Genomic DNA, 72,089 nt, shown 5'->3' on the forward strand with positions numbered 1-72,089 from the left:
AGTCCTCCATACAGAATAATGGACCTCACATAGCCCTCCATACAGAATAATGAACTCCAAATAGACTCAAAATTGGGCTCCAAATTAATCAGATGACAGCCAAAACAGTAACTAGAGAACTTGAAAAGGATAGTATCCTGATCTATCAGTTTGTGCCTCTTGTGAGACAAGACCTGTAAAGGAATCAATAAAGTAAGGTGGCATTTTTTTTTATGGCATCGCACAATCAAATGTTACTTCTAATGAATTCTGTAAAATAGACCATTATCTCATTCACCTAATAAAGATATCATAAAAAAGGTTTTGTGCAGCCAAAGTTTACAATGGAACGCCCAGTAAAATACATTAATTTTTTTTTATTGTACACAGCTTTAAGTATATAAAGACGAGGCATCATCTTTATAACTAATGTAAGAGGACGCGGCACTAAAAGGTAAATATCAACTAATGAGGGGCGGAGCTGGACATGGCAGGGTAAAGACGTGCTTCTCTGGAGCTCCTCATAATCCTCCATAAAGCCGGCTATTATATACATAAAATGGGCAAATCATCGGCCAAAAAGGGCAAGCTCAACACCCCAGGACGGCCACCTGCACCCCTGAATAATATTGGAGCCTACTTTACCCGCTCCAAGGAATCGGGGGCAACCTCGCAGCCGGAGCAAGAATTGCGGCCTGCAGAATCCGAAATGAGTCCTGCCCCTGTCCGGATGCCTGAGGACACAGCAACCCCGGAGACCCAAAAGAGGGGTGAAGCAGCTGAGACCCCCCATGATGCGAAAGGACCCACCGGGAGATCCACAGCAGCGGTGAGCAAGAAACAAAGCCCTGCGGCGGGGGACTTAGTGAAGCTGCAGACGCCATTCCAAGATGGCGCCCACCTACCTGAACCGCGGCCCCGGAGGCCGGAGCTGGAAGACGGGACACTCGCAGCCGCGACCTCGCCTGCCCCATGCCCTGCTGCATCGCGGATGGGAGCGGTGAGTCCCCGCAGTCCACCCGCGGCTGGTGTCGGCGGGATCAGGGAGATCTCGGCGTGCAGCCGTGGATTGCACGCGAGATCGGGCCTGGAGGATGAGTCACCGCCCCAGCCCCGGGCTCAGGGGGAACAGGCTCCACGCAGAGCAGCTGAGGCCCAGACGGGAGCAGCGGATACCCCTAACAGACTGCCTGATCCCAGGCCCCCGGTGCGGGGCTGGAGGGGGGACTTGCTGCCGAGGGCCCATATTAGTAACGGCAATAACAACATAAGCCACACTTCCTCACCGGGGGACACACAACCCCTGGGGGACCCAGTGACTGGAGGGGGACCGCATGAATCCAGGGAGACGGCCACTGAGTTCCGGGGGACGCCCCAGATGGAAATGCCCCCCACCTCACCCAATAGTTGGTGCACAGGATCCTCCTGGGCTGAGAGCCTGGGGGACACAGACGGGGTTCCGGAAGGGGGTGCACTGTTGCCCATGAATAAGGGGCCCATGGTGTCAGGGGTAGCCCCACTTCGTCTTGTCACCGTATCACCATCATGGAGCGGCATAAATAATCCCCAAAGTGCACAGCAAATGATATACGGTCCAGCTGTACAGGACTCTTTCTGTGCATACCCCAATTTATCCTACGCTGCCGCCTCGACAAGGGAGGACCGCCCGGCGTCCTTGGCAGACCTGCGATCACTGCTGCAAGCGATCCCCACCAAGAATGACATCGCAGCACTGGCTAATCAAGTGGTGGCGGAATGTAAGCAAGAATTTATCCAACTGCGATCTGATCTTTCCTCACTCACCCATAGGGTTGATACCCTCACTGAGCAGCAATCACATTCACAAGTCTCTATACAATCTATCCAAGAGACAGTACAAAACCAGTCTAAGCAGCTATTTGCCCTTCAACAACACGTTGATGATCAAGAGAACAGAAATAGAAGGAACAATTTAAGAATTAGAGGCCTACCTGAATCTATAGCTGCTCCCGACATCCCTGGCGTCCTTCGTTCCATTTTTAATAATTTGCTAAAGAAACCGCCTGGTGCCCCCCTAGAGCTCGATAGAGCACATAGGGCTCTGCGTCCCCCAGATCCGGATGATCCCCGCCCAAGAGATGTGGTCTGTAGGGTGCATTTCTTTGTAGCAAAGGAGGCTATTCTACAGGCAGCCAGGAAGAAGCCAAACTTGTCATACAATGGTTCTGCCATCCGCATAATGCCAGATCTCTCAAGGCACACTCTAGCCCAACGCGCTACTTTGAAGCCCCTTCTGGATGTTCTGAAAGAAAAGGGACTTCCGTTCCGGTGGGGGTTTCCATTCTCCTTGGCGGTGCAAAAAGACTCTCAATGGCGGGTCCTGCGCTCCCCAGAGGACCTCCCGGCATTCATCAGGAGCCTGGGCCTACCCACAATTTCTATAGCAGCCTGGCCAACTACCCTGCTTCAGACCTGGACCTCCAGGGAAAGGATCACACCCACCAGACCAACCTCATTCCCGGGGCCCAAGAGGGGCCTGCCTCCGAGAGGAGAACGGGGCCGAGGGGCAGGACGCTTTCGATACCCGACATAGAGAAGCCCTGAGGCCGTGTGTGCCTTCATGACATATTCTACACACAGTTATTTACAGTTATTTACAGCTAAGTGACTCTCATCTGCTGAGTTTAAACCTATCCATTGCCCGTATTACATTAGTCATCAATTCCTTAGCCGGTGCTTGTGGTCATCCTTAATGTTTCTAGTATATCCGGAGTTCTGTTTTGCTTTGCTATGTCTGACATCTTTTTTCCCCAAATAGGTTGGGATCCCCTGTCCTGCCATTCAAAGGCGGACATGTTCCCTAGGAACGTTTGTTCGAATCTAGTTTATCATACAAGGTTTTGTGCTTTGTTGTTCTCTTTGTTTTCTTCTTCGCTATACTCTACCTCTTTCAACTCTCTTCTTCCTTCCTCTCTTGGCGACCGGGCTGATCGTGTTCGATTTCCTCTCTCATTTATCTTTAATGTCACACTCTCTTTTAGATGGCGGACCTGACTATTGCCTCTTTTAATGCCAGGGGCCTTAATGTTCCGGAGAAACGAACACAGATCCTGTACCACTTCCATAAACAGAAGGTGAGCATGGTATGTTTCCAGGAGACCCACTTCAAACAAGGGCATGCCCCCATTTTCAAAAATAAGTATTATCAGACATGGGTATCCTCAGACAACCCGGATTCCCGATCTAAAGGGGTGGCGATAGCCATCCATAAATCCCTTCCACATCAAATCCTAAAATGTACGACTGATAGTCTTGGACGGTATATCATCCTCTCGCTAAAGGTAGGGGATCAAACACTCACAGTCATTAACGCATATGCCCCAAACCAAAAACAAGACAGCTTTGTCACCCGCCTGATAGACGTTGCGGTCCCTCTGATTCAGGGTACAGTGGTTCTGTGTGGCGACCTCAATGTCACCCTCGACCCCACATTGGACAACTCCAGGGGGAAATCTAACATTGCCTACAGCACGATCAAACGTATCAAAAAAGCTCTATTGCGTATTCAACTGTTCGACACCTGGAGACTGAAACACCCGTCCGACAGGGACTATAGTTTCTATTCCCATACTCAAGACTCATACAGTCGCATTGACTATATACTTTTACAACACAACGCTCTCCCCTGGATTCGATACACTGGGATGGACAACATTCTATGGTCGGATCATGCCCCGGTCTATTGTACAGTTGAGATACCCTCCCTCCCGACCCCCAGGGGTTCGTGGCGGCTAAATGAGTCGCTGTTGCTGGATGAGCTTTGTGTTTCTGACGTTCAGACCTCTATCACGGGGTTCGTAGCAGACCACTTAACCGATGACACAGCCCCCACTTATAAGTGGGAAGCATTGAAATGTGTCATACGGGGTATTTTTATTAAGCATGGGTCCCGAATCAAAAAAGAACGGGCCCAAGATATAGTAACAGCCCTTCGTAGGGTCTCTGAACGTGAGCTTATACACAAACGAGCACTATCGGCCACGAACCTGCAGGCCCTTCTACAGGCCAGGATGGAAGTCAAAAAGTTGTTGGACTCCTCGTATAAGCGCCTGATACAGGTAGGGAAAGGGAGGTTTTATGAGTTTGGAGATAAACCGGGCAGATTGCTGGCCAACGCATTGAGAGAGGGAAGAGCCCACACCCTTATACCTTGTATCAAGAACACACGTGACGAGCTACTCTATGCCACCCCCGACATCTCCAACACGTTTCACGACTACTATTCCAAGCTATATAATTTACCTGTTGAACCCTCTGAGTTGAGTGCCGAATGCCCCTCAATGCCCTCACCCTTTACGCGCCTTAGTAGCTCCACAATTGAGGACCTGGAAAGTCCATTTTTATTGAATGAATTGTTGATGGTGATTCGTGACACACCGGGTAATAAGAGTCCTGGACCTGACGGATTCCCCGCTAAATTTTATAAAGCCTTCTCGGAACAGTTAGCTCCCTTAATGCTCCTCTCTTTCAACTCAATCTCGGACTCGGTCCCTTTCCCGCCCCATTCAACCACTGCCCATATCTCTCTGATTCGTAAGGCTGGAAAGGACCCCACAATATGTAGCAGTTTCAGACCGATATCACTCCTTAATGTAGATTTAAAAATCTATGCCAAGCTTTTGGCAAATAGACTGGGCCCTTTGCTTCCTGACCTGATCCATCCAGAACAGGTCGGGTTTGTCCAGGGCAGAGAAGCTAGGGACAATACTATAAAGACCTTGGACTTAATCCAACACGCACACACTAAAAAACTCTCTTTGATGCTGTTATCTTTGGATGCTGAGAAGGCCTTCGACAGAGTCTCATGGCAGTCACTTTCACAGACATTGGAGCATATGGGCCTGGGACCCATTTGCTCCTCTAAGATTATGGCTTTATATCACTCTCCGACTGCATACATTAAGATTAATGGCACTCTGTCGGGGCCCTTCCCCATCCGGAATGGGACCCGGCAGGGATGCCCCCTATCACCTTTATTATACGTGTTGGTAATGGAACACTTACTGTCGGCCATTAGGGCTAACCCAGATATTCAAGGCATTCAGGTTGCAAACCGGGAACATAAATGTGCCGCATTTGCCGATGATCTCCTTATTTATTTATGTAATCCTCTCACCTCCCTTCCGTCCCTGCTAGTGGAGCTAAACCGCTTTAGTAAATGGTCCAATTTCAAAATTAATTTTGACAAGTCGGAGGCGCTGAATATCTCTCTGCCCCACACAATGGTAAACGCCCTAAAACCAAGTTTTCCCTTTAAATGGCCATCCCATGGTAGCATTGAATACCTGGGCATAAAGATTCCCTCCGATCTGACTAGGCTCTTTCAATTAAACTATCAAACCTTTCTGTCAAGACTCGAGGGAGACCTAGCCTCATGGCAAAAAGGCACTCTTTCGTGGTTTGGCAGGATTGGCGCTCTCAGGATGACCGCCCTGCCGCGATTATTGTACCTGGTCCAGACGGTCCCGGTATATATCCCGGCAGCATATTGGGCCAAGATACAACGCATATTTAATCAATTTGTCTGGTCCAAAAAACGCGCTCGCTTGAGATGCAGCGTTTTAACCAGGGCCAAGAACGCGGGGGGAACAGGTCTGCCCGATTGTAGGCGATATTATATGGCAGCCGCTCATGCCAGGGTCTTGGACCTTTTGCACTGCTCTAAGTCTAAGCTCTGGGTTTGCCTGGCACAGGATCTGTGCCCTTTATCGACATCGACCTTGCCGTGGACCTGGCCCCTCCTCATCAAACATAAAATTGAGATGTCCTATAGTACCAAACAAACACTACGAACGATACACTCTATATCATCACGCAACCTCATGATCCAGCCTAGGGGACCCCTCATGCCACTAACTGACAACCCGGAGTTTCTACCGGGAGCATCGTCCAACAACTTTCTAGGTTGCACGAAACTAAACCCCCTGAGATTAAACCAGGTAGTTTCGGGGGGGTCCCTCCTTCCACTCCGGGAGATTGTAGAGAACCGCAACTTCAAATTGCGGTTCCACTTTGAATATGCCCAGCTTAAGCACTTCATAACCTCCCAGGACATTGACATAGCCCACCACCTGCCCCAAACGCCTTTTGAAAACCTTTGTAGTGGGCCCTCTGGTGCACGCCATGCAATCTCAAAGGTGTACAAATGTATGACGAACGCGGCGGAGACGTCTTCCCCCCGATTCTGTGCGGCATGGGAAGAGGAGCTCGGCCAGACTTTCCCTGAGAATCAGTGGAAACGTTGTTTCCGTTTGACCCACAGGTCCGTGGTGGCCACCAGGATGCAAGAAACCAGCTATAAAATACTGTCTAGATGGTATAGGGTCCCAGCATCTCTTCATGCATGGTATCCTGACGTCCCTGACACGTGTTGGCGATGTGGAGCGCAGGGGGGCACTATGTCGCATATCTGGTGGTACTGCCCGAGCTTGTCGGCCTTTTGGAAAAAAATACTGGCGGCCATTCATGAGGTCACCGGGGTTGTGGTTCCGAGTCGCCCAGAGGCGGTATTATTGTACATCTTTAATGTATCCGAAAAGGTCTATAAAAATTCTATCCTGGGCCATCTTCTCCAGGCAGCTAAGACAGTGATCCCACGACGATGGAAGGACTCTGCTCCCCCTTCGTTGGAAGAATGGGTCATGGAGGTAAATGTGATTCACCGTATGGAGGTGGTGATGGCTCAGTCACGTGGGCAGTCGGTGGTGACAGCCACCAAATGGCTTCAGTGGGAATCTTTTCTGTCTAGTAAAAAATTCTTGGATCTGTGTGACTCCTGAGGAGCAGGAACCCCCGGCTCCCTCCCTTCTTCAGATGACATACACCGTCTTTTCGAATGGTCTTGGTCCAGCGGACAGTGTATCAGCCCCGGTCACCGCGCTCTACTTTCTATTTTTCCTCCTTTCTCTCTGACTTACGCTATCTTTCCTACATACCATGACTGCTACTCTCCTCTGTCTTTCCTCTCTGTGTTACTGGTTTCTATGGTTTCTACGGTTTAAAATGAGGACCTATGTGTCACCACAATGATTTATAATCCATTATGACTCCTATGACAGTTTAACATTGTTCAGATGTTTGATGAAACCTGTCTATCATTACATGGTCCCATGCTCTTTATTGTATGCTTATGAAAACTCAATAAAAATTTAAATTGGAAAAAAAAAAAAAAAAAAAAAAAATATCAACTAATAACATAAGAAATAGCAAGAATTTCTCTTTTACTTGTCCTATTTTTAAAAAATATTTTACTAATATAAGTTTTTTATATATACTTTAAAGGTTAAAAGTCTATCATCACATTAAACATGAGGTAAGTCCTCCGCCTTGTTACTATGGCTGAGAAGGTCAAACTCGGTCTATGCTGTATAGAATCCAATCACCAGTATTCCTGCAAATCGACATAATAAAGGGGTTATGATGATTCGGGGAGTATAAGGCCAGATTTCCCGTACATACAAAGAAATGTTTCAGAGGAAGGAACCATGATTATAAAACATTGATATGTCATTAATTTTAAAGTCCTGTTTCAATAATTTTAGGCAAAATTTGTAAAATACTTTATTTACCCAATGAATTTATTTACTTAGCCTTAACATTCATTAGTTTTCTCCCTTTTGTTTGACATACCGTCCACTGCCTGTTGTCAAGTGTAATCCTTTTTCAGCAGAGAGGTTGAGAAGGTTTACAGAAAGTAGAGGCGGCTATTTGTTACTCTGATCTTTATCTTTAGGTTCAGGGCAGTTAAGCCATTGGAAATTAATTGGCGGGATAGGAAGATCTGATACCTGTAGTGCTTGCAGAATGCTGCTAAAAAGGCAGTTCTAGGACGTATTGGGCTGTTGTGGGCATCACTTTTATGTGGGGTGTGGGCTGCGTGTTTTTATTTACAGGTTGTAGGTGGAATGAACATGTTGCTCTAACGGGACCCTACCCGCAAGGGCTCACAGTCTACAGTGGATGGGTGAGGGTACAGTAGGTGACGGTAGAGCTGGTCATGCATAGTGGACTGAGGGTTACTGCAGGTTGTAGGCTTGTCGTAAGAGGTGGGTTTTCAGGTTCCTTTTAAAAGGTTTCCAAGGTAGGTGACAGTCTGATGTGTTGGGTTAGAGAGTTCCAGAGTATGGGGGAGACACGGGAGAAATCTTGTAGGCAATTGTAAGAAGAGGAGATAAGAGAGCAGGAGAGAAGTAGATCTTGTGAGGATCGGAGGTTGTGTGCAGGTAAGTACCCGGAGACTAGATCACAGATGTATGAAGGAGACAAGTTGCGGGTGGCTTTGTATGCTATGGTTAGGTTTTCAAACGGAGTCTTTGGGCAATGGAAAGCCAGTGAAAAGATTGGCAGAGAGGAGAAGCCGAGGAATAATTTTCCACAGTAGGTGAGAGTTTTATATGTTGAGGTAGAGAGTTCCAAAGTATGGGGAGAAATCTTGTATGCAGTTGTGGGAAGAGGAGTTAGGGCAGGAGAGAAGGAGATCTTATGAAGATTGGATGTGTGTGCAGATAAGTACTAGGAGACTAGGTCACAGATGTATGGAGGATGGAGGAGACAGGTTGTGGGTGGCTTTGTATGTTATGGATAGTGTTTTGAAATAAAGCCTTTGGGCAATGGGAAGCCAGTTTAGAGATTGGCAGAGAGAACAGATGGGGAATAGCTTTTCACAGTAGTGAGAATCAGATACGTTGGGGTAGAGAGTTCCAGAGTATGGGGGATGCACGAGAAAAATCTTGTATGCAGTTGTGGGAAGAGGAGATGCGAGGGGAGGTGAGAAGGAAATCTTGTGAGGATTGGCGGTTGCAAGCAGGTAAGTACCGGGAGAGTAGGTCACAGATGTAAGGAGGAGACAGTTTGTGGATGGCTTTGTAGGTCATGGTTAGTGTTTTGAACTGGAGTTTTTGGGCAATGGGAAGCCAGTGAAAGGTTTGGCAGAGAGGAGATGCCAGGAAATAGCGAAGAGAGAGGTGGATTAATTGGGCTGCAGAGTGTAGGATAAATTGGAGGGGTGCAAGAGTGTTGGAAGGGAGGCCAGAGAGCACGAGGTTGCAGTAGTCGAGGTGGGAAATGATGAGGGCATGCACTAGTGTATATTTGAAACCATTAGCATATCTTAATCAAAATGCTACCAATTAATGGAAGGGAACCTAGAAATGTTTATTTTTGTGAGATTTGCAAGGGTTTATAAGATCACCTTCACACATTAATCCCCAAATGTGGTCTCCGTCATGTTTTCATTGTATTTTCCCTGGTAGCAACGTTCAAACTGTAGGATATCTTGATGAAAGTGCTCTCCTTGCTCCTCTGAATAGGCTCTCATTTTCTGTTTGAGTCAATCAAGATGGGCATGAAGGATACGGACTTTTAGAGACTTCTTGCAGCCCAATTTTGCTATAGCATTTAACCAGAGCCTCAACCAATGCAACATAGTTTTCAGCTTTATTCATTTCCAAGGAAGCCTGTAACTATGTTGACAAAACTGATCCATGCTTCTTTCTCTCTTTCTCTTTTTTTTTTTTTTTTCAGGAGTTTGGGAAACTCTTGACCCTCCATAATTTTCTTGATTTGAGGGCCTACAAAAACGCCACCTTTTGCTTCTGAAAGCTTCGGGAAGAGATCTTGTAGATACTTGAATGCCACTGATTCCTTGTCCAACGTTGTGACAAATTGTTTTAGGCCTAGTTTGATGTGCAAAGGTGGCATTAGTACCTTTTGAGGGTCTTTAAGTGGCTCCCATTTTATGTTGGTATTTCCCACAAAAAATTCAATACGTTCAGGCCATTATTGTCTATGGTAGTGTGCTTTAGTGTCCCTGCTATCCCAAAGGCAAAGAAAGCATGGAAACTTAGTATAGCCTCCTTGAAGACTCATCAAGAATGCAACAATTTTGAAATCTTCAATTACTTCCCAACCATATTCCTCATATTTTAATGCATTTAACAATCTCTTCACATTTTCATAGTCTTCTTTAAGCTTTTCTGAATGGGCAAGGGGAAGAGAAGGATACATACAGTATTTTTCGGATAATTAAACGCACTTTTCCTTCCAAAAATTTCGGAGGAAAATGAAGGGTGCATCTTAAAATCCGAATATAGCTTACCGGGAGGTGGAGAATTGGTGCGGAAGCTGTGCGGGCAACTGTCTGTGCGGCCAGCTGTCTGCCACTCTGTGCAGGCGGTTCTCTGTGCGAGTGGCCAGTCACCTCTCTGTGTGGCTGTCTCTGTGGTCAGCTGGCTGCCTCTCTGTGCAGCTGGCTATCTGTGCAGATGGTCGGCTGCCTCTCTGTGCGATCGGCTCTCTGTGTGGGCGGTCGGCCGGCTCTCTGTGTGGGCGGTCGGCCGCCTCTCAGTTCGGGCGGCTGGCTGTGCGGCCAGCTGTCTGCCTCTCTGTGCGGCTGGTTGTCTGTGCGGGCAGCTCTCTGTGCGGGCAGTCGGCTACCTCCCTGTGCGGGCGGCTGGCTGTGTGGCCCGGCTGTCTGCCTCTCTGAACAGGTGGTTCTCTGTGTAGGTGGCTGGCTGCCTCTCTGTGCAGGCGGCTCTCTGTGCGGGCAGCTAGCTGGCTGCCTGTCTGTGCTGGCAGCCGGCTGGCTGGCTGCCTGTCTGTGCTGGCAGCCGGCTGGCTGACTGCCTGTCTGTGCTGGCAGCCGGCTGGCTGGCTGCCTCTCTGTGCTGGCTGGCTGTGTGGGCTGCAGTTGCTGTGTGGAGCAGGGTTTTGCGGTGTGTGCCCAGATGCTCTGGCTTCAAATGATGGCGCCCGGATTTGGCGCGTGCGCAGATGGAGCTCTCGGCTCAAGATCTTGTCATTGAGCTGAGAGCTCAATCTGTGCACGCGCCGCTTCGGGCGCCATTTCTTTGAAGCTCGCATCACCGACAGAGCATCTGGGACACCCGCTGCACTGGCCTACTCCACACAACCAGCACAGCTTCCACTGCCAGCACAGCCCTACCACCGTTGCCAGCACAGACCCCACCAATACCGCCTCTGCCTCCTGTGACTCCACTCCACCACAGCTGCCGGCCCCTCCAGTAAGACAACACCGGAGTATAAGACGGACCCCATTTTTTTTTATCTTTTTTTATCTCTAAATTTGGGGTGCGTCTTATAATCCGGTGCAAATATAAAATGAAAAATACAGTATTACCATTGAGTAATACTTCTGTGTATTTATAGCTTTGAACAATGTAAAGTTTGGAATCCTGAAGTACTGAACCCTTTCATGCTTAGTTAACTATGAAAGGAGAAAAAAAATCTTATCGGACTAATGATACAGACAGTAGTGTGTAGTTCACACGAACAATGAAATTTGAATATAGCGCGTTTACTATTGGACTACATAAATATCATAAAATCATTGTGACAGCCACAAAAGTGAAGTTGGACATCAGACATCGAGCAAGGCTTCAGACATCGGACAGAGATGATCAGACACCGGGCATCAGGCAAGGCTCCAGACATCAGGCAAAGGTCATCTTGCACCAGACATCGAGCATATATCGTCAGACACCGGACATGTGGACGGCTCCAGGCATAAAGCAGAGGTCATCGGACACCTGATATTGGGCAAGGCTCCAGACATTGGGCAGAGATTGTCAGACACCAGACATCAAGCACAGGTCATCCGGCACAGGTGCAGCCACAGCAGGGTTAGATCGTTGCAGGGGGGCGCAGGCACATCAGGCATGAACCGTAGCAGGATGGTGCATGCACAGCAGGCGTGGACCGTAACAGGGTGGTGCCGGTCCTGCTGGCGTGGACCATAGCAGGATGGTGCAGGCACCATAAATACTCAGAACGTCAGGTTCAAAACACAAAGAGGACATTTTTCACAGGTATAGGACACAGCAGGGCTACAAGAACAGGATGCAGAAAATGGTACCAGGGGAACACATGGACAGGACAGGTCCAAGCCAGACGTCAGCATGACAGAACTAGTTGCAGTCAGGACTGGTGCTGCATACAGGGAGACCAGAACAATAAAACAGTACCAACACAGAGCTAGGTTAGGAAATCTAAGGAGGATGCTTGTGCCGCCCATCAGGGAAGAGGAACTGTTATACCAATGTCTCCCAGCCATAGGCTGGGGACACCAATTTAGGGTGTTCGCACCACCCCAATATAAGCGTGAAAGGTGAGCGCACGCTAGGCTTTCTCTAGGAACCCAGCAGGACAAACTCAGGGCCTGGGGCCTAGGGCTCAAACACATGTGGATGGCCGTACGGGATAGCAGAGGACCACACAATATGTAAGCGGCAAGGAGCAGAGCAGGAAATCGCGCAAGGTTCCAAAAAGAAAATGTCAATGGTATACCAGCTGGGTGGGGTGGAGGAGAGTGCAGGGACATCGGCGTTAGGACGCATCGGAGCGCTGGTGCAGGTATAGAACAGAACGCCCACGCTACATAATGCACAATGAAACAGGAAATAACACTTTTAAATCAGGAACAGAACTTTTTTTTTTTTGCATAGTTAAATAACAGTAAATCCATGAAAGAAAAACCTGTATGTCAGAGCAGAAACAGGATTAAGGAACATTTCTGACCTAAGGTCAAATGTTTTCAATACTATCAGTGTCTGGTCACACTATATATCACATAAACATATTTTTTATTTATCTTTTCTAGAAAGATGAAAACCATATTCCTGTTATTTGTGATCTTCCATGGATGCTTCTCGCAGGGAAGTATGTAAAGTTTTATCAGATATTTCAGTTCTTCAGTTATTGAGAGATCATAAAGTCATTTCTATTGGTATATGATGTAATTATACTTCCATACATGTTTACACTAGGTGGGTTTCCTGTAAATATTCTGTAGTAAGGTACAATAAAAGGTAAAAAGCCTGGTAACACCAACTCTAAATAAGTTGGGATACTGTGTAAAGAAAACAAATGTAATGATTTATAAATCTCTTATAACCATGCTTGGACTGGCCAACCTGGAAATCGGGGAATCCCCCAGTGGGCCCCACTGTAGGGATGACACTGGTGAGAGGTGGAAAGATCCTGCCCTTCATACTGTAGCACAGCTATTCACTGCTCTGCTAAGGCTGGTTTCACACTACGTTTATTTAACATGCGTCAGGAACGTTTTTTTGCTGCAAAAGCGGATCCTGCTTTTACAGCAAAAAACGCATGCAAACGCATCTGTTATTTTGCAGGATCCTGTCACTGGATGTTTAGGGGCGGGCATTGGAGTCATGTGATCGGGAGTGAGGTGAACTAGACTGGGAGCCGGCTTCTGACAGCTGCAGACGCTGGTAACCAAGGTAAACATCGGGCTTGGATACCCGATATTTATCTTGGTTACGAGTGTCTGCAGCTGCTAGGAGCAGGGCTGTCTGCACACGTAACCAACGTAAACATCGGGTAACTAAGAGAAGTGGTTACCCGATATTTACCTTGGTTACGAGTGTCCGCAGCTCTCAGGTGGGAGAGAGAGGGAGGGGAGGGAGGGGGAAAGACAGAGATAGAGAGAGAGGGTGAGGGAGGGAGGAGGAGAGAGGGACTGATCACGCGAGACTGGTTCTGGGCATGCTCAGTACTTTCTGGGCATGCTCAGTACAAAAGCAGGATCCTGCCTATCAGCACGCCAGCGTTCACCTGCGTTTGCGTGCTGTTTAGTCAGGATCCGGTGATTTGCAGTATTTGGACGCAGCTCAAAAACGCTACAAGTAGCGTTTTTGAAACATGTTAAAAAACTGCAAGTCACTGGATCCTCACTATAACGCACGCAAACGCAGGTGAACGCATGTTAACGCGAGTCCATTGCAAATGCATTGAAATGAAAACGCATTTGCACTGGATCCGCTTTTCCGCTAAAAAAACGTTATGGACGGATGTTAAATAAACGTAGTGTGAAACCAGCCTAATCTGCATCCATAGCAGCGCACTCCCACCTTCTCCTGCTGTGCTGGCTGTTTTGGAGTCAGACTGACACCTGTGCAGGAGATGTACCATTGACAGTATGGACTCTTTCAGACATCTGTAAAATACGGTCGTTTTTTGGGGGGTTGGTGAAAAGTCTGGACTGCAGGTGGCCAGTTCGTTACCAGAACTCTTCTTCTGCAAAGCCATGCAGTTGTGATCGGTGCAGGATGTCATTACCCATGCAGTAATTTGCACAACACAAGCTTGCCTGTTTTTAAAGCAGTTCGCCAGAGGCCTTCTCTCTTATGCACATAGATTTAGGCAGAATCTCTGAATCTTTTGATAGTATGTACTATAGATGATATTTAATGTTTTTGCAATTTTGCATTGAGTAATATTGTTCCAAATTTCTTCCACAATTTTGAGATACAGTTGTTTACTCATTAATGAAAGCCTGACTATCTTTGCTTCTGAGAGACTCTGCCTCTCTCACATGCTCTTATACACAGCCATGTAACTTATTTGAAAATTGTTTTTCATTAACACCACTTACTTTTGCAGCCTATTCTTATCCCTGTACCAATTTTTTTGAGTGGTGTTGCTGCTATTGATTTCTATTGATTGAAATAATTTTATTAAATGAAATGGAAAAATGTCTTTCACTTTTTGAGTCTTGTTTTATGTTCTGCTCTGAATAAAACATGGCTGTCATTACGTTTAGTTTTCTTTACATTTTACACAATAGAGCAGAAATTGGACACACAGGTCATCAAAATCAATGAGACAAATTCTTCTTTCAATCAGCAAGGAAAAGTTATGTTTCTCCCTTTCTTATTAGATGTCAATAGATCTCATTAAAAACATTTTCATCCAAAGATGTGAGCCCAACAACAAAAATGACCTCTTTTATTGAATCCTAAACTAACGACTCACTTCTATGTGTGCCTAGGCCTCCGGTAAACTGGGGAAGCATTACTTTACCTTAGTTAAAAAAACAAAACAGTCTTTTAAAGTGGGTGGATTGTGGGATGCAAGTCCTCCGCAGTAGGCCTCGAAATTGGCCAACACAACCTATAATATTTCCTGCTGTGACCAGCTTTAGAAATGAAACATTCATTGCTGTTAAGTCATTTCTTGTTTTGATGACTATGATGAAGGTGATGATTGTAAATGTTGACTCCATTACAATTATTCTTATATTATTACTCTTTTTTTCCTTTTTCTTTAGCTATAGGTAAAAATATAATCTTATTTCCCCGGCAAACAGATACTGACCATGTGATTCTGAAGCCAACAGTGTACAGACCCTTGAAGCAACTAACCGTATGTCTACGTTCCTTTACTGAGCTCAGCAGCCCACATTCCCTGTTCTCTCTAGCCACACCTGGTTCAACAAATGACAACACTTTTCTTATTTATCCAATTCCCCCAAATGTATATTCTGTGTATATCAATCAGGAAGTAATTCAGTTCAAGGTGGATCCTGAGGTTCTAGCCTGGAAACACACTTGTGTCAACTGGGACTCTGTTACCGGACTGCTCCAACTGTGGATCAATGGAAAAGCTTACCCTAAAAGAGTCACTAAAACCAGATCTCCCATCGGCCCTCAGATGAGCGTCATCCTGGGGCAGGAACAGGACAGTTATGGTGGTAAATTTAATGTAGGCCAGTCTTTTGTAGGTGAAATATGTGATGTCAATATGTGGGATTATGTTCTGTCCCCTGCAAAAATAGCACAATATTTCTATATCTATGATGATGATATAAATGGGAATATCTTTGGATCTAAAAATGGTACTTATGAAATCAGAGGAAATGCTAATGTTCTCAGAAATCAATTCTACCCCTTCTTTTCTACATGATTGCCTGAAGACAATGTGAGCTACTATTCATTTTCTCAATTGTATCTAATGAATGTATTCCAAAGTCTAAATCATAACGGTTCATTAGTGATGAGCGAATATTAAATATTTGGAATCAGGTTATTCATGCCAAATACCTAGTAGTATTCTAGCATTCGTCACGAATAATGAACCTAATGCAAGTCAATGGAAAACACAAGCATTTTTATTGAAGATTTCCCAGAAAAATGCCCGGGTTACCCATTGACTTTCATTAGGTTCATTATTCATGCACATACCGGAATAGTACTAGGCATTCGGTACAAATAACCCAAACCCGAATATTTATTATTTTATTCATCATCAAATTTTACACCCTTAGATGTTGTAACCTAAAATTATGTCCCCTCTTATCTCAGATCTACCCAATTTTTATCTAAACTCTGCTCCCTTTTTTATCTAAACTCTTCCAAATCTTCTGCCGCCGCTCTATCCAAAATTTGACTAATTTTTATTAGAGATGAGTGACCCCGAAGTTCGATGTTCATATCCAACACAGACTTTAGCAAAAAACAGACTTGAGGTGTTTTATGTATGTAAACCACTTGTGCAAGCATTGCTGTGTTTGGGTACGCTCGGTGCTTAGACCAGTGTGAGCCACTTGCAGTGTTTGAATGTCTTGCTTTGGGGGTAACAACAGCTTGATTGGATGTAGTAGTGTGCACCAAACAAAAAAAAAATGGAAAAACCTCGCCCACCTGCTTCCGGAAGTGCTCTGTTTATGACTGGCTCTATGTGGGGAGAGACCTGAACTGCTCAATTAGTGACTTGCATTGGGGTTCAGGTCAAGTCCAGGTCCCAAACTGAATTTTATCTGAAGTCCGGCTGAACACACAGAATCCGAACTTCCACAGGTCCGCTCATCTGTAATCTTCATCTAAACTGCCCCCTTCTCTTTTTTTGACCTCTGCCCTCTCTTTTTCTACTCAGTCCAATTTTTATCTAATATCTGCCCCTCCTTTATCTAAGCTCTGTCCCTCCTTTACCTAAACTCTGCCCCTCCTTTACCTAAACTCTGCCCCTCCTTTACCTAAACTCTGCCCCTCCTTTATCTAAACTCTACCCCTCCTTTAGTTAAACTCTGCCCCTCCTTTATCTAAACTCTGCCCCTCCTTTATCTAAATTCTGCCCCTCTTTTATCTAAACTCTGCCTCTAATTTTTCTAAACTCTACCCCTCCTTTATCAATACTCTGCCCTCCTTTATTTAAAATCTGCCCTCCTTTACCTAATCTCTTCTTTTTATCTAAGCTCTGCCCAATATATAGCTAAGCTAGACTGTATCTGTAACAAAATTGTTATGTCCCTGGTTATCTGAACTGCTCCCTCTTTGTCTACATTTTGCCACTATTTTTAATCTAAGATGTCCCCTTTTGCAGCCAGGTAGCACCATCCTTTATTTGTCAAATGGCATGAGTTTTGATTTTCTGCATTAGTAAATCTTTAATGTTTCGATTGGAAAACATCTATTACTTTTTTTACTGTGTTGAGTCTCATTTAATAGCAATGTATTGTACCTGTTATATGTGCTTATAAGGCTGGAGTCACACTTGCATGTGATATGCACAAAGATCGCATCCCACTGCCCTGACCGGCCACCCGCTGTCATGACTGGACCTTGTCAGGTTCATTTATTGCTAAGCAGCTGCACACTCCTGTATTGATCGTTTGGCCAGTGCGATGCGATCCTCGCACCAGTCACATGCAAATGTGACTCCAGCCTAAAACAGTTTAGGCTATGTGCCCACGCTGCGGATTTACCGCGGATTTTGCCGCGGATTTGCCGCGGATTTCCCGAAAATCTGCAGCAGTGGCACTTCCAAGCCATTTCAATGGCATTTTGGAAATGCTGTGTCCATGCTGCGGATTTTTCCGCTGCGGATTTGCCGCGGATTTTGATCCGGAAAAATCTGCAGCATGTCAATTGTTTGGTGCAGATTTGGTGCGGATTTTTGGTTTTGAATGGGGAAAAAAAAAAAAATCCGCATCAAAATCCGCGGAAAATCCGCGGCAAATCCGCGGGTGCGGATTTGCCGCGAAAGTCGCGGATTTTCAGGCAGAAAAATCCGCAGGTACATTCTACCGTGGACACATAGCCTAAAGGGACTAGAGAATAAAGGAAAGAAAAAAAGAAGAGAACAACGGGGCGCCAAATCTAAGTGTAGATGTATGGAAACACAGATTGTATGATCATACGAATTTTACACTCACCGTGCAGATTTCTTCTGTTTTCGCTAGTATGATCCGTGTAGTGGATCAACTCTCTTATTAATCCTCCAGTATGCAGCACGAATCCTCGGGAAAAACAATGAGAGTCCTGAACGGGTGCTCCCACGTGGGTAATGGAGTAAAGACAAAATCCCTTTCGGCGCTTCCGGAGGATAAATGGATTATCAGTGCAAGTTTGCAACAACTTCAAGAACAAGAGTTTATTAAGGGTTCAATAAAAAACGGACAATTACGGACAACGCGTTTCAGCTAACAAAAGCCTTCATCAGGTGTAGTTTACATTGCTGGTATTAAGAAAATCTAATTTATAGACTGATCTGTCTATGTGTATGATGTAGGCGGGTATGAGGAACATGGGTGTGTACTTCCAATTAAATTATCACTCAACCTCAAGAGGTAAATGGTGGTTCTTGTGCTGAAATCCTTATATGGATCATGTGTAAGGGCAAGCAAATATTGCTGCTATGCATGAATGATACAATTTATGAATGAAAAAGAATAAAAATTCTAATTGTTAATAAGGAAAATTTTGGTGTTTAAAATATGCGGTGATATAAAACACATAACAAATTATTCAGATTAAGAACACAATTTTTTTTTTTTTTTTTTTTTTTTTTCTTTCCTTCCCTCTTTTCTTTCTCCCTTTCCTTCATCTCTTCCTTCCTTCAGATGGTTTGAACGATGTGATAGAGAATGTCTAAATGTATATGTATCTTTTTTTTTTTTTTTTTTTTTTTTTCTCTTTGTCTCTTATTTATAAATGCAATATATCTGGAAGTGATTTTTATATAAGTGCATGAATTTTAAACTATTCTCTAAAGGAAAAAGGAAGGAAAGGGAGAGAGCAAAAGGGGAAAGGGAGAGATAGGAAAGAGAAGGGAAGGAAGAGATGAAGGAAAGGGAGAAAGAAAAGAGGGAAGGAAAGAAAAAAAAAAAAAAAAAAAAAATTGTGTTTAATCTGAATAATTTATTATGTGTTTTATATCACCGCATATTTTAAACACCAAAATTTTCCTTATTAACAATTAGAATTTTTATTCTTTTTCATTCATAAATTGTATCATTCATGCATAGCAGCAATATTTGCTTGCCCTTACACATGATCCATATAAGGATTTCAGCACAAGAACCACCATTTACCTCTTCGAGGTTGAGTGCTAATCTAATTGGAAGTACACACCCATGTTCCTCATACCCGCCTACATCATACACATAGACAGATCAGTCTATAAATTAGATTTTCTTAATACCAGCAATGTAAACTACACCCGATGAAGGCTTTTGTTAGCTGAAACGCGTTGTCCGTAATTGTCCGTTTTTTATTGAACCCTTAATAAACTCTTGTTCTTGAAGTTGTTGCAAACTTGCACTGATAATCCATTTATCCTCCGGAAGCGCCGAAAGGGATTTTGTCTTTACTCCATTACCCACGTGGGAGCACCCGTTCAGGACTCTCATTGTTTTTCCCGAGGATTCGTGCTGCATACTGGAGGATTAATAAGAGAGTTGATCCACTACACGGATCATACTAGCGAAAACAGAAGAAATCTGCACGGTGAGTGTAAAATTCGTATGATCATACAATCTGTGTTTCCATACATCTACACTTAGATTTGGCGCCCCGTTGTTCTCTTCTTTTTTTCTTTCCTTTATTCTGTGATCCACGACTGAGAGGAACCTTTGGCCATCAGTTACAGAGGAGACACTCCAACTCTTGGGAGAGGGAGCAGCACTATCTAAGATGGAACATTTCTCTAATCGAGCCACAAGACGGAGGGAGATACTCTCCACGATTATTATATCAGAGACCACACAGGTTGGAAACAAGCAAATTAATGCTAATCTTGATAATGTAACTAAAGAAAATATCACTAAACTTTTCACAAACCTTGAGAGAAATATGAAAAATGAAATAAGACACCAGCTGGATGCGGATTTCCTTGACATTTGTATCCAACAAAGGATTATACCAGCAGGACTTCGCATTCATTTTACCAGTACCTTTCCAGATGACCCAATTTTTTCGGAAGATTGGTATAATATATTAGATGACTGCTCTTTTAATTTGATGAGATCTCTCATCAAAAAAAGATCATCTTTAGCCCTAAAGTTTAGTCAGCTCTGTGAATCTGGTTTAAAAGAACTGTCAAAGTATAATGAAACTGCTCTATATGTTGCACTAAACAAAGACACAAATATAAATTTATATCTTTTTGAGAATAACTTAATTGAAACAAAAACAAAAAAAATACGCAGGGATTTTTTTGATTTAAAAAAACTAAAAACTGTAGAGAAAACAAACGTGTCCCAAAAAATTCAATACAACTCAAACCAAAAGGTATACAATGAACTTATTACCAATCCTCAGGCCCCAGTCCACTCTGATCCTTCTAAAAATCAAAATGAAATTTTGAGTGATCTGCGTACTTTTTATAATTCAAAAATTCAACAAAAGGAAACTCTTGAATACAATACTACTAAAAAACTACTGTCAACAGCCGAAGCAGGAGCTATTCCAAAAACAAAAAACAAAAATGTAATAACTAATGAATCTGAAAAAATCAATGTCAAAAATAAGAAGAAACTTCATAATATATTTCAGAGTGAGCAAAATTCATCCACTCCTGATAATATTCATCTGAACAGGAGTGGGGATCCTAAGAGACCAGCAGAATGTAACTCTGGCTCCTCTTTTCAGCTGGAAAGAAATCTTTCTCCCATCTTGACCAATCCCCTCCATCCTTTGAACACTGTTCACACTACAAATGCTTTCTTACAGCAGAACAGCACTGAGCCTCCCTCTACAGAGGAAAACTTGGAACTGTCTCTCAATATCAGTGATCTCACAACACACGACATCACTGATTCCTCCCTGGTATTCACCACAGTTCTACAAGCTACATCACCTTCACCCTCAACGGCTAGCTCACATGTCTCTTTTTTAGAAATATGCCCGACCTTGCCACCTCCACTCTCAGAAATTTTGCTTCCCAGATTGGAGAGCCGATCAAGCATAGCGGCATCTATACAAACCCCAGCAAAAAATCCCTTAACAAAGTACTTTTCGCGGATACAAAAATTATCCGCAAAAAGAAAAAGAGGGCCAGAGGTACCAGGGGAAAAGGAAGTAAAAAAAGCATTTTTGAATGCAGAACTAACAAACTTGTAATGACAGTCCAACAGGATGGTCCCGTCACTGGTGAAAACGAAGGGAGGACACTTGTGGGTGATACAATAAAAATATTTAATCTATCAAAACACACTCTCACTGGAGCAGAGATAAAAATACTTCAAAAGGGTCTGAACTTTTGCCCCACCCAGAAAGCAAAAGAATTTGACCTCTTTTTAGATCTGAATCGTTTTGTGCGCAAACTAACTCTGAAACGTCACTTTGCTCTACTAGAGAAAACGCTAGGATTAAACAAAACTACAGATAATCCCAATTCAGACTTTAGAAAGGACAGTATACACAAAGATGTTCATCCAAGATCAAATTTTAATCCTGTACATCATAGAGGGGGTTGCCTTGATGCATTTTACATCTTGGTAGCTGACGAATTTCGGAATTTAAACTCAGAGAAAAATTTCATTCAGTTAAAACAAAAATCTAAACATCTTCTATCATCCAAAATGACCTCTAACAAATTTAACACTACAAATAGAGGAGGGATAAACACTACTAGTCATATAAAAATGAATATTTCAAAAGCTGAAAAGGGAGCTTTAAGACAATTAAAAAACAACAATAGTATAGTCATCAGACAAGCTGACAAAGGAGGGGGGGTGGTAATTCAGGATAAAACAGCGTATCTGGCTGAGGCATACAATATATTATCAAATCAAAAGTATTACAAAAAACTAGAAACAGACCCAACAAAAATTTTCAACGCAGAATATCATTTCCTCATAAATGAAGCTTATACAAAAAATATCATAAACAAAAAAGAAAGACGTTTTTTGACAAACAAAAAACCCAACAGAGCAACATTTTACCACTTACCAAAAATTCACAAAAACACAAAGACCCCCCCCGGAAGACCCATAATTTCGGGTATAGGGTCCTTGACAAGTTATTTATCACACTACATTGATTTACACCTGCAAGATCTAGTTACCCACTTACCATCATATCTCAGAGATTCCAACCAGCTAATAACAGAATGCAGCAGCCTTGATTGGAAAAAGGAATATTTATTTATCACACTGGATGTTAACGCTCTATATTCCAACATTGAGCATATGAAAGGTATCCAGGCGGTTTCTCATTATCTAATGGGAGTACCAAACATGCCAGCTCCCCAAAGAGACTTTCTTTTAGCGGGGCTAAAATTCATTCTGGAGCACAATGTTTTTGAGTTTCAGGACCATTTATATCTGCAGCGGTATGGCACCGCGATGGGGACTCGGGTCGCACCAAGTTTCGCTAATCTTTTCATGGGGCGATTCGAGTCCTCATCGCCCCTGAATACTACACCCTTTAAGGAAAATATATTGCTATACAAACGCTATATAGATGATCTTATCATTTTCTGGAAGGGTTCGGAGGAAGATGCCAACTTACTCATACAGGAGCTTAACAAAAACAGTTGGGGTATTTCCTTTACCCATAACATGAGTAAGGATAAAATTCACTATCTAGACCTTGAAATTAGTCATGCAGACAATAAAATTATAACTAAAACCTTCTTTAAAAAAACTGACTCAAACGGATTTCTTGACTTCCGTAGTGCTCACTATCCTAAATGGAAGCAGAATATACCATTTAGTCAATACCGACGAATTCGGAAGAATAATACTTTGGAGTCAGATTATATTGAACAATCCAAAATTTTAACAAAAAAATTTTTGGATAAAAAATATCCCCAAAAATTAGTAACAGAAGCCTTTGAGATATACCTAAAAAAAACCCAGATGGGTTGTTTGGAAAGAAAAAATAAAGAAAATACTACTTCGATTCAGTTAAACACAGAACAACAGGAAGATCCACATGGGAATAATAAAAAAAGAAAAATTGAACACAGAGGGACAAAATGGCAATATAATTTTATAACTGCATTTAACCAGGGTAGTAATTTGATCAGGACAATTTTAAAAAAACATTGGCACATTTTAAAAATGGATCCTTTTTTAAATAAATGGTTACCAGAGGTTCCAGGTATTACGTTTAAAAGGGGGATAACGGTGAAGAATATTATTGCACCGACTGTTTTAAAAAAACCTTTGTCAGTTTTTAGTGCAGCAAGATTCTCCACACAAAAACCTCCGGGCGTTTTCAAATGTGGATCAAAAAAATGCTTCTGTTGTGGTATTATTAGTCACAAACAGAATAGTATCACATCAAATAGTACAGGAGAGACAATTAATATTAATCAACATCTAACATGTGACAGTGACCATGTAGTCTATGTGGTCAGCTGCGACTGTGGTCTTCAGTACGTTGGCCGCACCACACAAACGGTGCGGTCACGCATGAATGGCCACAGGCACAATGCGAAAAAAGGTTTTCTTAAACATAGTCTCTCCAGACACCTGTTAATCAAACATCAAAAAAATTTTGATATAAAAGTGACCCCTGTAGAAAGAATTGCAGAGGACGATAGTGACAGTTTTAAAAAATTAAATAGGAAGGAGTCCTATTGGATTTTTAAGCTGAAAACCTTATACCCAGATGGTTTGAACGATGTGATAGAGAATGTCTAAATGTATATGTATCTTTTTTTTTTTTTTTTTTTTTTTCTCTTTGTCTCTTATTTATAAATGCAATATATCTGGAAGTGATTTTTATATAAGTGCATGAATTTTAAACTATTCTCTAAAGGAAAAAGGAAGGAAAGGGAGAGAGCAAAAGGGGAAAGGGAGAGATAGGAAAGAGAAGGGAAGGAAGAGATGAAGGAAAGGGAGAAAGAAAAGAGGGAAGGAAAGAAAAAAAAAAAAAAAAAAAATTGTGTTTTTAATCTGAATAATTTATTATGTGTTTTATATCACCGCATATTTTAAACACCAAAATTTTCCTTATTAACAATTAGAATTTTTATTCTTTTTCATTCATAAATTGTATCATTCATGCATAGCAGCAATATTTGCTTGCCCTTACACATGATCCATATAAGGATTTCAGCACAAGAACCACCATTTACCTCTTCGAGGTTGAGTGCTAATCTAATTGGAAGTACACACCCATGTTCCTCATACCCGCCTACATCATACACATAGACAGATCAGTCTATAAATTAGATTTTCTTAATACCAGCAATGTAAACTACACCCGATGAAGGCTTTTGTTAGCTGAAACGCGTTGTCCGTAATTGTCCGTTTTTTATTGAACCCTTAATAAACTCTTGTTCTTGAAGTTGTTGCAAACTTGCACTGATAATCCATTTATCCTCCGGAAGCGCCGAAAGGGATTTTGTCTTTAGTCCTAAAGGGACTAGAGGTAGTGATTGCAGGCAACCCCTCTTCATGAGTCTTTCAGATCCTGCCTCGAAAGTGGGAGACCTCTGTGTATAAGTTTTTTAAAATCATTGTCATAGAGTGGGAGATTCTTCCATATGAGTCTTTCATACTCTGCCTCCTAGAGTGAGAGACCCTGCCATATGATTCTTTCAGATGTTGCCTTGTAGAGTGGCAGACTACTTCATATCAGTCTTTCAGATTCTGACTCGTAGATATGGAGACGCCCTACTTATGAGTCTTTCAATATTTACTTAATTGAGTGTGAGCTCTCCCCAGGAGAGTCTTCCAGATTCTGCCTCATAGCGTGGAAGACCCCTTCATATTAGTCTTTTAGATTTTGCCGCCTAGAGTGAGAGACCCCTCTGTATGAGTCTTTCAGTTTCTGCCACGTAGAGTGGAAGATCCCTCCATATGAGTTTTCAGATTTTACCTCGTATCATGAGAGACCCTTTCAACATGAGTCTTTCAGACTCTGCCTCATAGAGTGGAAGACCCTGATATAGTAGCCTTTCAGATTCTGCTTTGTAGAGTGGAAGACTCTTCCATATGAGTCTTTCAGATTCTGCCTCGTAGCGTAGGAGACCGCTCCATATTAGTCTTTCAGATTCTACCTTGTAGAACCCTTCATATGAGTCTTGAGCAGTCTCCCACTTTATGAGGCAGAATCTTTATTATGATTCTCTTAGATTCATCCTCATAGAGTGGAGAACCCCTCCCTGGCATACATTTAGGGGTGCCGCCTCTACGAATGTTGAACCACACTACAATTTACCAGACAGTGCTCCCGTGTTTGGTGTTTTGGGGACTACCCAGCAGAGTTGGTGCTCCCCTCTAAACTGTGCAGTTAGGCTAGCCCTGCCTAAAAAGAGGGAGAGGAGAGTTTAGGGCAGGAACGGAGAAATCGGATTGACAGAAAGTGAAGAGACGTTACCTTAGAGACTGTCCGAGAAAGGCGGTTGGGAGACAGGCACGGGGTCAGGCTGCGAGAGAAACTGAGAGCTAGACCATGACAGTGCCCCGTTATCTGCCAAGCCAGTACCGGATTGGGAAACTCCTGAGGGCGGCAATCCCGAAGTTGAGAAGCACCACCATCTGGAGAAGTCAAACAGCCCTGTGCTCTTGGAACTGGAGAGGTTTCCCCTGCTTTGAAAGGAGAGTGTTCATCGAAGAGCCACCAGAGCAATGTAGCAGCGAGCTTCCGTGAGTGGACCTGGCTCTCCACAGCAGAACTATCAGTCCTCTATCAGTGTGCACACTTGTTAGGGTTTAGCAGAGGCCTCATTAGGTCAGAGCGCGGTAGCCTCTCAGCCCGGATAGCAGAGGACAGTCTGGTTGTTATTGTAGTGTATTTGTAAACCAATTAGTCTGCAAACTTTCCGCTTTTCCGATATTTGTAATTACTGGGTCGAGGCCGTGTTTTCGCTGCCCAGCTAGCACCTACAGCGTTGAAAACCTTACTTTCGATATCCAATACTTTACCGTTTACTTGCAGATACATATTATTCCTGTCCATTAATAAAGCTATTCCCTTGTGGAGCTATTGTGGCGCCCCTGAGGCTTCAGTCGCCACAGAGTATTGTATCTGACTTAAGAAGCAATGCTTATCCCAGGTAAGGAAGAGGTTAACCACTGGTTTTCACTTACACAATACACTTATTTGGTTTCCAGCCAGCCAGCAGTTACACAACACAAGTGGGCACCATAGCAACGGGTATTTCCCCAGCACTGGTGAGTCATCAAAAAGGTGGGAGCGGCATGAGAAGTGAGGGAACACACTTAGTTTTCACTTCAGAACAGTTTGGATGTAGGAGAGAAAACAGCTTGAGGCAGAGAAGAGCAAGGCTTCTGGGGGGATGCTGAACAGCTCCCCTCAGAGGGGCCGACCGGGTGCTGGGCAGACTGAGAGACAAGCAGGAGACTATCGGGTGGAGCTGTGAGACAGAGGAGTTCATACGGTAGCCGGAGGGTGAGCCCCCAACAGCCCCTTTGGGACTGCCGTCAGTCAGGGTGCAAAGCCCTCGGTTAGGAGAACCTTCATGGACTCTAACAAATCTGCAGGGAAAAAGGATTTCACGTCCCATTGCCCACCACCAAAAGTCCCGGGGCACAGTAGTAGATAGAGACAGGAGCCACGGTCAGGTCCATAATAAGTTTCGCACTGCCTGCGTATGGGACGGCAACTAAAGCCAAAGAAACTGTGGTCCCCAAGTAGCTTCATGTCACGGAGATCCACACTACAAGGCGCAAGTAGGAAGGTCTCACATGCTTAACAACATCGGTGGTGACCTCTGCTTCATCCGGGATCAGCTGGGGCCCATCACGGCAATGACCAGTTCTCTGCAGGCGCAGCACATGAACTGTGAGTAAAACACCTGAAACCGCAGCCCCTGTGTGAAACTGATTTGCCGGCGCCGCCGCCCCATGCTTCGGCACCAATGGCCCTTCCCCCGTCACCACTGTCCTCCTCAAGGCTCGCTCCACCTGGCGGGAGCTGGACTATCTGGGCTGCGGTAACATCAGCCCTGGAGGAGAGCCACATCTCACAGTGGCGGCTAATCCCTGGCCGTGCACCACGGTTGGCGCTGCAAAGCAAACCTCCCCATCCCCCTTGGACTCTCTTTGCCTGTAGCCGACGGGGCCACAGAGCCGGGTCAGGCCATTCACAGCAACCCCACAAAACCACTGGCCTGGTGACGAGTTATGCGCTGCAGGTCCCGTGGGGTGCTACACTGTTCCTTTAGCGTCCTCTATCTCTACACATACATACTCTGCCATAATACATTTTGGTTGAGGGCCTTACCTGTGCAAAAATAGAAAGCATTCAGAAGAAATCAAATGTATTGTCATCGCACTTCATAATAACTTTTTCGTTCTATTGACCTCTGTGGGCTTAACTTTTATATTTTACATCTAAGATGGTTATCATAAAAATGCAGTGTGTACTATATACAGTTTTATATCTTGACGTTCCTGGGGAAAGATTATGATAAAACAAGGTTAGTGTCCACCTCCTTCAATATTTGCTTTTATTCAAAAAACAAACAACATATGTGTCATCTATCTCGATGCACTTTCCATTTCTAGTAGTAACCTATAGGAAGTAAAATGAGAACCTGCTGATTAAGCCGATCTCTGAGCATTTGCAACTTATCAAATCTGCTATGATCAGATATTGCAGTCAAAATTCTCTTCTGCAGAGTCCACTTATGGACATGTGTGGTCTAACATGGTGTCCTTTAAACAAATGGGCAAGTACGACAATCACAGATTAATGAGTCCTACTGTTCAGCTCTTTTGAAATTTTGAGCCTTGTAGTCCATCTGTAAGAGGCAGATCAGGTGGTGGGGTAGGCCGCAAGCTTTGGGTTAATGTAGGATCAATCCGGGTTGGGATGTTTTCTCTCTGGGCATCACGGAAGACAAGACGAGACTAAGGAATGTTGAACGAACTTATGGAGGTTCTTCACATAAGCAGATTCACTGGGCAGTAAATTAAAGACTGGATTATACAGTCCCTGACAGAAGTTCTGTCGCTTATCCATGTTATGTAAATAAAAGTTTATAACCTGACTTTAAATTCATCCATTGGTTTCATATATTACTCTTTTGAAAACTGAAACCCTCCCAAATTTGGTTTCGGTTATGAAAATAAAGTTGCTGCAAAGCTGAAATATTGATTATTTAATGAACACAGACAGGTCAGATTTTGGCAAGACAAAAGTTTTGTGGCCTTGTCATATAATGCACCCAATCCTAGTTTACATCCTCACCTGTGCTCACTAAATGATCGGTTAATTAGTGGGTGTCTATAAAAAGAAACCCAGCACCCCAGACCTTCAGTTGAACTGCAACTTGACCTCTGACAACATGCCAAAAATCCACCCTGCGACCAAAGCCTTGATTATCAAGAGGCTGAAGACCAGATCCACTGCAGAGGTGGCTGGCACCTTTAATGTGTCTCAGCGTCAAGTACAAAGAATTAAAAAAAGATTTTAAGAGATTGGAGAGATTTTTGACAAGCCCAGGTCTGGCAGACCCCGCAAGACAACTGCTCAGGAGGAACGTTTGTTGGTTAGAAAATCCAAAGCCAGACCCTCTTTTACTGTAGCAGAGCTTCAAAAGACCTGGTCACCTCAAGTCCCTGTGTCAACTAGAACAGTGTGCAGGATTCTGTCTCAAAATGGCTTCCATGGTCGAATCAGTTCCCAGAATCCAGCACTAAACAAAAGGCAACTTAAAAAACGTGTGGCATCTGCCAAGTCCCACAGCCTGCTAAACAGATGTACGCTGGAAAAGTGGCAGAAGGTGGATTTCTCTGATGAATCTTCAGTTGAATTACACCACAGCCGCCGCAAATACTGCAGGAGACCTACTGGAGCCCGTATGGATCCAAAATACACCCAGAAAACAGTTAAGTTTGGTGGTGAAAAGATCATTGTCTGGGGTTACATTCAATATGGGGGTGTGAGAAACATTTGCAAGGTGGAAGGCAATATCAATAGCCTAAAATATCAAGATGTATTAGCTACCTCTTACATTCCCAATCATAAAAGGGGTCACATTCTGCAGCAGGATGGTGCTCCATCTCATACATCCATCTCTACAAAAAAGTTCCTCCTGGCAAAGAAAATGAAGGTGCTCAAGGACTAGCCAGCCCAGTCACCAGACATGGACATTATTGAGCATATTTGGGGTAGGATGAAAGAGGAAGCTTGGAAGACAAAACCAAAGAATCTAGATGAACTCTGGGAGGCATGTAAGACTGCATTCTTTGCTATTCCTGATGACTTCATCCATAAATTATATGAATCATTGTTGAACCGCATGGATGCAGTCCTTCAAGCTCATGGAAGTCACACAAAATATTAAATATGGCTCTAATAGCACCACAACTTCATTCACCAATGTTATACAACATATCTTTGTATTAGAAGTTAATTATTTGTTTGAATTTCACATTACCTTTTGTGGGCGACAAAACTTTTGTCTTGCCAAAATCTGACCTTTCTGTGTTCATTAAATGATCAATACTTCCATTTTGCTTCATTACTTCAGTTGTATATATGTATCCTCTGCATGCAGCATGTGTTATGCTGTTCTTTTCTGACTTTTGTCCTGATGAAGAAGGCGGAGATGCCTTTGAAACGTGTAGACCTGTGAAAATAAAGAAAAGGAATTCACGATATATCTTTGGATTGTGGTTTTTAGCACAGCATTTAACCCGATTTCTTTTGATCATCCCCCATCGTGTTCCAAAACAGAGCAGTTTCATCTACGTGTTCTCTGTTGTCAAATACAAACTAATCCCACCAGCAGCGCAATTTGTCATTGAATCCCTCGTCCTTTGTCAGGAAGGCTGGAAACTTCCATATAAAGTCTGTTCCCCTGACCACCCTGCCCGTCAGTTCCATACCCACTGGGGCATGATCCGATATAACCAAATCAAAAATTTCGACCGACTTCAACCTATTTAATAGACTCTCAGAGGTCAGGAGGTAGTCAATTCTTGACCAGGACTGGTGGACATGGGAAAAGTGAGTAAATTCTCTTGCATCAGGATGCAGCCAGCGCCAGACATCCCTCAGCCCAGACTGATTAAGTAGAGAGGTGAGTGTGTTCTCCTCTCTCTGGGGGGTCCTACCCTGACTCCTTCTATCTTCCTCTATCCTATGTACTGTATTAAAGTCACCTCCAGTAATTATCCAGGATAATTTTTCTCTCTATAGCTTCAAAAAAAGGATTTGTTTGAACCGTTAGGGCCATAAATGTTATATATAGAATAGGTTTCTCCTCCATGGTCTATAGTGATCCGGACCCATCTCCCCTGGTCGTCACACTCCTGAGACAATAATTTAAAAATGAAGTTGCAGTGGAACAAAATCACTACCCCTGCATGTCTACCCTGTGCTGCCTATCCCACTACTGTCCCCATCCAGAATCTATTAAGCCTGAAAAAAATCCTCTTCCCTTAAGTGAGTCTCCTGAAGTAGGACAATGTCTGGGGAGAATTGTTTAAGGTGCCTCAGTATCTTAGACCTTTTGTTCGGGGATCGTAGACCCTTTACATTCCAGGAAATGACAATCATAGGAGTCCCTGTTAAGGTACCGTCACACTAAACAACTTACCAGCGATCTCAACAACGATACAACCTGATAGGGATCGCTGGTAAGTTGCTAGGAGGTCGCTGGTGAGATGTCACACTAAGCGACGCTCCAGCGATCCCACCAGCAACCTGACCTGGCAGGTACACGGGTTGCTGGTAATCTGTCACACAGGCAGATCTCACCAGCAACCAGTGACCAGCCCCCAGCCAGCAGCGCCGCGTGGAAGCGTTGCTGCGCTTGGTAACTAAGGTAAATATCGGGTAACCAAACCGATATTTACCTTGGTTACCAGTGCACACTGCTTAGCGCTGGCTCCCTGCACTCCCAGCCAGAGTACACATCGGGTTAATTACCCTATGTGTACTCTGCTACGTGTGCAGGCAGCAGGGAGCCGGCTTCTGCGGACACTGGTAACCACGGTAAACATCGGGTAACCAAGAAGCCCTTACCTTGGTTAGCCGAAATTTACCTTCGTTACCAGCGTCCGCCGATCTCACACTGCCAGTGCCGGCTCCCTGTTCCCTGCACTCCTAGCCACAGTACACATCGGGTTAATTACCCGATGTGTACTCCGGCTACGTGTGCAGGGAGCCGGCACTGACAGTGTGAGAACGGCGGACGCTGGTAACGAAGGTAAATATCGTGTAACCAAGGTAAGGGCTTCTTGGTTACCCGAAGTTTACCGTGGTTACCAGCGTCCGCAGAAGCCGCCTCCTGCTGCCTGCACATTTAGTTGTTGCTCTGTCGCTGTCACACACAGCGATCTGTGCTTCACAGCGGGAGAGCAACAACTAAAAAATGGTCCAGGACATTCAGCAACAACCAGCGACCTCACAGCAGGGGCCAGGTTGTTGCTGGATGTCACACACAGCAACATCACTAGCAACATCGCTGCTACGTCACAAAAGTCGTGCCTCAGCAGCGATGTTGCTAGCGATGTTGCTTAGTGTGACATGGCCTTTAGTTTTGGTTACTACCTGTTATCAGATACTTGATACTTGTGGAAGGGTTAAACAGCATGCAGAGTCTATCTGTGACTCCTGAAAGAAGAAAGGTGTTAAAAAAAAGAACAAGAAATACACAACAAGGAAATATACCCTAGGTCAACAATATTAGAGAAACTCAACGTGCACCCCATGGAATGTGGGGAATGTCAATCATGACGACATCCGTCTCCCCCAACTATCCCCTCCCAATTTGTCTAAACAGACCACTCTACCTCCTCCCCCACCGAATCACAGGACACATCCCCAGATGGAGATAGAGATGATGTGAACAAGCGTTCTCTGGCATGGCGGGCCCAACATGACATAACCCATTCTTGGCCCCTCCCCCACCAACCCCCAGGTCCACTCCTCCTGAAATAAAGTTCATTCATTATCTTGGTATCACCTCACAAACAGCTCAGATAAGAGTCCAGACCAGTTTAGGGGAAAGTGGGTAAGGGTATAAACTACATCACCATTCACAAGTTATCACTGGGTTGCTTCACCTATTAGGACCTGTCGACCTCTGGGATTTCGGTGATGTTTGGTTGTCCCCCTCTCGGTCACCTCTTCTCTCTGCAATTTTTGCCGTTTGCAGTATTTTTTCAATGTCTCTTTCGGCGTCCCTTGCCGAGTTGTAGACAATGTTGACACCATCTTTTTGGAAAATCCTCAGTAATGCTGGGTACTGAAGTGTGAAGCTCTTCCTAGCTTGATGCAGAAGATAAGCTAGAAAAGAGAAGCGCTGATAGGGTTTTACCAGATTAAACAGACGGTTAGCAAATGGTAAATGCACTCACCGATTGAGGTTGTGAGAGGTCACAACCACCACAGATAGCATAAGATAATGGCAGCTGCTGCGGCCCCACGTGTTTCAGACTTCAAAGTGGAGAGGGAGAAGGGGTTAAACCCGCGCAATCCGCCAGTAATACAGAAGGAGATGTTGATAAATTAAACAATCTTTAATTCCATGGGTCTACGCATTTCAAGGTCTAAGACCTCTTCTTCAGGACCAGTAAATCAACACCTGTCCTGAAGAAGAGGTCTTAGACCTTGAAACGCGTAGACCCATGGAATAAAAGATTGTTTAATTTATCAACATCTCCTTCTGTATTACTGGTGGATTGCGCGGGTTTAACCCCTTCTCCCTCTCCACTTTGTAGCTTGATGCAGAGACACACATATTTTGCTGAAAGCTCTTCTTCGCTTGGCCACATCTGCAGAATAATTCTCGAAGAGAAGAATTTTCATTCCTCTTATGATCAATGGTTGTGTTCTCTTTCTGTAGGCCCTTATTATGTCAAACTTGTCGTTGTAGTCCAAATATTTCATGATCACTTGGCGTGGTCTTGTCTGATCACCAGATTTTTGGCCATGGGAGCGCAGGTCTAGGCCCACCCTGTGAGCCCTTTCAACTCTACATCCTCTATTAATTCTATTAATTCCCAGAGCCGCCGGGAGATCTCTTTCACATAAGTGTACCACCCCGGGGCTCGGTCGGCTGCCGAGCCGCTGGGATCCGTGCTCGTCGGTGGTTGGCTCGAGCTCTCCACGGACCCGGGGGTCACGTCGCTCAGAAAGCGGGTTGGCGCTACACGTAGGGACTTTGGTGGGGAGATCCTCAGCCGCAACCGCGGTGGTTTGTAGGAGATTTAAGTTTGTGATGCCACCCACGGGTTGTGGTGAATAGATGGACACCAGCGCTGCCGTTGACTAGGCTCCAGGGGACGGTGTTGCGCAGCTTGGTGTTGACCCCCTCCGTGGGTAGGGGGATGGTGGTCCCAGGGGCCCGAGGGAGGTGCTGAGGCGAGGGGACGGATGTGTGCTGGGGTGTCAGTGCGGTGCGGCGCGGTGCGGTGCGCGGCCCGAAGGCACTGTTGTACTCACTATGAGAAAACACGCTGGAGTCTCTGGTAAACCAAACAAGATGGTCAACGGTGCCTGCAGCCGGCTGCAGCTTCCCCTTAACAGGTTGGTGGTTTCCGCCTTTCTCCTGCACCTCTCTTGTGTGAAAGTTATGACTCTTATGCCTAAGCAACGGTAGTCCGCTCCCCGGCTTGCTGTGTGTCGGGAGAGCCCTGTTTGCCCGCAGACGCTGGCCCCTTGGGTCTCTATGCCTTGGCGGTGGCTTTACCCTAATCGTCGGGCTGTTGTCTTCAGTCGGGTCTTGTGTGGGAAAGGTCCTAAAGTCCAGTCCTCAATCAGTTGATTTGACTTAGCCTAGTTGTTTCTGGGCCTCGTACTGGGTCTGAGTACCCATCCTGGTGCTCCGGTTTCCAATCGGTTCCCCGGTTCGGTATCGGCGGGCCACTGCCTGTCCCCGATCCCTATGGTTCCACCGGCTGTAATCCCAGCTCCTGCAGGCGGCCTCCACCGTCTGCCTCTTTGCCAGAGGTGACTGGGCTCCAACCCAGACACCTGGTGTACACTTTGGCAGGCCTGAGCACAGGTCTGCCCTTGAACTTGACTCCACTTCACTCCACTGTCAAGACTAATCTAGACTGTTTTCCCGCCTACAAGCCTGTGAACTCCTCGGTGAGTGGAGCCAACTGCCTGGCTCCGCCCCCCTGGTGTGAACATCAAACCCTGAGGGTGGTGATAAAGGTTTGTAGTTTGTTTAATAAAGAGGAAAGAAGTGCCAAAAAATTGAGGGATCACCATATATATAAGTAATCAAAAATTTATTATATATCAGAGAACATCAAAACAGATTTGTGTCACACAACACCAAAAGGTATCACAAGGACCATAGACAAATTTTAAAAACATTTAAAAACATACAAGGTAGCTGGTGTAATAGATCAGAAGTTAGTTCAATTTTCAAAGCACATGACGTTGCAACATAGCAGAGAATGTGCTATAGCGCTTCACAAGTAATTATAATACATATTAAACCCAGCAACAGCTTATAATGCAGTCATAATAGACCCTAATATTTAGACAAATTAGCCCTGTGCAAAAAAATGATGAAAAACCCAATAACTCAACTAGCATGACCCCAGGTTGGAACCTGAGCACCACAATTCCCAGAGCTGCAGCCTGATAATCCCTGGCCCTGGGCTGAGAAAATGAGTGCAGAAAATAGCCTGCCTCAAGTGGGACAGATCTTTGGCTCAGCTCATGTATCTATGCAGCAAAGTCCAAGGGGTTAATGCAAGATAATGCAATGCACAAAGCTGTTTGAAGGTCCAGGGAATCACCTTACCCCGACGCGTGTTGTCACACAAGGTGACTTTCTCAAGGGCAAAAAAGTAATGAGTGATATTTTTTTCATAACACTTCATAATCAAATGTTATTTTATAGACTTCTGTGGAATCAACCCGTATCTTGCACATGTATAAATAAAACATGGTGTAAATATACATTTTTTTTCACTTGATATTCCTTGGAAATGAATATTGTAAAAAAAAAAATATTGGTATCCACCTCCTTCAATATTTGCTGATATTAACAGAACAAACAACAGATGTCTTGATCTTTACTCTTTGTCGCAGTTTACATTTTTCGGCACAATTTACATTAGGAGTAGTGATGAGCCACCACCCAAGTGTTTGGGTTTGGTTCGTCAAACTGCGGGTGTGTTCGTCGAATGTTTGATGAATGTTCGTCGAACATTTTCGAACACCGTCGAGCACCATTGAAAACAATGCCAGGCAAACACAAACACATACAAACACATAAAAAACACCTTCTAAGGTGTCCAAAAGGTGACAAACAACTCAGGAGACACCACAAACACATGGAAAAGTGACAAGTACATATACTCATGCTGAAAGAAAAGAGCTGGATGAGTAAAAGGAGGAGGAGACACAGATACAGGAGTATCTCCAAGTGAACATCGATGCCATGACTTTGCAACTGGAGCCTTGCTCATTTTGGGCTTCCAATCTGGAAAAATGGCCTGAGCTCACCACTTACGCCTTGGAGATTTTGTCGTGTCCAGCTGCCAGCGTTGTCTCTGAACGTGTCTTCAGTGCTGCTGGGTGTGTGCTGACAGATAAGCGCACGCGTCTGTCCAATGACAATGTGGACAGACTAACGAGTTATGGATCCGCAAGGACTTTTCTACCCCTGTGTCATCCTGGGGAGACTAAAAGCTTGTGCATTTTTGAATGTGCTTCATGAAAAGAACAATTTTAAGTTTGCAACTGTGGGATAATTGATGCCACTTAAGTGGTGTGTGTGCCCAAATTTTTGACATGCCTAAAAGGTTTTTTGAGTTATACCTGGCTCAAACGCTCCCACGCATGTGCAACCAACATTGCCCTCACTTTCTCTCTATTCCACTAATATGTTGGCGTGTGTTCCGTTCCCCGCACATGCACTGTGCACTCAGGTGCGCTGCGCGTGCGCGGCGTGCGCTTCACGGGCCAGTAATGCTGCGGTCCACCACCTAGCAGCACAGCCCTCACTTCCTCTATGTCCTCCCACACACTGGCCTGTGTTCCGCGTCCCGCGCATGCGCGGTGCGTGGGTATGCACTGCGCGTGCGCGGCGTGCGGTTCACGGCCCAGTGACGCTGCGTTCCAGTAACGCTGTGTTCCAGCAACACAGCCCTCACATCCATTCAGCTTTCCCACATACTGGCTCATGTTACGCGTCCCGTGCATGCGCGGTGCGGTGGTATGCACTGCGCATGCACATCCAGGAAGTGGGATGGTGGGACACAGCACATTCCCCCTATATATAGTACACACCATATAGACAGAGCGCACGCCAGCGTTCTCACAGCCCACACCCTGAATCACCACTGATGGTATGTACCTTAAGATAGAAACCACTGGATAACGTTATTCATGCAGATTCTCACTGGTATTCCCCTTTTGCATAGATCTCCCCACAGAGAGATTCTTATAGATTGTTGCTCACTCCAGCGTTACCAGTATATAGCACCTTAGAAGGTATGTGACTTGATGGTTCACTGAGTCCTGAATCCTAAGGTTATCCAGTAGCTCATTATTCACTTTCTTTCTGTACTATTTGCAGCATATGCCCTCATAGGGGATCCTTGTGGAGCTTGTATGAGAAACTTACCTTATAACCTACAACCTATTTTTGACTGGCATTCAACTTCCATATAGTTTCACCAGTCCAGCATAGGTAATATATTTCATATAGTTCTCAGCAACTGTCAATATATATGCGGTCCTTATACTGGAGTTATCCCTTACACTGTTGTTTCATTGATTCAGAAACACTCCTGTGATATGAAATATTCCTTTGAGTCATATAAACGGATCACACAATCCATTATAATGACAGACAACATGTAAGGTAGATATACCTCCATAGAGATTTTTTTGTGATAAAGATGAGGTATGATCATACAATCTATGTCATAAATTGGATGACTAACGCTAACCTCTATATTGTTATTCAGTTGATCCAGAATTACCTGTATCTGTGCAATATACAAGAATATGTACCCCTTCCCAGCTGCATAAAGCGGTGTCCACTGTGACCATATAGCGCACAAGGTAGATATTCTATGCATTTAACAGTTATTCGCTATAATCCATAGATACATATCCCCTCAAGCCTTGTATCACAATAATCCCATAATAATGTAAACTGATTTTTTTGAGGTTAACCTACATTTATCTCATCTATCCAGATCAACTCATGTTGTTACAGTACTAATACAATTGTTTCAGCTACAAAAGCGGACCACCTTATCCATTAGTTCCTCCAACAGTGCATAAGGTATACATACCGCTGGTGTACTCCTGGGTTCTTTTGGTTTATGGTCTCTTAACAAACAGTCAGTAAGGAGTGAAGTCTGAAGTTTAAGTTGACAGGCACCAGGGTTGGAGCCCTGGTACCTTGGCTAGCTGGCAGAGGGTGATCTCCGTCCGCAGGAGATGGGAAGACGGCAGCCGGAGATCCGAGATGGAGCGGGATAGGGTTGGAGCCCGCCGGTGAGACACCAGAGAGACCCGACCCGGAAACCGTGCACAGAGGGGGGTACTCGGACCCCGAAGCCAGGACCGGCACCGACAGCCTAGCAAATTAACTGATTGAGGGCCGGATTACAGGTCCTGTCCCAACCAAAGTCCCAAAAGCATACAACCACCCACAGGAAAGGGAAAGGGCCACCGCCAGGGCCATAAATCCCACAGGTCAGCGTCAGCGGGCACGGCTCCTTAGGTATACAGCCAACCGGGAGCGGACTCCCGTGTTCCAGACCGGGAAGTCCAAATCTACTACACACAGTGCAGAGGGAAAAGACGGCGACCACCAGCTTGAGTGGGGGACCAGCGTACAACCGGCCGCGGGGGCCGGCCACCAGCACCTTTGGTTTACCAAAAGACTCGTGTGGTTCATTGACTGTGAGTAACAAACTGTTCCCTGATACGTACGGGCGCACAGCCCCCCCGTCATCGCCATAATTTGCACAGAGACTCTGGGCCCCGGGGCATCCACCTCTACCCACGGAGGGGTTAACATCCAGCTGCCATCACATCTCCCCCGGGTGTCCCACAACAGCAGCGGTGGTGTCCCAGGTCACCACACACTGTGGGTGGCGTCACGAACCGAGTACGGCCAAGCTTGTACAACTACGTCCCCCTTTTTATTTGTCGTGTCCACATGACCCCTGGGTCCGGAGGATCCCTCGAGCCACGTAGCAGGTCCAGATCTGAGCAGCCCAGGCTGCTGCAGGCGTGGGGGCGGCACACATATACAAGTGCATATCAATAAATTAGAAAATCATCAAAAAGTTAATATATTTCAGTAATTCAATACAAAAAGGGAAACACATATATTATATAGAGTCATTACATACAGGGATCTATTCCTATATATTATATAGAGTAATTACACACAGAGGGATCTCTTCCTATATATTATATACTCATTACACACAGAGGGATCTATTCCTATATATTATATAGTCATTACACACATAGAGATCTATTCCTATACACTACAATTCAAAAGTTTAGGGTCACTTAGATATTTCCTTATTTTTGAAAGAAAAGTACATTTTTTTCAATGAAGCTAACATTAAATGAAACAGAAATACACTCTATACATTGTTAATGTGGTAAATGACTATTCTAGCTACAAATAGATCACTCTGCGTATAATGACTCAAAATAATATATCTATTCCTATATTATATAATCATTATAAAAGTATGATAATGATCCTGGAGAATATGAATAAGAGGAAAAAATATCGGCACATCCAACGTAAAATGGAGAATAGTGGAGAAAAAAAAAAAAATTATATTAGCTGTAGTACCCAGGCGTTGCCCGGGATAGTAACCCTCTCCCAGTCTGTCTCTGTGTCGCTTTCTGTCTCTTTCCTTGTCTGTCTGTGTCTGTGTCTCTGAAATCCAAAAATTAGCTCCGGCACTCCAATGAGAAAGAAGGCAAACAGTATGGGCTGATGCTAAATGTGGTTTTATTGAAAAAATATGAAAAAAAGTCTGTCTCAACGTTTCGGTCTCGGTAGGACCTTTATCAAGGGTTATATCAGACTAAAACATTAGAATCAATATACGAATCGCACCAATATGGAACCGTGTAGGTCGTCACAGACAGGAAAAGGTAAGTACTGTGACCATGTACAAATATATCAAGGTCGGCCAATGGATAGTGCCAGAGGAGTCGTATAATGACGTCCTATGAAGATAGGGAACCGCAGTAAGAACTGCCAAATAACAGTAAATATGTCATTAACGGGGTAAGTGCTATGCAGTCATGTCACTTATCCGATCCACCAGAGGAATAAACAACCTGTCAAAATAGGTTTGGAGGAGAAATTGCAGCTAGTGGCAGTATTGTAACCAGGATCTGTCAGGTACATTAGGGGAGGACAAGAAGTTAATTTGGAGAGGATCACTATGTATAGTGAACGTGAGGCCAGTTCAGAAGGAAGAGATATCTCGATGAAAAACGTCAAGGGAATGGGAATCACCTTGCCAAATGACAAAAATATCATCAATATATCTCTTCCAAACGATGGCATGTCTGATCCAAAGGGGATGGTTGTATACATAGGAGTCCTTGAAATGCGCCATGTAGATGTTAGCATATGGGGGCGCTACATTAGACCCCATAGCTGTACCCCGCTGCTGTATATAGAATTGGTCCTCAAAGAGGAAAAAATTATTCCCCAATACCAATTGAAGGAGATCTATACAAAAGGTGTGTTGTGTGGGAGAAAGCATCCCGTGGCGTTCAAGGAACCAGTTGACGGCTTGAATACCGTCACTGTGCTGTATACTTGTGTAGAGGCTATCTACATCAAAAGTCACAACGAGGCAGTCAGGATGTAGAGAAGTGAGAGTCCTAATGTGAGAAAGGAAGTCCGACGTGTTTTTCAGATAAGACGGAATTGTGGGGATCAGAGGCGTCAGGATTTTATCTAGGGTAATAGCCAACGGTGAAAGGATGGGCTCTGTGGAGGCTACAATAGGACGTCCAGGGGGTCTCTGTAGATTTTTATGTACAGTTAGGTCCAGAAATATTTGGACAGTGACACAATTTTCGCGAGTTGGACTCTGCATGCCACCACATTGGATTTGAAATGAAACCTCTACAACAGAATTCAAGTGCAGATTGTAACGTTTAATTTGAAGGTTTGAACAAAAATATCTGATAGAAATTGTAGGAATTGTACACATTTCTTTACAAACACTCCACATTTTAGGAGGTCAAAAGTAATTGGACAAATAAACCAAACCCAAACAAAATATTTTTATTTTCAATATTTTGTTGCAAATCCTTTGGAGGCAATCACTGCCTTAAGTCTGGAACCCATGGACATCACCAAACGCTGGGTTTCCTCCTTCTTAATGCTTTGCCAGGCCTTTACAGCCGCAGCCTTCAGGTCTTGCTTGTTTGTGGGTCTTTCCGTCTTAAGTCTGGATTTGAGCAAGTGAAATGCATGCTCAATTGGGTTAAGATCTGGTGATTGACTTGGCCATTGCAGAATGTTCCACTTTTTTGCACTCATGAACTCCTGGGTAGCTTTGGCTGTATGCTTGGGGTCATTGTCTATCTGTACTATGAAGCGCCGTCCGATCAACTTTGCGGCATTTGGCTGAATCTGGGCTGAAAGTATATCCCGGTACACTTCAGAATTCATCCGGCTACTCTTGTCTGCTGTTATGTCATCAATAAACACAAGTGACCCAGTGCCATTGAAAGCCATGCATGCCCATGCCATCACGTTGCCTCCACCATGTTTTACAGAGGATGTGGTGTGCCTTGGATCATGTGCCGTAACCTTTCTTCTCCAAACTTTTTTCTTCCCATCATTCTGGTACAGGTTGATCTTTGTCTCATCTGTCCATAGAATACTTTTCCAGAACTGAGCTGGCTTCATGAAGTGTTTTTCAGCAAATTTAACTCTGGCCTGTCTATTTTTGGAATTGATGAATGGTTTGCATCTAGATGTGAACCCTTTGTATTTACTTTCATGGAGTCTTCTCTTTACTGTTGACTTAGAGACAGATACACCTACTTCACTGAGAGTGTTCTGGACTTCAGTTGATGTTGTGAACGGGTTCTTCTTCACCAAAGAAAGTATGCGGCGATCATCCACCACTGTTGTCATCCGTGGACGCCCAGGCCTTTTTGAGTTCCCAAGCTCACCAGTCAATTCCTTTTTTCTCAGAATGTACCCGACTGTTGATTTTGCTACTCCAAGCATGTCTGCTATCTCTCTGATGGATTTTTTCTTTTTTTTCAGCCTCAAGATGTTCTGCTTCACCTCAATTGAGAGTTCCTTAGACCGCATGTTGTCTGGTCACAGCAACAGCTTCCAAATGCAAAACCACACACCTGTAATCAACCCCAGACCTTTTAACTACTTCATTGATTACAGGTTAACGAGGGAGACGCCTTCAGAGTTAATTGCAGCCCTTAGAGTCCCTTGTCCAATTACTTTTGGTCCCTTGAAAAAGAGGAGGATATGCATTACAGAGCTATGATTCCTAAACCCTTTCTCCGATTTGGATGTGAAAACTCTCATATTGCAGCTGGGAGTGTGCACTTTCAGCCCATATTATATATATAATTGTATTTCTGAACATGTTTTTGTAAACAGCTAAAATAACAAAACTTGTGTCACTGTCCAACTATTTCTGGACCTAACTGTATTTTTGGTAGGACATAAAACACAGGTGTCACTGGATTGGATTTAATGAGAAAGTCTGCTAGTTTCTTATCTATTGTGCCTTGTAGAATAATGATAATCCACTATGTCTTTGATACGTTCACAGATTTGGGGGGTGGGATCCCTAGGCACGGGTAGATAAGTCGATGTGTCATGAAGTTGCCTGTATATCTCTGAGAGGTAATAGGTTCTGTCAAGGACAACGATTGCGCCCCCTTTGTCGGCTGACTTAATCACAATGTCTTTATTATCCTTGAGTCCCTTGATGGCCCTGTCTTCCTCAGGGGTAATGTTGTTTCTGATCCCGTAATTACCCTTCTCAATATCTCTCAGTGTATTGTCAATGTCATTAGAGACCAGGGATATATAGGTCTCGGTTGGATGGTATGATCTGGGGGGATGAAAGGTACTGGTGAGACTTAAATTGAGATTACGAAAACAAAAGGTGCCAGGGCTCTGGGTGATGTTGTCGGAGGGTGTATCCCCCTCAGAGGAGGCAAAATGGGCTTTGAGCCGCAGGCGTCTGAAAAAACGTCTCATCTCTTGATCCAATAGAAAAGGGTTAATTTTGGGGGTAGGGCAAAAGGATAAACCATTTTGTAACACCTGAGATTCAATATGTGAAAGGTTATGTGCTGAAATATTATAGACCAAGTTATCGGCTATGTTAGTCCTACCTGTGACCGGGTCTGTACGCGGGAGAAATGGCCTGGTTTTCCTCTGGCTCCTCCTCGTTTTTCTCCTCGGGGATGTCTCGTCTCTAAAAAACGGGTGGATTGAGTGGGATGAGAATCACTATCTGAGCCTGAAGAGGCAGAGAACCTGTAATAATTAGGACGGCGAGGAGGGTTGGTATCCAGGGAATGCCACCTATAGACACGGTCTTTGGTATAGTCCTCCTGGTCTCTGATAAATTTCAGTTGTTTTCGTTCTTGTAAGGTCTTCTGGAAAATTTCTATAGACTCCTTAGATTTCTGTCTAAGCTTTTCCCATTCTGCACTGGGCAAAGTATTGCAAAACTGGTCCTCTATTGACTTGATCCTTGGTTCTAGTTCACCAATCTCTTTTTGGAGAAATTCGATTGTTAATATAATGATGTCCATAGAGCACTTATTAAGAATGCTTTCATACTTCGTGCAGTACTCGGGGTTGTCTGAGAATAAAGTTGGGTGCAAGGACACCCTGAGTCCTCGTGGGATTCGTTGTACTCTGTGATATTCTGCTAGTGTGGCGCAATGCAGATCAAGGGCGGTATATCTCTTCAGCTTCTTTTCGTAGTCCCGGGTGCGTATTTCCTCTGACGGTACCGATAGGAATGTACGTGGTGTAGTGACTCGAGAAAGAATACGTCACCTCTTCATTGCCGTACGAGAAGGTGGTAAAAGACATAGATGCAAGAAAAAAGGTAATAGGAGCCCAGGAAAAAAAAGAGTCCAAATATTAGAATAGACCTGGCTCACTATATAGTAGGGTGCTCAGGAGAAATATATCAACTGAAATCCAAAAATTAGCTCCGGCACTCCAATGAAAAAGAAGGCAAACAGTCTGGGGTGATGCTAAATGTGGTTTTATTGAAAAAATATGGAAAAAAGTCTGTCCCAATGTTTCGGTTTCGGTAGGACCTTTATCAAGGTTTCTATCAGACTAAAATATTAGAATCAATATACGAATTGCACCAATATGGAACCGTGTAGGTCGTCACAGACAGGAAAAGGTAAGTATGAGTACTGTGACCATGTACAAATATATCAAGGTCGGCCAATGGATAGTGCCAGAGGAGTTCTATAATGACGTCCTATGAAGATAGGGAACCGCAGTAAGAACTGCCAGATAACAGTAAATATGTCATTAACGGGGTAAGTGCTATGCAGTCATGTCACTTATCCGATCCAGCAGAGGAATAAACAACCTGTCAAAATAGGTTTGGAGGAGAAATTGCAGCTAGTGGCAGTATTGTAACCAGGATCTGTCAGGTGCATTAGGGGAGGACAAGAAGTTAATTTGGAGAGGATCACTATGTATAGTGAACGTGAGGGCAGTTCGGAAGGAAGAGATATCTCGATGAAAAACATCAAGGGAATGTCTGTCTCTCTCTGTGTCTCTGTCTCTTTCTCTCTCTGTCTCCCCACCGACATCATATTACCTCACACATTTTTTTATAATAAGTACAGTTTGGAATGTTTAGTGCTGTAGTGCACATTTGGTGCTGGCTTTTTGTTTTTTCTTCATTGAATTGGTCGGTGGTTGACCTCCACCTTGCTATGCACCCCAATTTGGGATGTATTCCATCTGTCTGGATTTTGGCGGTTGGTGACTGTTCACATTAAGTCATCAGGCTTTGTCCACAGGCTATTTACTTCATGCAGCATTTGCTTGGACCTGTCCCGCCCACAGCCATGACTCAGTCATGGGTACGGGATTGAAATAGACCAGGTGAGTGCTGCTAAGAGCAGTTCTACTATTCATATGTGAGGCCGTATGGCACATTTTATAAAAATATTTTAGTGTAGGACTGCTTCAAATGAGATTTGCCGTGACGTGGCGAAGCAGCTCAAGAAATTGCAATTTTTTGCCAAAAATCTCAAAAATTTTTTTATAATAAGTACAGTTTGGAATGTTTAGTGCTGTAGTGCACATTTGGTGCTGGCTTTTTGTTTTTTCTTCCTTGTCTGCCTGTATGTCTGTCTCTTTCCAGGTCTGTCTCTTTCCAGGTCTGTCTCTTTCCAGGTCTGTCTCTTTCCAGGTCTGTCTCTCTCTGTCTCTTTCCCCATCTGTCTCTGTCTATTTCACCGTCTGTCTGTCTCTATCTCTCTGTCTCTTTCCCTGTCTGTCTCTCTCTGTGTCTCTGTCTCTTTCTCTCTCTGTCTCCCCACCGACATCATATTACCTCACACATAAGCTTCTTATACTAACAATGTCTTTTGTTCCTATTGCAACCAATCACAGCTGCTATTAAAACCAGTAGTTCCAGGCTCCATTTACTGTTTTTTGGAGAGTAACTGTAAAGTGCGAGGTTACATTTTCCTGTCAAAACATAGTTTACGACGTTCCCTGAGTCACATGAGGCGTCTGCAAAATTTCGTGATTGTAAATGCAACGGTGCAGATTCTTTTAGCGGACATAAATACACACATACATACATACACTCATACATACATGCACTGAGCTTTATATATTAGATATATATACAGTATATATATAAATATATTATATATATACCGTGTTTTTCCAAAAATAAGACACTGTCATATTTCTTTTGACCCCCAAAAAAGCGCTAGGGCTTATTTTTGGAGGAGGTCTTATTCTTGGAGAAACACGGTTGGGGGTAAGTTTACCCCCCAAAAAAGCAGACCCCCCACTTCCCAGGAGACTCATACTCACCAGACCAGGACGTCTGCGTGGTTCCCAGGTCCTCCTGTGATCTCCGGTCGGTGCTGCACGCCGTCCTACCCTGCTGCTAGCTGACACGCTGACACACACAGCAGATCACACACACAGCAGATCTCTCACTCACACACACACACACACACACAGCAGATCACAGATATACACAGCAGATCACACACAGCAGATCGCAGGCACACACAGCCATCACAGATACACACAGCCGATCACAGACACACACACAGCAGATCACAGATATACACAGCAGATCGCAGGCACACACAGCCGATCACAGATACACACAGCCGATCACAGATACACACAGCCGATCACAGATACACACAGCCGATCACAGATACACACACAGCAGATCTCAGATATACACAGCAGATCACACACAGCAGATCGCAGACACACACACAGCAGATCTCAGATATACACAGCAGATCGCAGGCACACACATCCGATCACAGATACACACATCCGATCACAGATACACACAGCCGATCACAGATACTGTCAGGGCCAGGTGGACGGGCAGACCCAGGAGGTGGATCCACTGGGCCGAACTCCTAGATGGTGGTAAGGGGTCCGGTAGCTGGAGCACTATAGGCAGCAGAACAGTCCGTGCACACGAGTATAAAGGAGAAGTCCCTGGGACCACGGAGTCACTGGTGGTAGTCCGGGTGACGTAGCTCAGGTTCGGAAGCCGAGAAGATGTCAGGCGGGGTCCGGAACCTTTGGAGCGAGATGACGGGTCACCGCAGGGATCCGAGATGGTACGGACTGTCAGGATGGCAGATGGACAGCGTTCGGGGTTCGGGATTGGGCAGGACCGGATAGCGAGGCAGGCACGGCTCTACAAGAGAGATAGGTGAGTATATCACAGAGATACCAGGAGACCTGACTCCTAGCTTAAGAAACACGAAGATCAGGCCCCGCCCCCTTGGACATTACACCCCTTTATACCCTGTACCTGTTTTGCATCATTTCCTGTTAATGGACGCTGGCCCTTTAAGAAAGGGTCAATGACCGCGCGCGCGCCCTAATGCGCGTGCGCGCGGCCCGAGTGCCAGAAGCCAGAGCAGGAAGCTGCGAGGAGGAAGCAGCAGGGCCGGGCTGGGGCTGTGAAGCCGACGGGCGCCGGGAGCGGGGACCAGGACGCTGGGGACGCGCCGGCAAAGGGTGCTGGAGAGCGGGGAGCGGCGGTGACCGGACCAAGGAACCGGGAAGCGAGGCGGGGGAGCCGGGGAGCGTGACAGGTGAGCCGGAGGGCAGCGCAGGGGACCCGGTGAGCGTGACAGATACACACATCCGATCACAGATACACACATCCGATCACAGGCACACACAGCCGATCACAGATACACACATCCGATCACAGGCACACACAGCTGATCACAGATACACACAGCCGATCACAGATACACACATCCGAATGCAGACACACACAGCCGATCGCAGAAAAACACAGCCGATCGCAGACACACAGCTGATCGCAGACACACAGCCGATCGCAGACACACAGCCGATCGCAGACACACACACATCCAATTGCAGACACACACACACACACAAACACATCACATCACATCACATCCAGCACTTACGGCAGCAGAGAATGAGAGCAAGTCACGTGTCCGGCCGCAGGTCCTGTTCGTCGCGCTGCCCCGCACTGCCTCTCAGGATTCTCCCTGCGAGAAGAGATCGGTGTCACTGGATGAGGTGAGTATGTATGCGATCCGATGTGTGTGCGATCCGATGTTTGTGTGTGTGATTTGTTGTTGCGTGTGAGCCGATGTTTGTGTGTGCGATCTGATTATGTGTGCGATCTGACTGTGTGTGCGATCCGATGTTTGTGTGTGAGATCTGGTGTGTGTGTGTGAGATCTGATTGTGTGTGTGTGATCACTGCAGGTCCTGATGCTCAGTGTCGGGTGAGTGTAATTGCCGGGTGCCGCTGTGTATAATGAAGTGTCCTGCAGTATCTGTAACTTTTTTAGCTGCACGGACACTTCATTATTGATCCGGGACTAGGGCTTATTTTCGGGGGAGGGCTTATATTTAAGCCTTTCTCCGAAAATGCTGAAAATCCCTGCTAGGGCTTATTTTTGGGGGAGGTCTTATTTTTGGAAAAACACGGTATATATATATATATATATATATATATATATAATATTTTTTTTTTCTCTCTCTAGGATTCTCCGGGATGATTATCATATTTTGGTAATGATAAAATAATAATATAAAAATTATACATATGTATGTATGTGAGAGAGGGGAGCCAGCACGATCTGAAAATGGCATGCATCATATAAAAGGTGCAAATTCACAGATTTATTCCAACTGTACTGTAATATAAATGAGATTTTTAGCAAATAGTTGATCAATTCTTTGAGCCACCCCTGCCAACGTCACGGCAAATCTCAATAGGGGGGTCCTACTCTATATTCTGTATTTCATGTGCCATGCGGCCTCCTAGATAAAGTTAAAAGCAGAACCATAATGGAGCACACATACCTGTAACCTGTATATATAACCGCTTCTATGTTGCAAAAGAGGCAATTGTGGATAGAGACCAGCCCAGGTCCCAGCATGTGGAGCAAGCTCTACACATACCAGGACTATATCAGAACTGACCCTCCCAGTGCCAGACAGCAACCATTGATAAAGGCGGACCAGATCCAAGTATGGTGCTTAATTAGCAATGCCTGTGGAAAGGGTGAGGCAACTGAATGTGTACAGCTACCAACAGGAGGAATATATTGCAAACCAAGATCAGGCGTGCATTGCATGGTGGTGACCAGCCACCAGACATTTGTAGCATAACTACAACCAAACAGAGAGAGAGGGGAGCCAGCACGATCTGAAAATGGCATGCATCATATAAAAGGTGCAAATTCACAGATTTATTCCAACTGTACTGTAATATAAATGAGATTTTTAGCAAATATATTGATCAATTCTTTGAGCCACCCCTGTCAACGTCACGGCAAATCTCAATAGGGGGGTCCTACTCTATATTCTGTATTTCATGTGCCATGCGGCCTCCTAGATAAAGTTAAAAGCAGAACCATAATGGAGCACACATACCTGTAACCTGTATATATAACCGCTTCTATGTTGCAAAAGAGGCAATTGTGGATAGAGGCCAGCCCAGGTCCCAGCATGTGGAGCAAGCTCTACACATACCAGGACTATATCAGAACTGACCCTCCCAGTGCCAGACAGCAACCATTGATAAAGGCGGACCAGATCCAAGTATGGTACTTAATTAGCAATGCCTGTGGAAAGGGTGAGGCAACTGAATGTGTACAGCTACCAACAGGAGTAATATATTGCAAACCAAGATCAGGCATGCATAGCATGGTGGTGTCCAGCCACCAGACATTTGTAGCATGCACGCCTGATTTTGGTTTGCAATGTATTCCTCCTGTTGGTAGCTGTTCAGATTCAGTTACCTCACCCCTTTCCACAGGCAATGCTAATTAAGCACCATTCTTGGATCTGGTCCGCCTTTATCAATGGTTGCTGTCTGGCACTGGGAGGGTCAGTTCTGATATAGTCCTGGTATGTGTAGAGCTTGCTCCACATGCTGGGACCTGGGCTGGTCTCTATCCAAAATTGCCTTTTTTGCAACATGGAAGCGGCTATATACAGGTTACAGGTATGTGTGTTCCATTATGGTTCTGCTTTTAACTTTATCTAGGAGGCCGCATGGCACATGAAATACGTAATATAGGTTAGGACCCCCCTATTGAGATTTGCCGTGACGTTGGCAGGGGTGGCTCAAAGAATTGATCAATTATTTGCTAAAAATCTCATTTTCTTTGTCGCTCTATTCGGAGACCCAGACAATTGGGGTGTATAGGCTATGCCTCCGGAGGCTGCACAAAGTATTACACTAAAAGTGTAAAGCCCCTCCCCTTCTGCCTATACACCCCCCGTGCTCCCACGGGCTCCTCAGTTTTTTGCTTTGTGCGAAGGAGGCAGACCTGCACACATAGCTCCACAGATTAGTCAGCAGCAGCTGCTGACTATGTCGGATGGAAGAAAAGTGGGCCCATATAGGGCCCCCAGCATGCTCCCTTCTCACCCCACTCTTGTCGGCGGTGTTGTTAAGGTTGAGGTATCCATTGCGGGTACGGAGGCTGGAGCCCACATGCTGTTTTCCTTCCCCATCCCCCTTAGGGCTCTGGGCGAAGTGGGATCCCATCGGTCTCCAGGCACTGAGACCGTGCTTCATCCACAACTCCTGAGGAGCCTGCTGGATAGGAGCCGGGTATCGTTCAGGGACAGGGCCCTGCAACTTTGAGGTACTCTGTGTCCCCGTGGGGACCGCGCACAGCAACACTCCAGCATTGCTGGGTGTGCTAGTGCACCGGGGACCGCGGCGCTGACCGCCTTTTGTGCCATTATACACTGCAGCGGTGCTGAGTGTATTTGTGTATGGGGACGGCCGCGCTGACCGCCGCCGCCATTGTTTTTACGGAGGCGCGGCTGGGACTGTTAGTGCGCCGGGGACTCTGCGCCGGCCGCTCTTATACGGCGGCCGCGCTTATAACTCGAGTCCCCGGCTTTTTGGGCCTAGTCTCCGTTCTTCCCGCCCTCAGCCCTGCCAGTCAGGGGAAGGGCGGGACGCTGCACAGGACGAGCAGCACTGAGGGCTGGAGCATGCTTTGCATACTCCACCCCCCTCACTGTGCACAGTGTGACACCAGCTCCCGCACTTTCTGGGTCACGCCCACGACTCCCTCCTCTCCTCAGGACGCCGGCAGCCATTCCTGTCAGCTCCTAGGACGCTGCAGAGGGGAGACAAACTCTGGGGGACCCAGGCACGGGTTCGGGGGGCCACACAACCGCTTTAAGCGGGCGGTAAGCAGCACCTGAGGTGCTGACCCCACTTGTGTAGAAGTGTGTTTATAGTTTATATGTTTGCTATACTTTACACTGTATGGTGCACAGTTGATTTCTGGTCATATACCCTGTTGTGTTGCTCAAAGGACAACAAAACACAGGCTTACTACGCTGCCGGCGCCGCATGTGCAAACCGGCAGGTTCCACTGACCCTCATTGTGGGCCCCTGTGGCATTTGTTCAGGCCTCTGCTCAAGGGGTCCCAGGGAGAACAACCAGCTAACATGTCCAGGTGACAGGGACGGAGGTTGCAGTTTTTACTGACAGACTTTCTGAGACTATGGCTAAAATACTAGAAGCTTTGCAGTCCAGACTGGTATCTCAGACCATGGGCACTGTAGAATCACTGCCCCCTAGTTCCCCTCAGTTGGAACAACAATGTTCCCCCGGGGTGTCTCATAGATCCCAGGGTGAAGTCTCTGACACGGACCGCAGTCCCAGACCGCCTAGGCGAGCTCGCTTGGACATCCCCTCGACCTCATCACATTGTTCAGGGTCTCAGAGAAATGACTCTCTGTATCATGAAGAGGAGGTAGCTGATCAGGATTCTGATCCTGAAGCCGCTCTCAACCTTGATACCCCTGAGGCGGACGCCATAGTGAATGCTCTTATTGCGTCCATAAAGATGATGCTGGAGGTTTCTCCCTCAGCTCCTCCAGCAGAGGGGTCACCTTCTCAGCAGGTCCCCCAAGCGTACAGCGAGTATGTTTCTGGATCACTCCGACGTCTCAGAGGCAGTCCAGAAACACCGAGTTTGTCCGGATAAGCGTTTTTTTTTTCCCAAGCGCCTTAAGGATACACGTTATCCTTTCCCCCCTGACGTGGTCAAGGGCTGGACTCAGTGTCCCAAGGTGGATTCTCCAATCTCTAGACTGGCGGCTAGATCCATAGTTGCAGTTGAAGAGGGGGCTTCACTCAAGGATGCCACTGCCAGACAGATGGAGCTCTGGTTCAGATCCATCTATGAGGCTATCGGCGCGTTTTTCGCTCCAGGCAGTATGGGCACTCCAAGCTATCTCAGCGGGTCAAGCCCAAATTGACGCACTCACACGTACGTCTGCGCCGCTAGTGGCTTCCATAACCTCTACGTCGGCATTTGCGTCCTACGCTATCCATGCTATCCTGGACTCTGCGAGCCGTACGGCGGTTGCAGCCGACAATTCGGTGGGGGCCTTGTGGCTACGAGAACCGCCGGAGGTGCCGCTACCAGGGCGGCTTCCTCATGACATACGACAGCCTCACACTGCATCCTCGGCGGTGGCAGGCTTTCCCTCTTCTGCGGCACCTGACTACCACAGGAAAAAGACCGATGGGTGAGGGACATTCTGTCTCACGGTTACAGGATAGAGTTCAGCTCTCGTCCTCTGACTCGATTCTTCAGAACATCCCCGCCCCCCGAAAGAGCCGACGCTCCTCTGCAGGCGGTGGGCACTCTGAAGGCAGAAGGAGTGGTGATCCCTGTTCCTCTTCAGCAACAGGGTCAGGGTTTTTACTCCAACCTGTTTGTGGTTCCACAGAATGACGGGTCTTTCCGTCCTGTCCTGGACCTACAACTGCTCAACAAACACGTAAAGACCAGGCGGTTCCGGATGGAATTCCTCTGCTCCGTCACCGCCTTCAATGTCCCAAGGAGATTTCCTTGCATCGAGCGATGTCAAGATGCTTATCTTCACGTTCCGATTGCTCCAGAGCTTCAGCGCTTCCTGCGCGTCGCCATAGGAGATGAACACTTTCCAGTTAGTGGCACTGCCGTTCGGCCTGGCGACAGCCCCCCGGGTTTTCACCAAGGTCATGGCTACAGTAGTCGCGGTCCTCCACTGCCGGGGTCACTCGGTGATCCCTTACTTAGACGATCTGCTGGTCAAAGCTTCCAAGAGGCATGCCAGCACAGCCTCAACGCTACTCTGGAAACTCTACAGAGTTTCGGGTGGATCATCAATTTCCCAAGTTAACTCTGACACCGGCCCAATCGCTGACATATCTTGACATGGAGTTTCATGCCCTCTCAGCGATAGTGAAGCTTCCGCTGAACAAGCAGCGTTCACTACAGACGGGGGTGCAATCTCTCCTTCAAGGTCAGTCACTCCCCTTGAGGCGCCCCACGCACTTCCTCGGGAAGATGGTGGCAGCAATGGGGGCAGTCCCTTTCGCGCAGTTTTCACCTGCGTCCTCTTCAAAGGGACATCCTACGCAATGAGACAGGAAACCAACGTCCCTCAACAGGAACGTCTCCCTCTCTCAGGCAATCAAAGCTTCCCTTCGATGGTAACTTCTTACCACTTCATTGTCGAGGGGGAATTCCTTCCTTCTCCCATCCTGGGCGGTGGTCACGACGGACGTGAGTCGGTCAGGGTGGGGAGCAGTTTTTCTCCACCACAGGGCTCAAGGTACGTGGACTCAGCATTGAGTCCTCGCTTCAGATCAATGTTCTGGAGATCAGAGCAGTGTATCTGGCCCTAAAAGCGTTTCAGCAGTGGCTGGAAGGCAAGCAGATCCGAATTCAGTCGGACAACTCCACAGCGGTGGCTTACATCAACCAAGGCGGCACACGCAGTCGGCAAGCCTTCCAGGAAGTCCGGCGGCTTCTACTGTGGGTGGAAGCCACAGCCTCCACCATATCCGCAGTTCACATCCCAGGCGTGGAACACTGGGGAGCAGACTTTCTCAGTCGCCAGGGCATGGACGCAGGGGAAGGGTCCCTTCACCAGGACGGGTTTCAGGAGATATGTTGCCGCTAGGGCATGCCGGACGTCGACCTAATTGCGTCCCGGCACAACAACAAGGTACCGACGTTCATGGCACAGTCTCAAGATCCCAGAGCTATGGCGACAGACGCCTTAGTTCAACACTGGTCGCAGTTTCAGCTTACTTACGTGTTCCCTCCGTTGGCACTGTTGCCCAGAGTGTTACGCAAGATCAAAGCAGGCTGCCGCGGCTGCCGCCGCGTCATCCTCGTCGCTCCAGACTGGCCGAGGAGGTCGTGGTCCCGGATCTGTGGCATCTCACGGTCGGCCAACAGTGGGCACTGCCAGACCGACCAGACTTGCTGTCTCAAGGGCCGTTTTTTCCATCTGAATTCTGGGGCCCTCAACCTGGCTGTGTGGCCATTGAGTCCTGGATTCTAGCGTCTTCAGGATTATCTCAAGAGGTCATTGCCACTATGAGACAGGCTAGGAAACAAACGTCCGCCAAGATCTACCACAGGACGCGGAAAATATTCCTGTCGTGGTGCTCTGCTCAGGGTTTTTTCTCCCTGGCCATTTGCCTTCCCCCTTTCCTGTCCTTCCTTCAATTTGGACTGGAAAAGGGTTTGTCGCTCGGCTCCCTTAAGGGAAAAGTCTCAGCGCTCTCTGTGTTTTTTCCAGAAGCGCCTAGCCAAACTTCCACAGGTACGCACGTGCCTGCAGGAGGTTTGTCACATCGTTCCTCCTTACAAACGACTGTTAGAACCCTGAGATCTGAACAGGGTGCTGATGGTTCTTCAGAAACCACCATTCGAGCCTATGAGGGATTTTTCTCTCTCACGCCTTTCGCAGAAAGTGGTTTTCCTAGTGGCAGTCACTTCACTTCGGAGAGTGTCTGACCTGGCAGCATTGTCGTGCAAAGCCCCCTTCCTGGTGTCTCACCAGGTCAAGGTGGTTCTGCGTCCGGTTCCGGAATTTCTCCCTAAGGTGGTATCCCCCCTTTCATCTCAATCAGGGTATCTCCTTACCCTCTGTTTGTCCTCATCCAGTTCACCAATGTGAAAAGGTTTTGCACTTGATTAGATCTGGTGAGAGCACTCAGACTCTACATTTATCGTACGGCGCCCCTGCGCCGCTCGGATGCACTCTTTGTCCTTGTCGCTGGCCAGCGTAAATGGTCACAGGCTTCCAAATCAAGCCTGGCTCGGTGGATCAAGGAACCAATTCTCGAAGCTTATCGTTCTGCTGGGCGTACGGTTCCCTCAGAGCTGAAGGGCCATTCTACCAGAGCCGTGGGTGCGTCCTGGGCTTTGAAGCACCAGGCTACGGCTCAGCAGGTGTGTCAGGCGGCTACTTGGTCGAGCCTGCACACTTTCACGAAACACTATCAAGTGCATACCTATGCTTCGGCGGATGCCAGCATAGGCAGACGAGTCCTTCAGGCGGCGGTTGCCCACCTGTAGGAAGGGGCCGTTTTACGGCTCTATTACGAGGTATTATTTTACCCACCCAGGGATTGCTTTTGGACATCCCAATTGTCTGGGTCTCCCAATAGAGCGACAAAGAAGAAGGGAATTTTGTTTACTTACCGTAAATTCCTTTTCTTCTAGCTCTAATTGGGAGACCCAGCACCCGCCCCTGTTTTTTTGTGTACACATGTTGTTCATGTTGAATGGTTTCAGTTCTCCGATATTCCTTCGGATTGAATCTACTTTAAACCAGTTTATAATTTTTTCCTCCTTCTTGCTTTTGCACCAAAACTGAGGAGCCCGTGGGAGCACGGGGGGTGTATAGGAAGAAGGGGAGGGGCTTTACACTTTTAGTGTAATACTTTGTGCAGCCTCCGGAGGCATAGCCTATACACCCCAATTGTCTGGGTCTCCCAATTAGAGCTAGAAGAAAAGGAATTTACGGTAAGTAAACAAAATTCCCTTCTTTTTTATTATAGTAGTTGGAATAAATCTGTGAATTTTCACTTTTTATATGATGCATGCCAATTTCAGATCGTGCTGGCTCCTTTTTCTAGTTCTGACTGTAGTTATGCTACAATTTCTGGTGACTGACCATCACCATACCATGCACGCCTGAATTTGGTTTGCAATGTATTCCTCCTGTTGGTGGCTGTTCAGATTCAGTTACCTCACCCCCTTCCACAGGCAATGCTAATTAAGCACCATCTTGGATCTGGTCCGCCTTTATCAATGGTTGCTGTCTGGCACTGGCAGGATCAGTTCTGATATAGTCCTGGTATGTGTAGAGCTTGCTCCACATGCTGAGACCTGGGCTGGTCTCTATCCACAATTGCCTTTTTTGCAACATGGAAGCGGCTATATACAGGTTACAGGTATGTGTGCTCCATTATGGTTCTGCTTTTAACTTTATCTAGGAGGCCGCATGGCACATGAAATACAGAATATAGAGTAGGACCCCCCTATTTGCCGTGACGTTGGCAGGGGTGGCTCAAAGAATTGATCAATTATTTGCTAAAAATCTAATTTTTTTTTATTATAGTACAGTTGGAATAAATCTGTGAATTTTCACTTTTTATATGATGCATGCCAATTTCAGATCGTGCTGGCTCCTTTTTTTCTTTATATGTATGTATGTACAGTCATATGAAAAAGTTTGGGCACCCCTATTAATGTTAACCTTTTTTCTTTATAACAATTTGAGTTTTTGCAACAGCTATTTCAGTTTCATATATCTAATAACTGATGGACTGAGTAATATTTCTGGATTGAAATGAGGTTTATTGTACTAACAGAAATTGTGCAATCTGCCTTTAAACAAAATTTGACAGGTGCATAAGTATGGGCACCCTTATCAATTTCTTGTTTTGAACACTCCTAACTACTTTTTACTGACTTACTGAAGCACTAAATTGGTTTTGGAACCTCAGTGAGCTTTGAACTTCATAGGCAGGTGTATCCAATCATGAGGAAAGGTATTTAAGGTGGCCACTTGCAAGTTGTTCTCCTATGAAGAGTGACATCATGGGCTCCTCAAAACAACTCTCAAATGATCTGAAAACAAAGATTATTCAACATAGTTGTTCAGGGGAAGGATACAAAAAGTTGTCTCAGAGATTGAAACTGTCAGTTTCCACTGTGAGGAACATAGTAAGGAAATGGAAGAACACAGGTACAGTTCTTGTTAAGCCCAGAAGTGGCAGGCCAAGAAAAATATCAGAAAGGCAGAGAAGAAGAATGGTGAGAACAGTCAAGGACAATCCACAGACCACCTCCAAAGACCTGCAGCATCATCTTGCTGCAGATGGTGTCACTGTGCATCGGTCAACAATACAGTGCATGTTGCACAAGGAGAAGCTGTATGGGAGAGTGATGCGAAAGAAGCTGTTTCTGAAAACACGCCACAAACAGAGTCGCCTGAGGTATGCAAAAGCACATTTGGACAAGCCAGTTACATTTTGGAAGAAAGTCCTGTGGACTGATGAAACAAAGATTGAGTTGCTTGGTCATACAAAAAGGCGTTATGCATGGAGGCAAAAAAACACGGCATTCCAAGAAAAGCACTTGCTACCCAACAGTAAAATTTGGTGGAGGTTCCATCATGCTTTGGGGCTGTGTGGCCAATGCCGGCATCGGGAATCTTGTTAAAGTTGAGGGTCGCATGGATTCAACTCAGTATCAGCAGATTCTTGACAAAAATGTGCAAGAATCAGTGTCGAAGTTGAAGTTACACAGGGGATGGATATTTCAGCAAGACAATGATCCAAAACACCGCTCCAAATCTACTCAGGCATTCATGCAGAGGAACAATTACAATGTTTTGGAATGGCCATCCCATTTCATAGACCTGAATATCATTGAACATCTGTGGGATGATGTGAAGCGGCTGTCCATGCTCGGCGACCATCAAACTTACCTGAACTGGAATTGTTTTGTAAACAGGAATGGTCAAATCTACCTTCATCCAGGATCCAGGAACTCATTAAAAGCTACAGGAAGCGACTAGAGGCTGTTATTTTTGCAAAAGGAGGATCTACTAAATATTAATGTAATTTTTATGTTGAGGTGCCCATACTTTTGCACCGGTCAAATTTTGTTTAAATGCGGATTGCACATTTTCTGTTAGTACAATAAACCTCATTTCAACCCAGAAATATTACTCAGTCCATCAGTTATTAGATATATGAAACTAAAATAGCAAAAACCCAAATTGTTATAAAGAAAAATGGTTAACATTAATAGGGGTGCCCAAACTTTTTCAAATGACTGTATATACTGTAAATATATACTCCACCATTATAATACTAAAAAAATAATAGTAATAATATATACCTATATACATACATACAGTATAGTATGTAGTAAACCCATTTCTGGAAACCAATTATGGTGGACACCACTCTTTACCATATAAAAGTGCTCCACTTTTCAGGCAACACCTGCCTTACACACCTCCGAGACGCATCAAAATAAATTTTTGAGCACCAATCGTCTTTTTGAAGCCCCATTAACACAGCTTCAGTGTAAAACTTACCTGCCTGACTGCTATTGCGTAGCCATGGTTCAGGATTGAGTAATGTCCACAGAAACATGGCAATCAGTGAAATATATGTATGACAGGAAGTCTTTCAGATTCTGCCTGGTAGTGTGAGAGACCCCCTTACTGTACCCTAATAGAAAATTTTGACAAGGTTTTTTTTTACTAGATAACAACTTTAAATCTTAGTTGATGATCTTAAATGTACGAAAACAGAAAGAATAAGGAAGGGAGAAATATTTTTTTCATAGCACTTCATAATCACATTTTATTGACTTCTGTGGAATCACTTATCTTGCACATCTAAAATAGGTATCGTAAAAGAAATGTTGTGTTACATATATTTTTTTTTTAACTTGATATGCATCGGGAATAAATATCGTAAAAAAAAATTCCAGTGTCCACCTCTTTCAATATTTGCTGATATTAACAGAACAAACAACAGATGCTATCTAGTGTCTTCTGTTTTTATCTTTATTTTTTGTCGCAGTTTATATTCCTCTGCACAATTTCTGACTTTGTTACGTTAAGGAAAAATGCTGTCACCTATAGAAGGTAAAATGATTTAGCTTAACGACAGGGGTTTCTGTCCCCGAATCTGCAGGGATCAGATACAGCAATCACATAATTCTTCTGCAGTAACTATATGGTATTGCATAGTGTCCCTCACACTTGTAGGCAACCGTGTAAATATACAGTCATATGAAAAAGTTTGGGCACCCCTATTAATGTTAACCTTTTTTCTTTATAACAATTTGAGTTTTTGCAACAGCTATTTCAGTTTCATATATCTAATAACTGATGGACTGAGTAATATTTCTGGATTAAAATGAGGTTTATTCTACTAACAGAAAATGTGCAATCTACATTTAAACAAAATTTGACCGGTGCATAAGTATGGGCACCCTTATCAATTTCTTGATTTGAATACTCCTAACTACTTTTTACTGCCTTACTAAAGCACTAAATTGGTTTTGTAACCTCATTGAGCTTTTGTCAGTTTCCACTGTGAGGAACATAGTAAGGAAATGGAAGAACACAGGTACAGTTCTTGTTAAGCCCAGAAGTGGCAGGCCAAGAAAAATATCAGAAAGGCAGAGAAGAAGAATGGTGAGAACAGTCAAGGACAATCCACAGACCACCTCCAAAGACCTGCAGCATCATCTTGCTGCAGATGGTGTCACTGTGCATCGGTCAACAACACAGTGCATGTTGCACAAGAAGAAGCTGTATGGGAGAGTGATGCGAAAGAAGCCGTTTCTGAAAACACGCCACAAACAGAGTTGCCTGAGGTATGCAAAAGCACATTTGGACAAGCCAGTTACATTTTGGAAGAAGGTCCTGTGGACTGATGAAACAAAGATTGAGTTGTTTAGTCATACAAAAAGGCGTTATGCATGGAGGCAAAAAAACACGGCGTTCCAAGAAAAGCACTTGCTACCCACAGTAAAATTTGGTGGAGGTTCCATCATGCTTTGGGGTTATGTGGCCAATGTCGGAACCAGGAATCTTGTTAAAGTTGAGGGTCGCATGGATTCAACTCAGTATCAGCAGATTCTTGACAATAATGTGCAAGAATCAGTGACGAAGTTGAAGTTACGCAGGGGATGGATATTTCAGCAAGACAATGATCCAAAACACCGCTCCAAATCTACTCAGGCGTTCATGCAGAGGAACAATTACAATGTTCTGGAATGGCCATCCCAGTCCCCAGACCTGAATATCATTGAACATCTGTGGGATGATGTGAAGCGGCTGTCCATGCTTGGCGACCATCAAACTTAACTGAACTGGAATTGTTTTGTAAACAGGAATGGTCAAATATATCTTCATCCAGGATCCAGGAATTCATTAAAAGCTACAGGAAGCGACTAGAGGCTGTGATTTCTGCAAAAGGAGGATCTACTAAATATTAATGTCACTTTTATGTTGAGGTGCCCATACTTATGCACCTGTCAAATTTAGTTTAAATGCAGATTGCACATTTTCTGTTAGTGCAATAAACCTCATTTCAATCCAGAAATATTACTCAGTCCATCAGTTATTAGATATATGAAACTGAAATAGCTGTTGCAAAAACCCAAATTGTTATAAAGAAAAAAGGTTAACATTAATAGGGGTGCCCAAACTTTTTCATATGACTGTATGACCACTGAGATCTACGCTTGTTCGTTCCAACAGCTTTTTAACATTTTTAGCATAGGAATCCAGCTACAGGAGGTGCATTGTGTGGCCTCACTGGTGATACGTCATGATGGTTCTACACATGTGTAAACAATCACTACTTTCTTTAGTCAGCTCCCTTTCTGTGAGCTCCTCACCCTCACTTACCAGTAGCATAGCCCACTTCTCTGGCATATCCTTTTAGGACCATCTCTGTCTTGCAGCAAGCTCTATACCATCTCTTATGGCTACTTTAGGTTAGCACATCTTTCTTTTTGGATAATGGATGATCACCAACTCCTCTGCTTGAAATAAATCCCAGAGGCCTTGTTCTTGTAACCCTTTCGGTCCAATAAAAAGTGAACCTATTCATCACTTACTATGTGTCAGGCCCTCACAAGGAATTAGCTTGCTTACCCTCTTCAACTGACCAAAACGTAGGAAACAAGGGGCTTATAATAGGCCATAATAACTTCCGCTATGCAACCTGGCCAAGCTATGATACCCCAAGAACATGTATGTTGTGCCCAGTTTCCTGCTACTCCAACCAACTCATGCTTACCCTCTTGAATTTTTCGAATGGCTTTGTTGGCCCTTGGTTTAAGTCTTTTCCTTTTCCATACATTCTCTCCTCAGCACTCAGCCACTCAAAACTAGAGTTGGTGCAAATCAATTGGCACGACCTTTTCCACTGACAGTAATCTCTGGCTTTTGGACATGAACCCTGAAAACTGCATCTTACATTACGACATCAATAATTTTTCAATGATTAGCCATTGTGGTGTGATATCATTATTGCAGTATGGCACATGTGATGTCACTCCAGGCTGACTGATCAAAAGAAGAGCCGCGGATGCCATCGGGTAGGAGATGGTTCTCATGGCTCCCGTTCAGTGGCTAGAGATTTGTCGTGGCTATTTGCACCAAAGCAAACCAAGAACCACCAAAGCAGGGAAATACTCATGCGAGTAATACAATTTTTATTTTACATAGCTGTTAGATTAAAGGAAACCTGTTACTCTATTCATGCTGCACAAACTGTGGGAAGGTATCAATCAGGGCTTAGCTGCTCAACTGCGTTTCATAGAAAGCATACATCTGGCCAAGACTATAGGGAGGGACAAGACTAGTCCGACTCCACCTTGGGCCGGCTACTCCCTGTACCACTTCAATTGACTGACAGATCTTTCCTACGTGTGTATATCAGGAGAGATCTGTCAATTAACTGGAAACTGTAACAGTAGAACCTGGCACTCAAAATAATTTAGCAATTTTAGATTTTATTGCGGGTAATCCAAACTGACACAAACGTTTCGGTCAAAGAAAAGGAGCTTTGTCAGTGTGCAGGGAGAGAAGTACGGATGAGTCCCAGAGAGAGAGAGAGCAAGCGCTGAGAGCTGCGGTGTCCACCCCTGGAAAATGAGGGTTTCTTCACAGCACTTGCGCTTTCTCTCTGGGACTCATCCTACTTCGCTCCCTGCACACTGACAAAGGCCCTTCTCTTTGACCAAAATGTTTGTCAGTTCAGATTACCCACAATGAAATCTAAAATTACAAATTTATTTTGAGTGCCAAGTTCTACTGTTACATATACATCAGACTGAATCCTACTTGAACACCATCACCCAGAAGTGCCATAATTTATCTAAGGCTAAGTTCACATTTCCGTTGATTTGCATCAGTCACAATCCGTCGCCTTGAGGAATTACGGTATCCTTCAAAATATTTTGCAGGAATCCTGTTTTTCCCCATAGACTTCTATTAGTGACGGATTGCGACTGATGATGCTGCGTTGCATCTGCTGCGTCGCAGTCAGTCATTTTTTAACTGACCACCGGGCGTGAGCAACGCAGCCTGTAACTTTTTTTGAGCAGCGCGATCCGTAGGATTTTGCTGCGCATGCTCTCTCTGGCTCCCTGCCCCTGTAACCAGGATAAACATCGGGTAACCAAGCAATGAGCTTTGGTTAGTTACCCGATATTTACAGTGGTTACGGGGGCAGGGAGCCCGCGCTAAGCGGTGTATGCTGGTAACCAAGATAAATATCGGGTAACCAAGCAAAAAGTGCTTTGCTTTTACCCGATATTTACCCTTGATACAGTGTGCAAGGAGGCCGACACTTCCCCGCTCGGCTCTGCCTCTTCCCGCACTCCGCATGTGTACACACACACACACACTCACACTCACTTGTCCCCAGCCCTGCAGTCCCCGCGGCACTGAAGTCCTCAGCTCCACGGCCCCTCTCGGCTCCGCCCCCTCGCGCTCCGACCCCTCCTACACTCCGCATGTACACACACACACCTGTCCCCAGCCATGCAGACTGTGGCACTGACGTCCTCAGCTCCGCCCCCGAACTCTGCCCCCCGAACTCCGCCCCCCAAACTCCGACCCCCGCACACAACGGAGTCCGACAACGAAATTCTTTTCTTTGTCACCGTTGTCATCCGTTGTACAATGCATCAGTCACATGCGTCAAGCAACGCATGTGACTGATGCAAAACAACGGAAATGTGAACTTAGCCTAAACAAAATTAACTGGAAATTGGACCGGTGTGGGTGCAAGATGGCTAGCTGTGTCATTGTACTAGATTGGTCTTTTCCTTTGGTCCCTGGTCTTATCTTTAATCTATATTTTCATTGAAATACTGGAGATTCTAGTTTATTCTACCTGTGGTTTGAGTTGCATGCTCTGATAACGGTTAGGTTCCCTTTAACACTAGAACTACTGGACTCGTAGTCACAGAGGAGAAATACATAGTGCGAAGTAGTCAAATTGACTACCTCAGTAGTTCTAGTGTTAAAGCAGGGCTATCAAATTCAAATACACAGAGGGTCAAAATTAAAAACTTGGACAAAGTCATTAGCAAATCTAGTCACTGGCCCCTCCATACAGAATAATGGGCTCCACATAGCACTCCATACAGAATAATGGGCTCCACATAGCACTCTGTACAGAATAATGGGTCCCATATAGTCCTCCATACAGAATAATGTGCCCTATATAGGCCTCTATACAGAATAATAGGCCCCACATAGTCCTCCATACAGAATAATGTGCCCCACATAGCACTCCGTACAGAATAATGGTTCCCGCATAGCCCTCCATACAGAATAATGGACCCCACATAGTCCTCCATACAGAATAATGGGCCCCACATAGCCCTCCATACAGAATAATGGGCACCACATAGTCCTCCATACAGAATAATGTGCCCCACATAGCACTCCGTACAGAATAATGTGCCCCACATAGCACGCCGTACAGAATAATGTGCCCCACATAGCCCTCCATACAGAGTAATGGGCACCACATAGTCCTCCATACAGAATAATGGGCCCCACATAGTCCTCCATACAGAATAATGGGCACCACATAGTCCTCCATACAGAATAATGGGCCCCACATAGCCCTCCATACAGAATAATGGCCCCACATAATCCTCCATACAGAATAATGGGCCCCACATAGTCCTCCATACAGAATAATGGGCCCCACATAGCCCTCCATACAGAATAATGGGCCCACATAGTCCTCCATACAGAATAATGGGCCCCACATAGCCCTCCATACAGAATAATGGGCCCCACATAGTCCTCCATACAGAATAATGGGCCCCACATAGCCCTCCATACAGAATAATGGGCCCACATAGTCCTCCATACAGAATAATGGGCCCCACATAGCCCTCCATACAGAATAATGGGCCCCACATAGTCCTCCATACAGAATAATGGGCCCCACATAGCCCTCCATACAGAATAATGGGCCCCACATAGTCCTCCATACAGAATAATGGACCCCACATAGTCCTCCATACAGAATAATGGACCTCACATAGCCCTCCATACAGAATAATGGGCCCCACATAGCCCTCCATACAGAATAATGGGCCCTACATAGCCCTCCATACAGAATAATGGGCCCCACATAGTCCTCCATACAGAATAATGGGCCCCACATAGCCCTCCATACAGAATAATGGGCCCCACATAGTCCTCCATACAGAATAATGGACCTCACATAGCCCTCCATACAGAATAATGGGCCCCACATAGTCCTCCATACAGAATAATGGGCCCCACATAGCCCTCCATACAGAATAATGGGCCCCACATAGTCCTCCATACAGAATAATGGGCCCCGCATAGTCCTCCATACAGAATAATGGACCTCACATAGCCCTCCATACAGAATAATGGGCCCCACATAGCCCTCCATACAGAATAATGGGCCCCACATAGCCCTCCATACAGAATAATGGGCCCACATAGTCCTCCATACAGAATAATGGGCCCCACATAGCCCTCCATACAGAATAATGGGCCCCACATAGTCCTCCATACAGAATAATGGGCCCCACATAGTCCTCCATACAGAATAGTGGACCTCACATAGCCCTCCATACAGAATAATGGGCCCCACATAGCCCTCCATACAGAATAATGGGCCCCACATAGCCCTCCATACAGAATAATGGGCCCCACATAGTCCTCCATGCAGAATAATGGGCCCCACATAGCCCTCCATACAGAATAATGGGCCCCACATAGCCCTCCATACAGAATAATGGGCCCCACATAGTCCTCCATGCAGAATAATGGGCCCCACATAGCCCTCCATACAGAATAATGGGCCCCACATAGTCCTCCATACATAATAATGGACCTCACATAGCCCTCCATACAGAATAATGGGCCCCACATAGCCCTCCATACAGAATAATGGGCCCCACATAGCCCTCCATACAGAATAATGGGGCCCACTTAGTCCTCCATACAGAATAATGGGCCCCACATAGCCCTCCATACAGAATAATGGGCCCCACATAGCCCTCCATACAGAATAATGGGCCCCACATAGTCCTCCATACAGAATAATGGACCCCACATAGTCCTCCATACAGAATAATGGACCTCACATAGCCCTCCATACAGAATAATGGGCCCCACATAGCCCTCCATACAGAATAATGGGCCCTACATAGCCCTCCATACAGAATAATGGGCCCCACATAGTTCTCCATACAGAATAATGGGCCCCACATAGCCCTCCATACAGAATAATGGGCCCCACATAGTCCTCCATACAGAATAATGGACCTCACATAGCCCTCCATACAGAATAATGGGCCCCACATAGCCCTCCATACAGAATAATGGGCCCCACATAGCCCTCCATACAGAATAATGGGGCCCACATAGTCCTCCATACAGAATAATGGGCCCCACATAGCCCTCCATACAGAATAATGGGCCCCACATAGCCCTCCATACAGAATAATGGCCCCACATAGTCCTCCATACAGAATAATGGACCCCACATAGCCCTCCATACAGAATAATGTGCTCCACATGGTCCTCTATACAGAATAATGGGCCCCACATAGCCCTGCATACAGAATAATGGGCCCCACATAGTCCTCCATACAGAATAATGGGCCCCACATAGCCCTCCATACAGAATAATGGGCCCCACATAGTCCTCCATACAGAATAATGGACCTCACATAGCCCTCCATACAGAATAATGGGCCCCACATAGCCCTCCATACAGAATAATGGGCTCCACATAGCCCTCCATACAGAATAATGGGGCCCACATAGTCCTCCATACAGAATAATGGGCCCCACATAGCCCTCCATACAGAATAATGGGCCCACATAGTCCTCCATACAGAATAATGGGCCCCACATAGCCCTCCATACAGAATAATGGGCCCCACATAGTCCTCCATACAGAATAATGGGCCCCACATAGTCCTCCATACAGAATAATGGACCTCACATAGCCCTCCATACAGAATAATGGGCCCCACATAGCCCTCCATACAGAATAATGGGCCCCACATAGCCCTCCATACAGAATAATGGGCCCCACATAGTCCTCCATACAGAATAATGGGCCCCACATAGCCCTCCATACAGAATAATGGGCCCCACATAGTCCTCCATACATAATAATGGACCTCACATAGCCCTCCATACAGAATAATGGGCCCCACATAGCCCTCCATACAGAATAATGGGCCCCACATAGCCCTCCATACAGAATAATGGGGCCCACTTGGTCCTCCATACAGAATAATGGGCCCCACATAGCCCTCCATACAGAATAATGGGCCCCACATAGCCCTCCATACAGAATAATGGGCCCCACATAGTCCTCCATACAGAATAATGGACCCCACATAGCCCTCCATACAGAATAATGTGCTCCACATGGCCCTCTATACAGAATAATGGGCCCCACGTAGCCCTCCATACAGAATAATGGGCCCCACATAGTCCTCCATACAGAATAATGGGCCCCACATTGCCCTCCATACAGAATAATGGGCCCCACATAGTCCTCCATACAGAATAATGGGCCCCACATAGCCCTCCATACAGAATAATGGGCCCCACATAGCCCTCCATACAGAATAATGGGGCCCACATAGTCCTCCATACAGAATAATGGGCCCCACATAGCCCTCCATACAGAATAATGGGCCCACATAGTCCTCCATACAGAATAATGGGCCCCACATAGCCCTCCATACAGAATAATGGGCCCCACATAGTCCTCCATACAGAATAATGGGCCCCACATAGTCCTCCATACAGAATAATGGACCTCACATAGCCCTCCATACAGAATAATGGGCCCCACATAGCCCTCCATACAGAATAATGGGCCCCACATAGCCCTCCATACAGAATAATGGGCCCCACATAGTCCTCCATACAGAATAATGGGCCCCACATAGCCCTCCATACAGAATAATGGGCCCCACATAGTCCTCCATACAGAATAATGGACCTCACATAGCCCTCCATACAGAATAATGGGCCCCACATAGCCCTCCATACAGAATAATGGGCCCCACATAGCCCTCCATACAGAATAATGGGGCCCACATAGTCCTCCATACAGAATAATGGGCCCCACATAGCCCTCCATACGGAATAATGGGCCTCACATAGCCCTCCATACAGAATAATGGGCCCCACATAGTCCTCCATACAGAATAATGGACCCCACATAGCCCTCCATACAGAATAATGTGCTCCACATGGCCCTCTATACAGAATAATGGGCCCCACGTAGCCCTCCATACAGAATAATGGGCCCCACATAGTCCTCCATACAGAATAATGGGCCCCACATTGCCCTCCATACAGAATAATGGGCCCCACATAGTCCTCCATACAGAATAATGGGCCCCACATGGCCCTCCATACAGAATAATGGGCCCCACATAGCCCTCCATACAGAATAATGGGGCCCACATAGTCCTCCATACAGAATAATGGGCCCCACATAGCCCTCCATACAGAATAATGGGCCCACATAGTCCTCCATACAGAATAATGGGCCCCACATAGCCCTCCATACAGAATAATGGGCCCCACATAGTCCTCCATACAGAATAATGGGCCCCACATAGTCCTCCATACAGAATAATGGACCTCACATAGCCCTCCATACAGAATAATGGGCCCCACATAGCCCTCCATACAGAATAATGGGCCCCACATAGCCCTCCATACAGAATAATGGGCCCCACATAGTCCTCCATACAGAATAATGGGCCCCACATAGCCCTCCATACAGAATAATGGGCCCCACATAGTCCTCCATACAGAATAATGGACCTCACATAGCCCTCCATACAGAATAATGGGCCCCACATAGCCCTCCATACAGAATAATGGGCCCCACATAGCCCTCCATACAGAATAATGGGGCCCACATAGTCCTCCATACAGAATAATGGGCCCCACATAGCCCTCCATACGGAATAATGGGCCTCACATAGCCCTCCATACAGAATAATGGGCCCCACATAGTCCTCCATACAGAATAATGGACCCCACATAGCCCTCCATACAGAATAATGGGCCTCACATAGTCCTCCATACAGAATAATGGGCCCCACATAGTCCTCCATACAGAATAATGGACCTCACATAGCCCTCCATACAGAATAATGGACCTCACATAGCCCTCCATACAGAATAATGGGCCCCACATAGCCCTCCATACAGAATAATGGGCCCCACATAGCACTCCGTACAGAATAATGTGCCCCACATAGCACTCCGTACAGAATAATGTGCCCCACATAGCCCTCCATACAGAGTAATGGGCACCACATAGTCCTCCATACAGAATAATGGGCCCCACATAGTCCTCCATACAGAATAATGGGCACCACATAGTCCTCCATACAGAATAATGGGCCCCACATAGCCCTCCATACAGAATAATGGCCCCACATAATCCTCCATACAGAATAATGGGCCCCACATAGTCCTCCATACAGAATAATGGGCCCCACATAGCCCTCCATACAGAATAATGGGCCCACATAGTCCTCCATACAGAATAATGGGCCCCACATAGCCCTCCATACAGAATAATGGGCCCCACATAGTCCTCCATACAGAATAATGGGCCCCACATAGCCCTCCATACAGAATAATGGGCCCACATAGTCCTCCATACAGAATAATGGGCCCCACATAGCCCTCCATACAGAATAATGGGCCCCACATAGTCCTCCATACAGAATAATGGGCCCCACATAGCCCTCCATACAGAATAATGGGCCCCACATAGTCCTCCATACAGAATAATGGACCCCACATAGTCCTCCATACAGAATAATGGACCTCACATAGCCCTCCATACAGAATAATGGGCCCCACATAGCCCTCCATACAGAATAATGGGCCCTACATAGCCCTCCATACAGAATAATGGGCCCCACATAGTCCTCCATACAGAATAATGGGCCCCACATAGCCCTCCATACAGAATAATGGGCCCCACATAGTCCTCCATACAGAATAATGGACCTCACATAGCCCTCCATACAGAATAATGGGCCCCACATAGTCCTCCATACAGAATAATGGGCCCCACATAGCCCTCCATACAGAATAATGGGCCCCACATAGTCCTCCATACAGAATAATGGGCCCCGCATAGTCCTCCATACAGAATAATGGACCTCACATAGCCCTCCATACAGAATAATGGGCCCCACATAGCCCTCCATACAGAATAATGGGCCCCACATAGCCCTCCATACAGAATAATGGGCCCACATAGTCCTCCATACAGAATAATGGGCCCCACATAGCCCTCCATACAGAATAATGGGCCCCACATAGTCCTCCATACAGAATAATGGGCCCCACATAGTCCTCCATACAGAATAGTGGACCTCACATAGCCCTCCATACAGAATAATGGGCCCCACATAGCCCTCCATACAGAATAATGGGCCCCACATAGCCCTCCATACAGAATAATGGGCCCCACATAGTCCTCCATACAGAATAATGGGCCCCACATAGCCCTCCATACAGAATAATGGGCCCCACATAGTCCTCCATACATAATAATGGACCTCACATAGCCCTCCATACAGAATAATGGGCCCCACATAGCCCTCCATACAGAATAATGGGCCCCACATAGCCCTCCATACAGAATAATGGGGCCCACTTAGTCCTCCATACAGAATAATGGGCCCCACATAGCCCTCCATACAGAATAATGGGCCCCACATAGCCCTCCATACAGAATAATGGGCCCCACATAGTCCTCCATACAGAATAATGGACCCCACATAGTCCTCCATACAGAATAATGGACCTCACATAGCCCTCCATACAGAATAATGGGCCCCACATAGCCCTCCATACAGAATAATGGGCCCTACATAGCCCTCCATACAGAATAATGGGCCCCACATAGTCCTCCATACAGAATAATGGGCCCCACATAGCCCTCCATACAGAATAATGGGCCCCACATAGTCCTCCATACAGAATAATGGACCTCACATAGCCCTCCATACAGAATAATGGGCCCCACATAGCCCTCCATACAGAATAATGGGCCCCACATAGCCCTCCATACAGAATAATGGGGCCCACATAGTCCTCCATACAGAATAATGGGCCCCACATAGCCCTCCATACAGAATAATGGGCCCCACATAGCCCTCCATACAGAATAATGGGCCCCACATAGTCCTCCATACAGAATAATGGACCCCACATAGCCCTCCATACAGAATAATGTGCTCCACATGGTCCTCTATACAGAATAATGGGCCCCACATAGCCCTGCATACAGAATAATGGGCCCCACATAGTCCTCCATACAGAATAATGGGCCCCACATAGCCCTCCATACAGAATAATGGGCCCCACATAGTCCTCCATACAGAATAATGGACCTCACATAGCCCTCCATACAGAATAATGGGCCCCACATAGCCCTCCATACAGAATAATGGGCTCCACATAGCCCTCCATACAGAATAATGGGGCCCACATAGTCCTCCATACAGAATAATGGGCCCCACATAGCCCTCCATACAGAATAATGGGCCCACATAGTCCTCCATACAGAATAATGGGCCCCACATAGCCCTCCATACAGAATAATGGGCCCCACATAGTCCTCCATACAGAATAATGGGCCCCACATAGTCCTCCATACAGAATAATGGACCTCACATAGCCCTCCATACAGAATAATGGGCCCCACATAGCCCTCCATACAGAATAATGGGCCCCACATAGCCCTCCATACAGAATAATGGGCCCCACATAGTCCTCCATACAGAATAATGGGCCCCACATAGCCCTCCATACAGAATAATGGGCCCCACATAGTCCTCCATACATAATAATGGACCTCACATAGCCCTCCATACAGAATAATGGGCCCCACATAGCCCTCCATACAGAATAATGGGCCCCACATAGCCCTCCATACAGAATAATGGGGCCCACTTGGTCCTCCATACAGAATAATGGGCCCCACATAGCCCTCCATACAGAATAATGGGCCCCACATAGCTCTCCATACAGAATAATGGGCCCCACATAGTCCTCCATACAGAATAATGGACCCCACATAGCCCTCCATACAGAATAATGTGCTCCACATGGCCCTCTATACAGAATAATGGGCCCCACGTAGCCCTCCATACAGAATAATGGGCCCCACATAGTCCTCCATACAGAATAATGGGCCCCACATTGCCCTCCATACAGAATAATGGGCCCCACATAGTCCTCCATACAGAATAATGGGCCCCACATAGCCCTCCATACAGAATAATGGGCCCCACATAGCCCTCCATACAGAATAATGGGGCCCACATAGTCCTCCATACAGAATAATGGGCCCCACATAGCCCTCCATACAGAATAATGGGCCCACATAGTCCTCCATACAGAATAATGGGCCCCACATAGCCCTCCATACAGAATAATGGGCCCCACATAGTCCTCCATACAGAATAATGGGCCCCACATAGTCCTCCATACAGAATAATGGACCTCACATAGCCCTCCATACAGAATAATGGGCCCCACATAGCCCTCCATACAGAATAATGGGCCCCACATAGCCCTCCATACAGAATAATGGGCCCCACATAGTCCTCCATACAGAATAATGGGCCCCACATAGCCCTCCATACAGAATAATGGGCCCCACATAGTCCTCCATACAGAATAATGGACCTCACATAGCCCTCCATACAGAATAATGGGCCCCACATAGCCCTCCATACAGAATAATGGGCCCCACATAGCCCTCCATACAGAATAATGGGGCCCACATAGTCCTCCATACAGAATAATGGGCCCCACATAGCCCTCCATACGGAATAATGGGCCTCACATAGCCCTCCATACAGAATAATGGGCCCCACATAGTCCTCCATACAGAATAATGGACCGCACATAGCCCTCCATACAGAATAATGTGCTCCACATGGCCCTCTATACAGAATAATGGGCCCCACGTAGCCCTCCATACAGAATAATGGGCCCCACATAGTCCTCCATACAGAATAATGGGCCCCACATTGCCCTCCATACAGAATAATGGGCCCCACATAGTCCTCCATACAGAATAATGGGCCCCACATGGCCCTCCATACAGAATAATGGGCCCCACATAGCCCTCCATACAGAATAATGGGGCCCACATAGTCCTCCATACAGAATTATGGGCCCCACATAGCCCTCCATACAGAATAATGGGCCCACATAGTCCTCCATACAGAATAATGGGCCCCACATAGCCCTCCATACAGAATAATGGGCCCCACATAGTCCTCCATACAGAATAATGGGCCCCACATAGTCCTCCATACAGAATAATGGACCTCACATAGCCCTCCATACAGAATAATGGGCCCCACATAGCCCTCCATACAGAATAATGGGCCCCACATAGCCCTCCATACAGAATAATGGGCCCCACATAGTCCTCCATACAGAATAATGGGCCCCACATAGCCCTCCATACAGAATAATGGGCCCCACATAGTCCTCCATACAGAATAATGGACCTCACATAGCCCTCCATACAGAATAATGGGCCCCACATAGCCCTCCATACAGAATAATGGGCCCCACATAGCCCTCCATACAGAATAATGGGGCCCACATAGTCCTCCATACAGAATAATGGGCCCCACATAGCCCTCCATACGGAATAATGGGCCTCACATAGCCCTCCATACAGAATAATGGGCCCCACATAGTCCTCCATACAGAATAATGGACCCCACATAGCCCTCCATACAGAATAATGGGCCCCACATAGCCCTCCATACAGAATAATGGGCCCCACATTGCCCTCCATACAGAATAATGGGCCTCACAAAGCCCTCCATACAGAATAATGGACCCCACATAGCCCTCCATACAGAATAATGGGCCCCACATAGTCT

At 45.7% G+C, this 72,089-nt stretch overlaps 1 protein-coding gene across 1 annotated transcript; it reads left to right on the forward strand.

The window, feature by feature from the left end:
• Positions 1 to 368: 368 nt before the first annotated feature.
• On the forward strand, positions 369 to 17,232 carry LOC142257421 (jeltraxin-like). The gene is made up of 4 exons (XM_075329528.1): positions 369 to 433; positions 7,300 to 7,330; positions 12,635 to 12,693; positions 15,107 to 17,232. Exons 2-4 carry the CDS (start codon positions 7,326 to 7,328, stop codon positions 15,739 to 15,741), a joined length of 699 nt encoding a protein of 232 aa, XP_075185643.1. The 5' UTR covers positions 369 to 433; positions 7,300 to 7,325; the 3' UTR covers positions 15,742 to 17,232.
• Positions 17,233 to 72,089: the final 54,857 nt, after the last annotated feature.

The sequence above is a fragment of the Anomaloglossus baeobatrachus genome, chromosome 12 (assembly GCF_048569485.1).
Source record: "Anomaloglossus baeobatrachus isolate aAnoBae1 chromosome 12, aAnoBae1.hap1, whole genome shotgun sequence".
Taxonomy (NCBI): domain Eukaryota; kingdom Metazoa; phylum Chordata; class Amphibia; order Anura; family Aromobatidae; genus Anomaloglossus; species Anomaloglossus baeobatrachus.

Excerpts from the sequence above, each read along its gene's own strand:
- LOC142257421 (XM_075329528.1), top strand. Across the intron at positions 12,694-15,106 it reads TGGATGCTTCTCGCAGGGAA|CTATAGGTAAAAATATAATC; the intron begins GTATGTAAAGTT and ends CTTTTTCTTTAG.